The sequence below is a fragment of the Humulus lupulus genome, chromosome 1 (assembly GCF_963169125.1).
Source record: "Humulus lupulus chromosome 1, drHumLupu1.1, whole genome shotgun sequence".
Classification (NCBI taxonomy): domain Eukaryota; kingdom Viridiplantae; phylum Streptophyta; class Magnoliopsida; order Rosales; family Cannabaceae; genus Humulus; species Humulus lupulus.
Window position 1 is genome coordinate 8,873,227 of NC_084793.1, and position 71,508 is coordinate 8,944,734.

The 71,508-nt window shown below is 35.3% G+C and overlaps 8 protein-coding genes across 10 annotated transcripts; 4 read left to right on the forward strand and 4 right to left on the reverse strand.

Annotated features, from left to right (window-relative positions):
- Positions 1 to 1,735: 1,735 nt before the first annotated feature.
- LOC133832359 (ethylene-responsive transcription factor ERF098-like) lies at positions 1,736 to 2,340 on the forward strand. Its single transcript, XM_062262725.1, has one exon. The coding sequence runs from the start codon at positions 1,736 to 1,738 to the stop codon at positions 2,282 to 2,284; it is 549 nt and encodes a 182-aa protein (XP_062118709.1). The 3' UTR covers positions 2,285 to 2,340.
- A 2,075-nt stretch (positions 2,341 to 4,415) lies between these two features.
- Positions 4,416 to 7,862, reverse strand: LOC133832416 (uncharacterized). The gene is made up of 4 exons (XM_062262784.1): positions 5,421 to 7,862; positions 5,161 to 5,339; positions 5,058 to 5,074; positions 4,416 to 4,972 (listed from the first exon to the last, which is right to left on the reverse strand). Exons 1-4 carry the CDS (start codon positions 7,860 to 7,862, stop codon positions 4,416 to 4,418), a joined length of 3,195 nt encoding a protein of 1,064 aa, XP_062118768.1.
- Positions 7,863 to 32,402: 24,540 nt separating this feature from the next.
- Positions 32,403 to 33,286, forward strand: LOC133785239 (ethylene-responsive transcription factor ERF098-like). Its single transcript, XM_062224493.1, has one exon. The coding sequence runs from the start codon at positions 32,549 to 32,551 to the stop codon at positions 33,002 to 33,004; it is 456 nt and encodes a 151-aa protein (XP_062080477.1). The 5' UTR covers positions 32,403 to 32,548; the 3' UTR covers positions 33,005 to 33,286.
- A 422-nt stretch (positions 33,287 to 33,708) lies between these two features.
- Positions 33,709 to 34,334, reverse strand: LOC133785235 (ethylene-responsive transcription factor ERF098-like). The gene has a single exon (XM_062224488.1). It carries the CDS (start codon positions 34,304 to 34,306, stop codon positions 33,833 to 33,835), a length of 474 nt encoding a protein of 157 aa, XP_062080472.1. The 5' UTR covers positions 34,307 to 34,334; the 3' UTR covers positions 33,709 to 33,832.
- Positions 34,335 to 39,008: 4,674 nt separating this feature from the next.
- On the reverse strand, positions 39,009 to 43,983 carry LOC133785224 (beta-glucuronosyltransferase GlcAT14A). Of its 2 annotated transcripts, XM_062224480.1 has the most exons (6): positions 43,379 to 43,983; positions 43,137 to 43,210; positions 41,841 to 42,363; positions 40,255 to 40,330; positions 40,016 to 40,131; positions 39,009 to 39,878 (listed from the first exon to the last, which is right to left on the reverse strand). In XM_062224480.1, the coding sequence occupies exons 3-6, from the start codon at positions 42,322 to 42,324 to the stop codon at positions 39,364 to 39,366; spliced, it is 1,191 nt and encodes a 396-aa protein (XP_062080464.1). In that variant the 5' UTR covers positions 42,325 to 42,363; positions 43,137 to 43,210; positions 43,379 to 43,983; the 3' UTR covers positions 39,009 to 39,363. The 2 variants fall into 2 exon arrangements, with proteins under 2 accessions (XP_062080464.1, XP_062080461.1); XM_062224477.1 differs by lacking the exon at positions 43,137 to 43,210 and having other exon boundaries at positions 43,379 to 43,982.
- Positions 43,984 to 48,589: 4,606 nt separating this feature from the next.
- LOC133785245 (uncharacterized) lies at positions 48,590 to 53,289 on the reverse strand. 2 transcript variants are annotated; one of them, XR_009871410.1, is made up of 6 exons: positions 53,098 to 53,289; positions 51,299 to 51,890; positions 50,832 to 51,184; positions 49,988 to 50,030; positions 48,958 to 49,459; positions 48,590 to 48,825 (listed from the first exon to the last, which is right to left on the reverse strand). XR_009871410.1 is itself a non-coding variant. In XM_062224498.1 (5 exons), exons 2-5 carry the CDS (start codon positions 51,411 to 51,413, stop codon positions 49,017 to 49,019), a joined length of 954 nt encoding a protein of 317 aa, XP_062080482.1. In that variant the 5' UTR covers positions 51,414 to 51,890; positions 53,098 to 53,289; the 3' UTR covers positions 48,859 to 49,016. The 2 variants fall into 2 exon arrangements, 1 of the variants encoding a protein (XP_062080482.1); XM_062224498.1 differs by lacking the exon at positions 48,590 to 48,825 and having other exon boundaries at positions 48,859 to 49,459.
- Positions 53,290 to 54,767: 1,478 nt separating this feature from the next.
- Positions 54,768 to 55,202, forward strand: LOC133832479 (auxin-responsive protein SAUR68-like). Its single transcript, XM_062262835.1, has one exon. It carries the CDS (start codon positions 54,768 to 54,770, stop codon positions 55,200 to 55,202), a length of 435 nt encoding a protein of 144 aa, XP_062118819.1.
- Positions 55,203 to 63,287: 8,085 nt separating this feature from the next.
- Positions 63,288 to 63,722, forward strand: LOC133832547 (auxin-responsive protein SAUR68-like). Its single transcript, XM_062262889.1, has one exon. The coding sequence runs from the start codon at positions 63,288 to 63,290 to the stop codon at positions 63,720 to 63,722; it is 435 nt and encodes a 144-aa protein (XP_062118873.1).
- The last annotated feature ends 7,786 nt before the right edge of the window (positions 63,723 to 71,508 follow it).

Sequence of the window (71,508 nt, forward strand, 5' to 3'; positions counted from 1 at the left end):
TATTTACACACTTTTTATATAGAAGAGATATAAGATAACCAATAATTATTTTTAGTATATATATCATTATACTAGACAAGTGACAATGTTTACAAAGATTTTCCTTTATTCTCAACCAAAAAACCTTGGCATTCTTCAATATTATTAGTATTAATTAATATCAAAATCGATCTCTCTCACTTGCTTGGTTCATAACAAGATGAGAATATTAATTGAGTAAATTAAATTCCATTAAATTAGTAAACAAACCATTTTTTTCAGCACCCAATTTAACGTAATAGCTAGCTTATTGGGTTGTTTGTCTCGAGATAAACCTTCCTTATATGTATTTATTAACTTATACGTAGTTATCTTGATTATTGACATATTATATATATATATATCAAATTTATATATGATATATGAGATCGAGTTTATAACTTTAAAGCGTTGATGTTTGGAATAATCATAGTATATAAATTTATAATTAGAAGAAACTTCGGTTCACGAAAAGTTATAAGTTAGGCAAAATAAACGATGGAACAAACTTTTTGCTTGACGTAAACCATTTTTATTTTTGTAATATAATATCAAAAAAAAAAAGCTTAAATATAACATAGTGGCGCCCAAGAAAGATAAATTCAAAAAAAAAAAAAAAAAATCTGCTAGTGGGGACATATATATAGATATATATATATATTAATATATAAAGACTTCATTCTTCATCGTTAAGAAATCAGATTTCACTTCACAACAGTCAAATTAATATAAATTAGTGCTTTGGTTGATTATTATCAATAATCATTTTAGAAGATTAAGTATATTAAACAAAAGTTAGAATATATTAAATCTAAATCTAAATACATAGAACAAATAGTTTCCATTTTTCCAACGAATAATATTCTATTTTTTCTTAGAAAAACTAAAAACAAAATCTACTAGTACTACCTATATGCATGCATTTCCTCACATACAAAGAAGAAGAAAGTACATGTAACTATTATTATAAGATAATATCATCAATGGCAAGAAATGATTTGCACAATCAAATTATTTTATTTGGGTTCATGTTATATTTAATTGTATGATTGAGATTATTTATACGTTATGCTGTGTAATTTAAGTGTACAAATTAAAAGTGTATTTATCATTATTCAAAATAATAATGACGTGTCGAGTTAGCTATTAGGTAGTCTAGTCTAGTCTCCATGGCCAACTAGTGTATATATATATAATAATATTATTACTACTTAATTTCTCACGTTTCTCACATTTCATCATGCACGCATGCATGCACTTCTTCATCCATATCTCGACTCAATTTTGATTATACGTGCATTGCATCTATACTTATTATAATTGGTCAATTCAGCACACCAAATAATACATATATCGATTTTACTTAATTTGTAAATATAATAGTACCACTATATCTATATAAATATATAAATACATGTACGTACGTAACAAAAAAGTATGACATGTAGAGAATAATGAAGATCTATCGTAATATTTACATCAACAAGATTGTTTTTTAAGAAGCTTCCTAGCTACAATTATATAATAAATTCCAACCATCAGATATGACCACTTAATATTACGTAGAATTATTAATTAATAATAGAATTAATCATGCTATGCTATAGACATATTTATATATAGTGATCGATATCGATCTATGAATTGTGATCGATCAATATTGAGTTATAAGAAACTTCAAATATATTGGCATTATTAGAATAAAGTTGCTATATATATGGAGGGAAAAAGAAAGATAGTAATAAAGGAGACAACAAAGGGAAGAGACTTAGGGCAATACAGGGGGATTAGACGGCGGCCAGGGGGAAAGTTCGCGGCGGAGATTCGAGATCCTACGAGAAATGGGGCTCGCCAGTGGCTTGGAACATTCGAGACAGCGGAGGCAGCGGCTAGGGCTTACGACCGAGCTGCTTTTGGTTTTAGGGGCCACTTAGCCATTCTCAACTTCCCTAATGAGTATCATGACTATTCCAATAACCAAAACCAACAACATCATCCCCTTTATGATGATGCTTATTCCATTAAATCTCTGGGCAGCGAAGCTTCTTCCCTTTCTAGTACTACTACACATTGCGCCGCCGCTGAAGCCACCGGGATTGAGCGGCGGAGCAATTATAATGTGGGTGAAGTCATAGAGATTGAGTGCTTTGACAACACTTTGTTGGAGGACCTTCTTATAAACTCCCAAGATTATTATTATAACTACGTTGACAGACTTGATGATGATGATCATGCATATCGTCACAAAAAACCTAGAATAGGATGAATTTTAATGATGATGGTCATCACTAATAATTATTCATGGGTAATTTTTCGATGCAACCCCTGTACCTTGCACCAGTATATTTTTTTGTTTTGGCATATGGATAAATTATAATTTTAATTTTAATATATATAATGGTATTTATTATAATTATTTAGGACATCTTGTAAATTTTTAAGAAATTCTAAATTATTTAGAAGGTCGAAATCAAAGTTCAAATAGTTTTTTTGTACGTGTTTATTCTTTTATACATGTGCACAATAATTGTTTAAATTCTGATTTCAGTACCTTAAATAATTCAGAATATCTTGAAAACTTGTAGGTCATCAATAACTACAATGAACACGATTATATAAAAATATTGAATTATAACTTTCCAACCTAACAAAATGGAAAGATGCATCTCTTTTAAGGGTTACACGAGAGATTTTTCCATTATTGATATTGCATTGGAATAAAATAAAATTATGATATGGTTTGACTCTTAGATTTTTTTGTTGAGAATTTTTTTTATTAAATATGAAGAAGAAAATAATGTACAAATTAAATAATGTTGATATTAAGATTTTGTATGTACGTGGGCCTGGACTAGGTTGTGGTCTAGAATGCAGAGTGCAATGAATGGGTTTAATTTGGTAAGAGGATTGGCTTTTATTCATTTTGGGCCGAGTTTTTGGACCCTTGAATGGGTCTCAAAAACTTCACCCGATAGATATAAAGTATGGAATCGTTAAAACTTATATAAACTATCTATATATATATATACATATATATATGCAAATATTAATATTATTATTGACTAGTAGCTAATAATATATTAGAAATTTTTTATACACGACCATCACTTTTGTACTTACTTAACTTAATTTTTGTATATGACAGTATATATTGTAGTTATAGCAGGTATCTCATAAATTTTTGAAAAATTATGAATAATTAAAACTACAAAGGATTTTGCAAAAATACAAGAGAATTTACTGCAAATATCTCATTTTAAAATTAAAACTACCTTTTTTTATTGAAATATATTTTAATTATTTTAAAAAATCAAAATATGATATGGATAAATGCACATTTCGAGTCTGTGCCAAACTTCCAGGCCACTAATTGGCAATTTCATTCAACATAAAACCAAAATACAGATTGTCTCCCATTTTATATGGTTTATGAAATAACAGAAAAAAGAAAATACAAACAGCTTAATGAACTTGGCTCAATAGCCGTGTTTCACACAAACAGAGATTAACGAATTTCAGCAAGGAGAAATTCCTTCAGTTAGCTTGGCTCCCCACGTTTTCTCATCCCACGCCCCATATTCTCTTGATCTGCTCTGTATTTAGTTCTAATGGCTCTGGGAATTTCTTGAGTTGTTTCTTCCCTTTCAATCGGCTTGGAGTGGTCTTTGTCAATGCTTTGGGCCTTCTCAATATCTGATTCATGGATTTGGTCTTGGGCTTCCTTATTTGCTTCCTGTATCCACTGTTGGCCTATTGATGGATTTGTTGTTGATCCAAATCAACTTGGGCATGGCTATCACTACCCTCCGCCTCAAAAACAACCTTGTCCTCAAGGTTGGTAAGGTTGTAAAGATCATAGAACGTCGTGAAATTTTCCCAAGTAGTGTCTTCAGGAGTGCAATGTGACCATTGAACCAGATCCTTCTTGAGGGGGGTACCATGTTGGTGAATTACACGACTAGCAAGAATGGTCGTGGGGAGAAGCAACGGTTGATTGGCGTGGCTCAATTCTGGCAGCGAGTAACTGTGAGGAGGCTTTGGTCCCACAAATGGTTTGAGCAGCGAGACATGAAAAATAGGGTGGATGTGACTCGTCGAGGGCAATTCCAATTTGTAGGCAACTGGACCAGCATGGCCGATCACGGGAAAAGGCCCAAAATATCGACGACAGAGCTTGCAGTTCAAACGAGATGCCACCGTGGATTGACGATACGACTGTAGCTTAACTAGGACCAAGTCGCCAATGGAAAAGCAGATATCTTGACGTTTCTTATTCGCTTGCTAAGACATTCGATTATGAGCTTGCTGTAAATGTGCTTTTAGGCGGCGTAGGAGTTCGTTTCGAGTGAGTAAATCATTGTCCACGGCTTGGATAGAAGAAGAGCTTCGAATATAGGTCAAAATAAGAGGTGGTGAGCCTGAAAAGGAGACATAGCGATAGAAGAATGGTAGCTCGTATTATAGTGGTATTCAGCCCAAGAAAGAAAACAGCTCCATTGTTTTGAATTATCCGTTGTGAATGCCCGAAGATACTGTTCTAAGTAACGGTTGGTCGTTTGACCGTCCGTTTGCGGGTGGTAAGAAGAGCTAGTCTTAAGGGTGGTGCCCATGAGCACAAAGAGTTTCCGCCAAAAAGCACTAGTAAAAATGGGATCACGATCCGAGACAATTGATTTAGAAAGTCCCTGTAATTTAATCACCATTTGAGAAAACAAATCAGCCACCTTTGTTGCTGTGTAATGGCGTGGTAAAGGACCAAAATGAGCGTATTTGGTAAGACGATCGACAACCACGAGGATGCTCAAATACCCTTGCGAAAGAGGGAGCCCCACAATGAAATCCATAGCCAAGTCCTCCCACACACGTTCAGGAATCGGTAATGGCTGTAGCAAGCCATAGGGAGCACGGATGGAATATTTCACAGATTGACAAATTGTACAAGCAGAAACAAAGTCTTTGACATCTCAGCACATACCAGACCAGAAAAAATTTGCACTCAACCGTAAATAAGTGTGGTCAACCCCCGCATGACCCCCCACCGGCATGGCGTGAAATTCTGCCAAAAGTTTAGCTTATAGTGTAGAGCATTGACTCAGAAATAGACGGCCCTTATAGAACAATAGGCCATCACGAAAAGAATACAGGGGCAAAGCAGTCAGGTCCTGCAATAGCTGGTGGCGGATGCGGAGAACATCATCATGAGTATTATATTCAACCTGTAATTCAGCCAGAAAATCAAAAGAACAGGAAGAAAAAGCCAATGAAAGTCGAGTAGAATCAGAGTCAGAGCAACGAGATAAGGTATCAGCTGCAGCATTAGTCTTTCATGCTTTGTATTCAATTGTGAAGTTAAAACCAAGCAGTTTACGAAGACAAAACTGTTGTTCCGGAGTCTGAATAACCTGAGAAAGCAAGTCACGGAGGTTGCAGTGATCCGTGCGAATGATAAAGAAACAACCCAAAAGGTATTGACACCATTTAGTGACAACTTCCACCACGGCACGGAGTTCACGCACATAGGCTGATGCATTGCAGAGTCGTGGTCCTAATTTCTTACTGAAAAAAAAAGCCAAGGGATGCCCATCCTGCATTAAGACACCACCAATACCCTCTTGAGAAGCATCAGTTTCAACAATTAAAGTTTTGGAAAAATTAGGAACTTTCAACACAGGAGTAAAAATCATAGCATCCTTAAGGGAGGCAAAAGTTGTCGCAACTTGTGATGTCCATTTGAAGTTGTCACGTTTCAAAAGTTCAATGAGAGGGGCTGCAATAGTCGTATAGTGAGAGACAAAGCTGCGGTAGTAACCGGTAAGCCCCAAGAAACCACAGAGTTGCTTAAGAGTGTGGGGTTGAGGCCACTTGACCATGGCAGCGATTTTAGAGGGATCATCCCTCACCCCTTCCCGAGAGACTAGATGGCCCAAGAAATCAATGGAACTACGGAAGAGGGAACACTTGCTTGCCTTGGAAAAAAAATGGTGCGTAGCTAGACATTGTAAAATACAGAGATGCTCGACATGGGCGGAAATAGTCTTGTTGTACACTAAGATATCATCAAAGAAAACGATGACGAAACGACGAAGATAAGGTCGGAAGACTTGATTCATGTTCGCTTGAAAGGTGGATGGAGCATTAGAGAGGCCGAATGGCATCACTACAAATTCGTAATGACCCTCGTGGGTGCGAAAGGTCGTCTTATGGATATCACGCTTGGCCATGCGAATTTGATGGTATCCGGAGCGAAGATCCAATTTAGAAAAGACGGTGGCACCACCCAATTCATCGAGCAAGTCGTCAATGGTAGTAATAGGAAAACGATCAGGAATGGTGATGGCATTCAAAGTGCTGTAATCGACACAAAAACACCAAGTCCCATCCTTCTTCTTCACCAAAAGAACCGGGGACGAATTGGGATTGTTACTGTGACGAATAAACCCATAATCAAGCATTTCACGGACTAGTTTCTCCATGACATCCTTTTGGAAATAAGGATAGCGATAGGGGCGCACATTAACTGAAGTAGAGCCCTCGCGTAAGTGTATACGATGATCAATGGTACGCCAAGGGGGAAGCTCTAATGGTGTGGCAAAGACAGGAGAAAAATCCTTGAGAATGGTCTTGTCACACGGCGGTAATTGAGCTTCAAGAGAAGACAAATCAGCCGAGTGGTCGGGTGACGGATCTGCCAAAACAAAGAGACAGAATAGCAAAGAGCCATGTTCAGCACCTAAAAACGAATGAAGTTGAGAACAAGAGGCGAGTTGAGCCGAGACTGGGGTATTGCCCTCGAGGCGAACTATTTGGCCATTCCACTGAAATTCAATTGTAAGGTCCTTATGGTTATGCAGACAAGGACCCAAGGTACGAAGCCATTGCATACCCAAAACGACATCTAAACCCCAAATAGGAAGCACAAACAAATCCACAACAAACTGATGACCCTGTAAAATTAATTCCACTTGCTGGCATTGAGAAGAACAGGTGAGGAATTGGCCATTGCCCATGTAAACCTTGAACTTCTTGACAGGAACCATCGGCAAATTCAGTTTCGAAGCAAGATCTTCTTGAATAAAATTACTGTTGCTCCCGGTATCGATGAGAACCTCCAACTTGGTAGCACGGTGAGTGGCAAGCATGCGAAAAATATGCGGATGAGAGGAATTGGAAAGCGAATGGAGACTGACTTCTTCCTGGGTAACATCCTCCACGGCAGGTTCGATCGCAATGTCATCTTCGACGTCATCCTCAGTGCCACACATAATGAGAACCCGATTCCTGCATTGGTGGTTGAAGCTGAAATTTTCATCACAAGTGAAGCACAACCCCTTATCACGACACTCCTTGAGCTCAGCCAAAGATAATCTCTTGATCGAAAGGGACGGGGTTGTCGAAGTTGAACGATGTGTTGATGGAGAGCCCGATGAATGAGAAGTAATCACGGAAGGCTTCGGAGAAACCTTGGCCGAGCTATCATTTCTCCAATTACCAAATGAATGGTGTGACCCCTCCGCCCGGTGACGACCTTTCAAGTCCTCGTGTCGATCCCCAAATAACTGGGCCTTGGCCATGGCATCTGCTAAATTAGTCGGGGTGGACAACAGCAGTTCCCGACGAATATCCAAGTTCAGCCCCCAAACAAAGAAGTTAATGAACATGGTCTCCTCAACCCCAATAATACGAATCATTAATCGCTCAAACTCAGCACGATAAGTAGTCACAGAACCAATTTGAGTCAGTTTGGCGATCTTACCCAAAGGATCGTCATAAACTGATGTGCCGAAACGTTTGTGTAGCTCCTGAAGAAAGACATCCCAGCTCGTAAGAGCTCCCGATTTCTCCATCCATTGAAACCACACAGCAGCAGCACCATCTAAATGAAAAGCCACCACAGCTAGGCGAAAAGCTGGATCCACTTCATGAAGAGCAAAAAATTGTTGATCTTGTATGACCAAGTGTCAACATCCACACCATCGAATCGCGGAACTTTCACACGAAGGTTTTTCAGAATCACATTCACATCACGAGTAATTCGAAGCTCACCGGAATTGCGAGGGGGTGGTGTTCAATGGCGGCCGGTGGTGGAGGAACCACCGAAGCAGTGGCGGAAGAAGGAGAGAAAGCACTAGCCAATTTCTCCTCCATTGAAACCCGATGCTGATCCTGAAGGGAAGTGAATTTCTCTAATTGCAAATCAACATGCTGTCTTAGATTGAGCTCCAATGTCTATAAGAGCTCTGCGATTTCTTCATTACGCATGGTAAAGGAGAGGCAATGAAAGCACCAATTGATATGGGTAAATGCACACTTCGAGTCTGTGCCAAACTCCCAGGCCACTAATTGGAAATTTCATTCAACATAAAACCAAAATGCAGATTGTCTCCCATTTTTTATGGTTTATGAAATAACAGAAAAAAGAAAATACAAACAGCTTAATGAACTTGGCTCATGAGCCGTGTTTCACACAAACAGAGATTAACGACTTTCAGCAAGGATAAACTCCTTCAACCAGCTTGGCTTCCCACGTTTTCTAATCCCACGCCTCATGTTCTCTTAGTCTGCTTTGTATTCAGTTCTAACGGCTCTGGGAATTTCTTGAGTTGTTTCATCCCTTTCAATCGACTTGGGGTGGTCTTTGTCAATGCTTTGGGTCTTTTCAATATCTGATTCATGGATTTGATCTTGGGCTTCCTTAGTTGCTTCTTGTATCCATTGTTGGGCCTGTTGATGGATTTGTTGTTGATCCAAATCAACTTGGGCGTGGCTATCAAAATATCTATATTTTAATTATGTTAAAAATACCAAAATATCTATTGTAATTTTAAAATGAAAAACAATAATTAAAATATATTTTAAAAATATAAAAAAATAATTAAAATCATTTTAGTTGATTTAAAAATAAAAAATATATAATTTATTTTATTTAAAATAAGTAGAAAAAAGAAAAATAATAAAGAAAAATGACAAAGCAACAAATCTTATGGGATGAAGAAGTAGGGACAAAGGGGAAAACTTAGTATTAGTTTTAAATCAACTAAGTAAGACAAAATTTATATACTTTTACTGCTAAAAAAAGTTAGACTTAACGGTTATTACCTACGAAATGCAAGGAAAAGTCACGTTTTGGTACTTTCACTGAAAAAAAAATGATAATTAAGTATAAAAAAGTAAAAATTATGGTATTTTAACCGCAAATTTCTCCTTTAATTATGTCTCCATATTTTTATCATACTATTATTTTGCTTTCTCCACTACTATTTGCCTTATAATTAAATCATATTTTTAATCCTACTATTGACTTCATTTCCCTATATTCTAAACGATTTTGGTTTCCCACTCAATCATTCTAAAACTTCTTAATTTTGGTTTTTTTGTTATTCGTTACTTATTATACCACACAAACTTGCCTCCCTTCATTTCACGTGTCTTCTAGTGTTACTCTTATCTTGTTACTAATCAAAGACAAATCCCTTAATTAATGCTAATTAAAAGGGATATATTTTACAACTAGAATTTTTACTCATTATTTACTAATAAGAGTATTGATTTTATATTTATGATTTTCGATTTTATTTGTGGATTGCCATTCACTAAAATATAATCTTTTATTAGGATCAAAAAGTTGTAATTGTAGTTTTTTTCATTCTAAGATAATTATTAGGGAGGAATACAAAAATAATACTCTTTGCATTATCTAATTTTATGAGACATTTCTTTGCATTGTCTTTGACTAAACAATAAAGTTAAATTTTAATTTATTTTTCATTCTTCTATTCACCACAAAAAAAAAAAAAAAAAAAATTGATTTTAGTGTTTTTTAGTAATTTGACAAATAAAAATGAATCAAATCTGTTGACGTCGTTTTTCGTCAACAGGTAAAAGAATAGAGCACGTAAACAATTTAAGACAATGGTCAAAAATAAACAAACGAATCAAACACGGTTTTTTACGTGGTTCAGCAGTTAAATCTGCCTAGTCCACGAGTCACTGTTATTAACCTCAAGATTATCTCTGAGCAATTCTTTAGCAAGAATCCTCCAGAGTTTTCTCTCAAGGATCAGAATTTCGGTCCTTTACAATGGTGCATGCCTTCTCTATTTATAGAGAAGGGTGCAAAATACTATCCCACATATTTTGGGTAGTTACTCTTTTGTGAATAAAAATAAATTGCTTTAAATGCCAATAATCAGATATTAAAGGAAACGTCCCCCAAAGATCAGGGGGCGTATAATTGTATTAAATAATATCCCACAATTCTTGGGGATTTACATCAATTAATGAAGGCTACATCTCATAGTTATTATACTTGTAGATACTCAAGGTGGTTATAGCGTATCTTCAAGGCTCCAGCACTTCTGGTTTCATGTCATTGTGCGAGCCACTGACATCTCCCGAGCTAACGTTGCTTTCGAGATGGGATATCGAGCTCAAGAACCATGCTCCGAAGTTCCTGAAGATGAAGGTGTTCTCGGAGCTACCTTTCGAGATCGAGGTCATTTCGAGATCACCGCATTCGAGATCATATGTGACGCCCCACGTCACTATGGCTGCTTTCTGGAATGACGGCTGGCCCTACAAACCAAGACAAGTCTTTCCAGCGTGTTTTGTCCTCACTCGCACACTTCCTGGGAAAACTTCCCAGGAGGTCACCCATCCCTAGATTACTCTAGGCCAAGCACGCTTAACCATGGAGTTCTTAAGTGATGGGCTACCGAAAAGAAGATGCACCTTCCTGATATAGGTAGTACCCATCAATCCATTTAAGCCATCTTCAACTGTGTAGTCCCATACCTACACAGTCTTAGAATCATTACACTTAACCTTCCCCAGGCGGTGTGGGATTGCACAGCTTACCCGGTCTTTCCCCTTACGGATCACGGGATTCTGACTGTCACATCATACATCATACTTTGCAGGCTCGACTTACAATCCTAGATCACTCTAATCCTCACGAGACCATTTGTTGCGAACTCAGCTTTCGAGGTCATATTTACTATGGCTCGAAATCTGGGTATAACATTTTGCCCCCTCAAAAGTATTTGTTCGAATCCTAAGAGAAGGAAACTTTTGAACTACTGTTTTCGGGAACCATACCGTCACACTCTTGAAAATGGACACGTGCCAGATGGGTATTGCTCACTTTAGGTACTTGAGTACCTTGGGAACACGCCCACGATCGTTCGTCTGACAACTTTTCGGCGCCATCATGTCACCGATTCCCATCCATTCGATCTGTTGAGGAATTTAATCAACGCTCCTGATTAATTTAGTTTTCCCACCTATATATACAAGACTCCCTCTTCGTCCTCTTCACATTTGTTCATCACAAGCCAGAAAAAGAAAAACACTCCCTAAACTTCTTTCCACAGTTTACACTCAGTGCATGTTTTCTAGGCCGAAGAAACAAAGGAATCCGGGTTTGTACGAGTCAGTGAGTTCTTTCTTGCAACCTCTTCTTCACTCGACGATTTCGCTGCAATCACCATCACTGTGTAAGTACGCCATTTTTGTTGTTCTTCTTATACTGTGTTTGCTATGTATGTTAGTTTACGTTCTTAGCATGATGCGATAGGAGGTTTTGAACCGATAGGTTTTTAGGCTTTCTGGATATTCACTCTGGATGTTCGTCTCTGGTTTATACCCAGTTTCGACGTTTGAATGTGGTTCCTATTTTCTGGGTTTTGAAATTCTTAGGCAGCGTTTCTTGTACATTAAGCTTTCGGATAAAAATATGGGCTTTGACAAATACACGAAACCCAAAAACGCTTTTCCTGGCTAACCGCCACTCTCCTTTCCCTTGAATTTCGGGACTTTAAAAAAAAAATCATCCACGCTCCTTTTCCTTTCCTGTGGAACACACGCTCTGACTCTTTAGTAAGGGTCTTAATTCTTAGTTTCTTGTCCTTAAATCTCCGAGCTCATCCATCGAGCTCGTGATTCTTGCATGCATGGCCCTCACCATTTTTTCTTTCTCGTCAGATGTCACAGAATCCGGAAAGACGGTGGGGGTCATTACGAGCAATTCCTTACGAGCCCAAATCTCCGAGCCCGGAATCGATCTTTGCCCGGAACCAGCGTCGGATTAAAGAATACGAGATCGCACGCGAGCAAGAAGACATTCGAGCCCACTATCGTCGCCAGATAGACGAGGTCATTGAAAAGAAGAGAAGGGTTCTTCGGGAAGCCATCTATCCGGAGCCTAACCCAGGACCTAGGCCAGTTCCTCTCGACCCTGCGTTAAAAGTCACGGTAGCATACCACCCGGGGGAACTCCAGTTATCCTTAATGGCGGAGCCTTCGTCTTCGCAGCCTAGGAGGGAGATGTTTGAAGCCGAATTCTATCAGAGCTCGGTTACCACCTCCGACCAAATAACTGATATCTTGGCCATCCATGGCCTTAGCTCGTTGGACACACTGAAGTGTCGAGCTCCGACAAGGCATGAACGGAGCTGTTTCGCTCCTGGGGGCCGCGATTCCAGTGTGAAATACGCGGCCTGGAGCCAGGAACATATAAGGGCAGGAGCTTTGCTTCCCCTGAAGTCCTTTTTCAGAGACTTCATCAATTTCGTTGGGTTGGCTCCATTCCAACTCAACACCAACTCATACAAGGTGATGTCTGCCCTGAGGTCCTTATTCCACGAGCTGGGGTGGATAGGACCTTCACCCCAAGAGATTTTATATCTCTTTTGTTTGAAGAGTAATCCCTCCCGAGCTCGGGGAGGAGATGGTTTCTACTATCTTTCGAGCTACCCCAAAGAGACAAAGATCTTTGAAGATCTTCCGAACCACCCTCCTGACTTCAAGAAGGCTTTCTTCTGGACAGACGGCCTGTTCCCGTCTCGTCATCGTTCGTTTAGGCGGATTCGTAAGTATTCTCGTTACTTTCTACTTTTGAGCTCGAATTTTTAGCCCTTGAATCCATGTTTAGTTGAAGTGTATCTCGCCTTTCAGCTAACTTTCAGCGTCCCACCCCTGACGAGACAATGAAGGAGCACAGAGAGAGCCTGCTCCGACTCCCTTACGGCAGGAGATCTCTCTCATTTCTGCTACATGAGGACAAGCTGCGAGCTTGTGGGTTGTTGGGACAAGGCCAGTCAACCTCTGACTGTTCCAGTAAAAAATATGAACGCTGGGAGGAAGTGCCACTGCCCACAGGCATCCTTCCTCCGAGGAGAGAAAGGAAAACATCTCTCCCAATTCGCTCGAGAAGTCCGCGGTCGGGAAATGAGGCCAATGACGAAGCTTCGAGCTCGGACTCCGGAGGAGGTAAAACCCTTCCTACTACTCGCAATTGTGGTCCCCCACTCTGTTAAAACACAGGCTCAATAGACTAGTCTCGTGCCCACAGGATAGATACCACTTCTACATATGGAGTTGGGTAGATGACTGTGTCCATAGGTTTGATAGTGGGCTCGGGAAATATGATACCATGTACACCACGGACGAGGTGTGGAATGGGATAGCGGTGCAGTATGGGACCAATGTCTATAGGGACCTCTCAAGGTTGTCACCAACTTATAGGGAAGGAACTCCCCCCGCCTCTTCTGAAGACGGGGGAATTTCATGGTCCCCAAGCTCGAGCTCGGGGAAGAGTCCCAGTTAGGTTTTTTCTTCAACTGGTTTACATCTTTTCCCAAAGTTATTATCATTGTTTAACTCATTGTCATTATGCAGGTGCCATGAATCCCGACCTCGACGCCGTGCTCTTTAGTGATGGGGGAGCTGGCGCCCAGAAGAGCAAACGCCCGAGGATACAAAAGAGGCCCGACCGGCAGTCCAAGGTACCTAAACGTCACGAGACGACTCCCACGGCCCAGATCACTGCGAACACCTCCAAGGAGCCGACTGCCCAGGTTGATGGGTCAGGCTCTACTGCATCCATCTCGCAGCTTCCCACCGAGACCCGGTTAATAGTTGCTCGGCCTCCGAAGAGACCTTCTACCTCAACGGTTCAGCTGCCAACGGCCCGAACTCATACTGAGGAATATGTACTTGATGGCGCCGCTGGGACAGAAGGGGCGCTTCTCAGCTCGGACGTCCTTTCTCGGGTGGGTCAGAGCTTTTCTGGCTTTGGTGCCGACCACTGGGACCTCGTGCGCAAGGCCTAGGACTGCAACACTCTTTATGAGAAGAGTATCGAACTCTCTGCCGCGGTAGTTTTCTCAATTCTATTTAGAGTATTTATGTCTTAGAGTATTTATGTCTCTGATTATAATTCTGATTCATTCTTTGTGTTTCAGGCCCTTGTTGTTTCAGCGCAACTCAACTACAAGCTGACCAACGAGGTGCAAACGAGCTTATCTCTGGCTCAAAAGTCGAAGGATCTCGAGCTGAAGATGGTTGACGAGCTCAAAGACTCGAAGTCTGAAATTGAGAAATTGAAGACCCGTCTCGAGGAGCTTGAAAAGTCAAACGCTGAGCTCGAGAAGGCCAAAGCCAAGCTCGAAGAGGAGAAGTCTGCCACCCTCGATTTCATGGAGAGCGAGAAGACCCGCCTCCTGAATGAGTCTAAGGAGCAGAGGGAGAAAGCGGTCGACCAGGCCATGTACAAACTTTGGGCCGACAATGCCGATCTTGACACCAGCTTCCTGGGTCCTCTCGAAGCCACATATGTTGAGCGGTGGAATGCCCGTCTTTTGGCAAGTACAGCTGCTCGAGAGGCGGCCCAGCAGGATAGTCATGCTATTCGTCCTGGAGGGTCTGGTGATATTGATGCTGAGAAGGCCAAGGATACTCCTCTTCCTTAAATCCGATCCCGGAGAGATCAGTTATCGGGGCTGCGTCCCCTCATTCTTGTAACTATTTAAATTTGTGCCCACGGGGCTGACACAATTTCTTTAACTTTTATATGCCTTACATTTCTTGGCTCGAAATATTTTGCATTTTTCCTTTATATGCTTTACATTTCTTGGCTCGAAATATTTTGCATTTTTCTTGCATTGATGAGTTATGTTTATTTAATTCATACAAACATAGTTTAGATTTAGGCTCGAAATTCGATCCATTCATGCATAGTTTATTCGAATTATCCGCTTCCAACCTCGTTATTTATCAAGGTCGGACATTACTTTAACCATGAACTGAAAAGTACTTATATGGCATGTAATATGAATGATTTGGTTATATCTCTGTCACTTTTCCTCATCCTCAGTATCTTGGCTCCGAGGTTATGAGTTCGAAACTATTTTTCTAAGATATTCCAGCCTCGATTTCGACATATTTCGCAATAGGTCTAAGCTCCCATTTATCATTGATCGATAATTTGGCTGGTTTGTTCCAAATCTGTTGTTTGCACATCTGGTTAACTCCAAATATTTAGGTTTTTTTATGGTTCGGTTATGTCCGAACTATCTAAGCTCGCGTATTTGGTCATGTCCAAATACTTTATGTTTTTGATGGTTCGGTTATGTCCGAACTATCTAGGATCGCGTACTTGGTTATGTCCAAATACTTTATATTTTTGATAATTCGGTTATGTCCGAACTATCTAAGATCGCGTACTTGGTTATGTCCAAATACTTTGTACGTTTTTGATAACTCGGTTAAGTCCGAACTATCTACGCTCGCGTATTTGGTTATATCCAAACACTTAGTATGTTTTTGATAACTCGGTTATGTCCGAACTATCTAGGATCGCGTACTTGGTTATGTCCAAATACTTTATATTTTTTATAATTCGGTTATGTCCGAACTATCTAAGATCGCGTACTTGGTTATGTCCAAATACTTTGTACATTTTTTATAACTCGGTTAAGTCCGAACTATCTACGCTCGCGTATTTGGTTATATCCAAACACTTAGTATGTTTTTGATAACTCGGTTAAGTCCGAACTATCTAAGCTCGCGTATCGCATATTTGGTTATATCCAAACACTTAGTATGTTTTTGATAACTCGGTTAAGTCCGAACTATCTCCGCTCGCGTATTTGGTTATATCCAAACACTTTGTATGTTTTTTTTTATTACTTTTTATTTTTTAAGCTGGTGGTATGTATACCAATGATGCCCCATTAATATCCTATGAGTGTGACCATAGGTTATTAACTTAAGAGAGATTGTAAAAATAAAAAATAAATTACATGCGGAACAAAGTAGACATGTTACTCAAAAACAATGAAACATAGATAGAAAATCATGGTTACAGGCAACACTTTTCCTATACTATTGATAATAAGGTCTAAGGTGTTCGCCATTCCATGCTCGTGGTAGGAGGCTCCCATCTAATCTCGCAAGTTTGTATACGCCAGGGCGGATGATTGATTCTATCTGGTATGGTCCTTCCCAGTTTGGCCCGAGTACTCCTGCTGCTGGATCTCGAGTTGCTAAGAATACGCGTCTCAATACCAGATCTCCTATTCCGAACTTTCGATCTCGAACCCTTTTATTGAAATATCTTGTGGTTCGTTGCTGGTAAGCAGCATTTCTCAGCTGAGCCTCCTCCCTTTTTTCTTCGATCAAGTTTAGGGTTTCTTCGAGCTGAGTATGATTGGAGCTCTAGTCGTAAATCTGAGTTCGAATCGTTGGAATTTCGACCTCAATGGGCAGCATTGCCTCGCAGCCGTACGCTAGAGAGAACGGGGTATGTCCCGTCGATGTCCGAGCTGTAGTTCTATATCCCCAAAGGACTTGGGGTAACTCCTCGGGCCAACGTCCCTTTGCTTCTTCCAACTTTTTCTTCAAAGAACTTTTGAGAGTTTTATTAACGGCTTCGACCTGACCATTCGCCTGAGGGTGAGCTACTGAAGAAAAACTCTTTATTATACCGTTCTTGTTACAAAAGTTCGTAAATAAGTCGCAATCAAACTGGGTTCCGTTGTCAGACACAATCTTTCTTGGCACTCCATATCGGCATACGATGTTCTTTATCACGAAATCTAGGATCTTCTTCGAAGTTATGGTCGCAAATGGTTCAGCCTCTGTCCATTTTGTGAAGTAATCAACCGCGACCACAGCATACTTTACTCCTCCTTTGCCAGTTGGGAGCGAGCCTATGAGGTCGATCCCCCACACCGCAAAAGGCCATGGGGATGTCAACATGGTCAGTTCGGAAGGTGGAGCTCGGGGTATCGTGGCGAATCTCTGGCATTTGTCGCACTTTTTCACGTACTCGAAAGAGTCCGTTTTAATGGTTGGCCAGAAATATCCTTGGCGTATAATCTTCTTGGATAGGCTATTGTGACGCCCCACGTCACTATGGCTGCTTTCTGGAATGACGACTGGCCCAACAAACCAAGACAAGTCTTTCCAGCGTGCTTTGTCCTCACTCGCACACTTCCTGGGAAAAATTCCCAGGAGGTCACCCATCCCTAGATTACTCCAGGCCAAGCACGCTTAACCATGGAGTTCTCAAGTGATGGGCTACCGAAAAGAAGATGCACCTTCCTGATATAGGTAGTACCCATCAATCCATTTAAGCCCTCTTCAACTGTGTAGTCCCATACCTACACAGTCTTAGAATCATTACACTTGACCTTCCCCAGGCGGTGTGGGATTGCACAGCTTACCCGGTCTTTCCCCTTACGGATCACGAGATTCTGACTGTCACAATCACCCCCCCTTACGGGCCCGACGTCCCCGTCGGCCACACTTCCGACTGGGTCAAGGCTCTGATACCATTATGTGACGCCCCACGTCACTATGGCTGCTTTCTGGAATGACGACTGGCCCTACAAACCAAGACAAGTCTTTCCAGCGTGCTTTGTCCTCACTCGCACACTTCCTGGGAAAAATTCCCAGGAGGTCACCCATCCCTAGATTACTCCAGGCCAAGCACGCTTAACCATGGAGTTCTCAAGTGATGGGCTACCGAAAAGAAGATGCACCTTCCTGATATAGGTAGTACCCATCAATCCATTTAAGCCCTCTTCAACTGTGTAGTCCCATACCTACACAGTCTTAGAATCATTACACTTGACCTTCCCCAGGCGGTGTGGGATTGCACAGCTTACCCGGTCTTTCCCCTTACGGATCACGAGATTCTGACTGTCACAATCACCCCCCCTTACGGGCCCGACGTCCCCGTCGGCCACACTTCCGACTGGGTCAAGGCTCTGATACCATTATGTGACGCCCCACGTCACTATGGCTGCTTTCTGGAATGACGACTGGCCCTACAAACCAAGACAAGTCTTTCCAGCCTGCTTTGTCCTCACTCGCACACTTCCTGGGAAAAATTCCCAGGAGGTCACCCATCCCTAGATTACTCCAGGCCAAGCACGCTTAACCATGGAGTTCTCAAGTGATGGGCTACCGAAAAGAAGATGCACCTTCCTGATATAGGTAGTACCCATCAATCCATTTAAGCCCTCTTCAACTGTGTAGTCCCATACCTACACAGTCTTAGAATCATTACACTTGACCTTCCCCAGGCGGTGTGGGATTGCACAGCTTACCCGGTCTTTCCCCTTACGGATCACGAGATTCTGACTGTCACAGCTATGCCCCCCGGTATGGTCTCCGCAGAACCCTTCATGAATTTCTTCAATAATCTTCTTTGCCTCGGGGGGAGTCACGCATCTGAGCAATGGCATGGAATACCCTCTTATGTATAGCCTTCCGTCCAGGATGGTGTAACGAGGAAGTTGATACATTAGTTTCCGAGCCTGATTTCGATCTTTTGGAAGAATTCCATTTTCGAGGTACTCAACGATCGGGCTCATCCAGGTCGGCTCTGTCTCGATCATACACACATCTTCCTCGTCTGGCTCAGTAATGCTGGGTGCTGACAGGTGTTCTACGGGTACAACATTCAGCTCCTCATTTTCGGCGGAAGTGGCGAGCCGAGCTAAGGCATCTGCATTTGAGTTTTGTTCTCGGGGAACCTGTTCGATCGCATAAAACTCGAAAAACTCCAATGCGGATTTTGCCTTCTCCAGATAAGCTGCCATTTTTGTGCCACGAGCCTGGTAGTCTCCCAAGATTTGATTTACCACGAGCTGGGAGTCGCTGTAACAATGTATAGCTTTGGCCTTGAGCTCTTTTGCTATTCGAAGTCCCGCGAGTAAAGCCTCATACTCAGCTTCGTTATTAGATGCTTTAAAGCCGAACCTTAAAGCAGAGTGAAATTTTCTCCCTGCAGAAGAGTGATCAGAATAACTCCTGCCCCCGCTCCATTTTCATTTGACGACCCGTCGACGTAAAGTTTCCACAGCTCGTGGGCCGTGGTTGTTACCTCGTCGTCGGCTGTACCGGTGCACTCCACCATAAAATCTGCCAACGCTTGTGCCTTAATGGTCGTTCTCGGATGGTAGGTGATCTCGAACTGTCCGAGCTCAACAGCCCATTTAAGGAGTCGACCAGACGCCTCTGGTTTGGACAAGACTTGCCTTAGTGGTTGATCTGCTAGTACATGGATAGGATGCGCTTGAAAGTAAGGGCGGAGCTTGCGAGATGAGTGGATTAGGCTGAGGGCGAGCTTCTCCATCAGTGGATATCTTGACTCTGCCCCCAGTAATCTTTTACTGATGTAGTAGACGGGTTTCTGTATTCTCTCTTCTTCTCGAACTAGCACTGCGCTTATCGCGTGTTCAGTTGTTGAGAGGTATAGGAACAGTACTTCTCCCGTCTCAGGCTTCGATAGGATGGGTGGTTCGGCTAAGTGCCTTTTGAGCTCCTGAAAGGCTAGTTCGCACTCATCTGTCCATTCGAACTTCTTACTTCCTTTCAATAAGTTGAAGAATGGGAGACCGCGGTCCGTTGACTTCGAAATGAACCTGCTCAGAGCTGCCATCCTGCCAGTCAAGCTTTGAACATCTTTATGCTTCCGAGGTGAAGGCATATCGATCAGGGCCTTTATTTTATCGGGATTAGCCTCGATTCCACTAGAGTTGACAATGAAACCCAGAAATTTCCCTGAAGACACCCCAAAAGTGCACTTCTGAGGATTCAACTTCATGTTGTACTTTCTGAGCACGCCAAAGCACTCTTCGAGGTCATCAACATGGTTCTTGTTAAGTTGAGACTTTACAAGCATGTCGTCAACATAAACTTCCATGTTGTTCCCTATTTGCTCTGAGAACATCATGTTTACGAGCCGCTGGTACGTGGCTCCGGCATTCTTGAGTCCGAATGGCATGACATTGTAGCAGTAGAGCCCTTTATCGGTGATGAAGCTCGTATGCTCTTGGTCGGGGGCATGCATGGGAATCTGGTTATATCCAGAATAGGCATCCATGAACGACATCAGACCATGCCCCGTCGTGGCGTCTACGAGCTGGTCAATTCTCGGCAGGGGAAAACAGTCTTTCGGGCAGGCCTTGTTGAGGTCTGAGTAGTCAATGCACGTTCTCCACGTCCCATTGGGTTTCGGGACCAACACTGGATTGGCCACTCAGTCCGGGTAAAAAGCGTCCCTTATGAAATTATTTGCTTTCAGCCTGTCCACCTCCTCCTTTAGTGCTTTCTTTCTGTCTTCATCCAGCTGCCTTCGCTTTTGCTGCTTCGGGGGAAAGCTTTTGTCTATATTCAATGCGTGGCTCGCTACATTAGGGCTTATTCCCACCATGTCAGAGTGTGACCACGCGAAGACATCCTGGTTTTTCTTCAGAAAGCAAATTAATTGCAATTTTGATTCGTCTTGGAGGTGTTTTCCGACCTTCACTTTCTTTGAGGGATCAGCTTCCTCGAGCTGAACCTCTTCGAGCTCTTCCAAAGGTTGGAGGTCAACCTTCTCCTCAATCCTCGGATCGATCTCCTCATCAATTTCTAAAACTGTCCCATCTTTATTCCGTATGACAACGAGTGCTTGCGCGCTCATTTGTTTCTTTCCCCTTAAGGAAATGCTGTAGCACTCCCTTCCTGCCAATTGATCTCCTTTCAATGTTCCGACTCCGCTTGGAGTTGGGAACTTAAGGGCTAGATGCTTTACAGATGAAACTGCCCCCAGCCCGACCAGGGCGGGTCTCCCGAGCAATACATTGTAGGCAGATGGTAACTCTACTATCACGAACTCCATCATCTTGGTCACCGAGACTAGATAGTCTCCCAAGGTCACAGGGAGTTCGATGGACCCCATACAGGCGGTTCCTTCTCCAGAAAAGTCGTACAACGTGGTTGCACAAGCCTTCAGGTCGCGAAGGGAGAGTCCCATTTTTTCTAGTGTTGTTTTATAAAGAATGTTAACTGAGCTCCCATTGTCTATGAGAACTCGGCGCACTCTTTTGTTGGCAAGCTGTAGGGTGATGACAAGTGGATCATGATGAGGGAACTGGACATGGGAGGCATCCTCCTCGGTGAAGGTTATAGGCTGAGTTTCAACCCTTTGGCTTTTTGGTGCCCTTGGTTCGGGTTCATAAGGAGACCCGTCCTCTGTCTTCAGCTCATTCACATATCGCTTTTGAGCATTTCTACCCCCTCCTGCGAGATGAGGACCTCCCGAGATGGTTATTACGTCCTCTCCATCTATCGGCGGAGGCCTGTCTTCATCCCGAGATCGGGAGTTATTATTCTGTGCTGCCGGAAGCGCGGCTACTCTCTGGCTGGCAGTAGCCTGTCCAGTATTCTGGTTTTTGACATACTGCCGGAAATAACCTCTCGAGATCAACCCTTCGATCTCGTCCTTCAGCTGTCGGCACTCATCAGTTGTGTGTCCGGTGTCCCTATGAAACCGACAATACTTGCTGGAATCCCTCTTGGACTTTTGATTCCTCATAGGGTCCGGACGCCTGAAGGGGACCTGGTTTTCATTAGCCAGGTATATGTTTTCCCGAGACTCGTTGAGCTCGGTGTGCACTTTATATACGGAGAAATACCTTTCTCCTTTTTTCTTCTTTCCTCCATCACCCTCGGGGTTATTTCCCTCGCTCTTTTTCCTCTTGGAGGGATTCTCCGAGGTAGGCTGTGGAGCTGCTGGGTCAGCCGACGTTGAGGCGGAGTTAATGTTTATCGTTGTAGCTTCGGTCTGCGAGGTCGCCTTGAGCGTTGACCTCGCTTCCTCTACATTGACAAATCTCTGCGCCCGTCTGTTAAACTCGGTTATCGACCTCACCGGTTTCCCTTGCATGTCATCCCAAAGGGCACTCCCGGGTAAAACACCAGCTCGGATAGCCATTAGGTGCCCACTGTCATCCACATCTCGAGCTCGGGCGACCTCAAGATTAAATCTTGCTAGATAGCTTTTCAGTGTTTCGCCCGGCTGTTGTCGGACGTTGGTCAAAGTGGATGCCTCTGGTCTGACTCCCATCATAGCCCGGAACTGCTTCTTGAAGTCCCTAGACAACTGATCCCATGAGGTTATCGAGTGTCTCTTGTACTTCTCGAACCAACTCTTGGCAGGTCCGGCTAACGACGTTGGAAACAACATGCATCTGAGCTCGTAGCCCACGTTACTAGCTCTCATGATAGTGTTGAATGTACTCAGGTGGCTACATGGGTCGGTTTTTCCTTCAAACGCTGGGACGTGAGGAATCCGGAACCCTTGAGGAAACTGAGTGTTAGAAATATTGGGAGCAAACGGCTCGAGCTCCTCATCAGAGTCCTCATATCGACCGTTCCCTTGTTCATTCTTCAAAAGCCTAAAGGCTTTTTCGAGCTGATCAATCCTTTCTTGGACTGGGTCCTTAGGCGGTGTCTGGAATTGCCGGTCATTGATTATGATCCCAGGCTCGCGTCTCCGTGAGGGATCTCTACGTCCATTTAGGTGATTCCTTAGGTCCGGATTCGTCTGATCTCCCTTCCCCCTGCTCTGATTCAGATGATTCCGCAGGTCGAGATGGGTCTTGTGGCTTCCAGTATTTTTACGACCTCGGTCGCGTTTACTAACGGACCTGGTTTCTCCGGACTCGTCACTGGTGAAACTTATTGATCGGTCATTTCGTGGTGAATCCTTTCTATGTCGCCTTGTTTCCGCAGTGCGAGACCGGGACGTCTGACTTCTCTCAGATTGTGCGCCTCTCCGCTCCTGGAAAGTCTCTCTGTTTCCTTGTCTTCCCCCTGTACGCCCTTGATCCTGATCTCGACCAGGTTGAGCGTTTCTGCGGGGAGGTGAAGGATATCTTATGGGAGACGGAGGGAACCGTATAGGTGACGGTGGTTGTCGTCCCTGCTTCGGCCTAGAGGGCCCAGAATTTGCCCGAGATGGGCCAGTTGCGTTCGGTGCACTACCAGGAACCTGAGTCCGAGCCTCGGTAGGAGCTCGGTTATTCTCAGTTCCTGCAGGTGCTTCCGCAGGTGTATTAGGCGGGACCCGAGCCCGGGTACTCCTCTGAGGCCTAGAAGGGGCGGATGGCTCTGCTGGTGTTGGAGGTTGTGCCGGCCTCCTTGTGGCAGCATTTTTTCATGGACGTCCACGGGGCCTCCGGGGAGGAACGTGCACGTCCCTTGGAGGAGGGACTTGGTCTTCGCGCGGAGGCGGGGGCTGAGCCACCTGCGCCTCTGCGGCTATCCTAGTCAACTCCTCGTTACGTTTGTTGGCTTCTGCCAACAAATGTTTCAGCTGCCGATTCTCCAATTCTACAATAGGGACATAACGTTCAGGGTTATAGTACATGTCCTCATCCCTTGGTTGTGGAGGTGGCCCCCGGGAATCGGAGGACCCACTGCTTTCATCAGCGTCCGGGTTCTCCATTGGCTGTTTTCCAGGACGCCTTGGGTAATTTTCTTCAGGAGTGTTCTGATTGTTTGCAGCCATGAATCTCTCAGGGATGAATGCTTAAGGCTCTCAATGAAAGCACCAAACTGTTGACGCCGTTTTTCGTCAACAGGTAAAAGAATAGAGCACGTAAACAATTTAAGACAATGGCAAAAAATAAACAAACGAATCAAACACGGTTTTTTACGTGGTTCAGCAGTTAAATCTGCCTAGTCCACGAGTCACTGTTATTAACCTCAAGATTATCTCTGAGCAATTCTTTAGCAAGAATCCTCCAGAGTTTTCTCTCAAGGATCAGAATTTCGGTCCTTTACAATAGTGCACGCCTTCTCTATTTATAGAGAAGGGTGCAGAATACTATCCCACATATTTTGGGTAGTTACTCTTTTGTGAATAAAAATAAATGGCTTTAAATGACAATAATCAGATATTAAAGGAAACGTCCCCCAAAGATCAGGGGGCGTATAACTGTATTAAATAATATCCCACAATTCTTGGGGATTTACATCAATTAATGAAGGCTACATCTCATAGTTATTATACTTGTAGATACTCAAGGTGGTTATAGCGTATCTTCAAGGCTCCAGCACTTCTGGTTTCATGTCATTGTGCGAGCCACTGACATCTCCCGAGCTAACGTTGCTTTCGAGATGGGATATCGAGCTCAAGAACCATGCTCCGAAGTTCCTGAAGATGAAGGTGTTCTCGGAACTACCTTTCGAGATCGATGTCATTTCGAGATCACCGCATTCGAGATCATACATCATACTTTGCAGGCTCGACTTACAATCCTAGATCACTCTAATCCTCACGAGACCATTTATTGCAAACTCAGCTTTCGAGGTCATATTTACTATGACTCGAAATCTGAGTATAACAAAATCAAATCACGTAATTAAGACAATTCAATTGGAATTGTTTGATGCATTGTGGAATTAGAACACTAATTCAGATATAGCCATCCATGTTGTTAAGATTGAATTGATTGAAGTTTCTTCATAATTATTTCTTTGTCACTTCGGACAGGTTTTGGTTTTGGATTTGGATTTGGATTTGGATTTGGGAAAAATCAATTGGACAAATTTTTCTTCTAGATAATGATGATGATTTGCTCATTTACCAAAAAATTAGTGAAGTCAATTTCCAATTCCATTCAGTGATCAAATAATTACATTTTAAAAAAAAAAAAAAATTATGATGCATGAATTAGCGTATATATATCCTAAGTTTTGACTTCAGTGTTCAAACGAGTGGTCATATCATATATAATAGTCTTTTGGTAGGGACGAGAAAATCCCTACCACTAATTATATTTATTCTTTTGTAAATAAATAAAAGATTTTCAAAAATTTAAGAGTTTCAAAAATTATAATATTAATAATTCATATTTTAAATTTTAAATTTTTGAAGAATTTATAATATAATAATTAAAATTATAATAACTATTCATTTCAACATATTATGCTAAAAATACTTTTTTTAAAATAAAATAAAATATAACTATTGTTTATATATTATAATTAATCTCATATATTTCTAAATTAAAAAAATCCATAAAATATATTTTTTTTAATAACTTTGAAGTGATCTTTGTTTGTAAGAAAAAAAGAAAAAATAATATCAAAATTTAATGTTGGGAATGATGAATGCATTAGAATTTTCCGCCACAAATGGATGGAAAAATAAAAAGGACTGACCATTTAAAAGGTGGAAATTTTATATCTCAAAATCTTAAAATTGGGGACTTAAATACCAAAAAAAAAAGAGTTGAATGAAAATATTATCTAAAAAAAACTAGGTTTAATACATTGTATTCTATAACAGTCATATATATAAATAAATAAATATATAACTTATATAATTCTACACCTTAAATGAACTAGGTTAATGATTAATTAATCAATCTAATAAAGCAATATTTGTTGACTTCATTCAAGCTAGCCAGCTTTAAATATAGGTCGTTTTCTTTTTCTTTTTTTTTTCTTTTCAATATTAGAATATATATATATATTATTAACATAATTAATTCATGCTAACCGTTCCTTCTTTTTGACTTGAAATTATAAGTTTCAAAGGAAAACAAATAAGGACAAAAACAAAAACAAAAACAGAAATGTCAATACTGGTTTGCCACTCCTCCAATGATCCAACCCAATTTTTTTTAATTATTATTACTATTATATAATTAATGCATCCTTTTGAAATTAGAACTTCTAGCTACCTTTTATTAATTATTTGACTTCTCTCTTTCTTTTTTTCTGCCAAAATATTTTTGCCAATTTCACCCTAACAATAATCCAATGTTAATTTATAAACACTAACACACTTTAAGTAGGATAATTATGAAGTAATCTTCCGAAAATAGGGTTATTGGTGCATCCCTCGTATTTTCGCACTTTATAATTTTAATTATATATATATCGGTGTACATTATAATTATAGCAGATATCCTACTAATTTTCAAAAAAATTTAAATAATTTATAATGTTGATACTAGAATTTAGATAATACTGAAAAAGTCACAAATCAAACAATAGTAAAAAAAAACCACACAACTCACAATGGAGATGACTCAAATAAAAACTAAGTTGTATACACTAATCATGCAAATCAACTCAAAAAACTGAAACTCAAACACCGACATGAAAAATGGATAAAATAAATCAAGTCCCCTATACAGATGTTCCAATCGGTTTCAATGGCTAAAGGCGAAATTTACATATGAAAATGAATTTTGATTTGTTGATATAATATAATGGTGATAATAAAAATACATTTTTTTTTTAAAATATTGAATATTTTTTTTAATACAAAATATTTGTTCCTGTAGTAGAAAAACAAAATATGAAATCGGCTTCTTATAAATATATATTTAATAATTTGCATGAAATATTTAGAAAATTATTGTAAAAAAGTAGTGTTGATAATTATTAATTGTATATACAAATAATCCCAATCAATCTAACAACCCACTACAAACCTTGCATGTTATGTAGTATTTACAGAAATGTAGCACCACTAATTAAATGTCAAATGTTGATAATATTAATAATAATAGTTGTACTAACCAAATTATAATACTTAAAAGTTAACTTTATGAAACTATAGACAATAAAGCAATTTTGTACAATCTGATAAATATTGATTATTGATTATATTATACTCAGATAACTGTGGTCATCATCTTCATTTGAGTAATTATTAGATTGCATGTACCTTTTTCAATTTGCCATGTAATTATTGGTTTTAAAAGAATACAATCAAACAAAAGCTGTTACGAAATAAAATGAACTTGGTCACTTAAATAATTAGACCAGTAGTAATATGATCCAATTTGAGTACTTCTATGGAATAGTACTCAGCACTAAACTGAACAGTGTCATGATTTTGAGTTGGTTCATATAAAATTATTTTAAATTTTTAATGATTATACAAAAGTAGATATATTAATTAATAAAAAAGTTTATATTTTTTTTTGACTCTGTCTTTTGACAAATTACTTTTTAGATATTATGTTTTATAAAATGGTTTAAATAAAACCCTAAATTCGATTTTGGTTAATATTTTTTCAACTAAAATCACAAATAATTTAATAAGCTAATAATTCATAACAAAAATAAAATTATTTTGCTTAAAAGTTGTGTTGTTATATTCAATTTTTTCTTCATCAAAATTGAGTTTATGATTCTATTTTAATTATTTTACAAAACAAAGGATCCAAAATGTAATTTATCAAAACACAAAATCCAAATGTCCAAAAATATATAAACCCTTAATAAAAACTCGAAATAGCTTTAACTTCCACTGGATAAGTCATACACTCAATAATGAAACTTTGATGTCCAAATTGTAATAAATGCTGTTAAATATATGTGTAATATTTTAGATCTAAATTTAAAAATGGCAAAATAAAATGTATAATAAATAAAAGATTTTATATCATTTTGGAGTATTGATTTTTTTTTATTACTTGTTTGGATCTTGTATTTTTAAATTTTATTTTTTGACTTTATAATTTGTAAAATTATTCACATAGACCCCGAAATTCAATTTTGATGAAGAAAAATTGAATATAACAATACAATTTTTAAGCAGAATTATTTTATTTTTGTTCTGAATTATTAGTTTGGTGAATTATTTGTGATTTCAGTTGAGAAAATTTTGAGCAAAATCAGATTTAGAAATTTGTTTGAACCATTTTATAGAATATAGAATCTAAAAAAGAATTTATTAAAACATAAAGTCAAAACAAAAATAAAAAATAAAAAATAAAAAGGACAAAACACAAGTAAAATAATATATGTAAACCCTAAATAAAAACCACATATCACGTGAAAGATACCATCCATTGAATGGAGAATTTAGGAAGACTCTTCTACGTTTGGTAGGAAGGAAAGTAAATAGGAAGGAGAGAAAAAATAGAGAAAATAGAAAAAGTGAATGAAAGAAAAGAAATGCATTTTCTCTTCTTCTTATTTGGTGTAAGGAAAGAAAAGAAACTTGTTTTATTTTCTTTGTTTGGTATTTGAGTTAGAATTGAGAGGAAAGAAATATTATTTTGACATTTATACCCTTATATTAGTATTTATGTATTACCCATTATTGAAAAAATATATTTTTGTATATTTAAAAATATATATTTTTGTCACATATAACATAAATAAAAATATTTTTTTCAAATTTATTATGAAGATAAAGTAAATAGTTGGCAATACATATAATTATAATTATAAAATAATTTATAAGGATGGTATGTGTATGTTTTATTACATATGGAATATTATTTATCATTGTTGATAATGTGTGATTTTATAAAATTATTTTTTATAGCTAAAATTATAATAATTTAATAAGCCTAAGAACAAATTTAAATAAACCTAAGTAGTAATTATGTGTTGAAATATTTATATTTAAGGTAAAAAAATATAATTTAAAAATATTTATTTTAGTAATAATATATTAAAAAAATACTCCTAAATTTTTTTTAGTCAATTTATAAGGGGTATTATGGTCATACAAAGCCTACAACATTTTTTTCTTCTATATTTTCTCTCCAATTTGGAGAGAAAATTTTTAGTGTGGACTCCACCATTTTTTTTCTCTTCATTTTTCTTTCCTTCCTTATTTTCTCTCCTACCAAACTACCATTCTTTTTATCTTCTCTCCAATTTTCTCTTCAAATGCTTCCTTCCTTCTACTTTTCATCTTTAACAAACAAAGGCCAAGTGTAAAGACTTTATTGAAAGAAAAAAAAAAGTAAATGCTTATTGAAAATTCTAAATTTAAACATAAATAAAAGAAAGAGAATTGTTATTGGTCAACACCATTTAATACAATATAGTATGATATCATGTATTTTAATTTAAAATAAAATATATGAGTACTGATATCAAATTATACTTATCTATATCAAATAATATTAGGTATTACGGTGCTTCATAACAATAAAGAAAAATCTACGAAGGTTACGCTCTCTCTTCAATGAGTTTAACAATGAAAAGGAGAAGTCTTTTTCCATAGAAAAAATATAGTTTTGGATAAAACTATTAACTCTAATCACATAGTATTATGGAAAAGTTAATATTGTTTGAACCATTTGGCTAAAACTATCAACAATAATTGCCCCTCCTTTATTTTTATAAAAAAAGAAATTTGCATTAACCAATCAAATTAAGTGTTATGGGAAAATATAAAAAAGGGGGACATGAATCTATCTAAATACAATCACCTACAGAAGAAAGTAACAAGTGAATCATTTTTTTTATTTTGTTTTTATGACAAATTATTAATTAATTAATTGAGAGCTGCCTATTGATAATTCTAACAACACATTAGGAAAAAGTAGAGTACCACTAAAATTTACATCAAAAAGCAGTCACACATAGATGATGTGATTGATATTAATTGTGTACTAATTTATTTCAAAGTAAGATTATATTTTATTTTTTTTAAAAAAATTGTGTGATAAATTTGGAGTAGTGTTTCTAGAATTATAGCTTTACCCATAAATATTAGAGCTCATTTCCACAGTCATAATACCTAAATAATAATTAATCAATGATGATGATGATGATGATAAGGAGAATACTTGTACCATTTTTGGCAATTTAGACCAAGTGATCATTGTTGAGAATTCTATCAGTTGGTAAATTTTTCTTATAATGTGTTGAATTACAACACATAAACAAATTTAATATAATTTTTTTTTAAAATGATATTTCTTATTTGAAGTTTTGAAAAAAAAATGATCATTTTTTAAAATTATAACTTCACCCATTTATTATTTTATTTTTATACTGATATTTTCCTATATTTTAGAATTTGTTTTACTTCTATTTCTCTTATTTTTAAGAGAGACTATCATGGTCAACACTAGGCTTAATAATTAATGACAATTAATAATAAGCAATATAATTCTCAATTTTTATAGAAATCAAACCAGTTGATTTTTTTTTTCTTACAAAATTGTTAATATTTTACTCTTAATTTGTTTTTTATTCTTCTCTATTTTGTGCTGTTAAATTTTCTTTTGAAGTGGTTTTATTTTTTTGGGATCTTAATATACCACATTTTCTCTGAAAATTCATATTTGGTTAGTTACATATCTGGGTTATTTATAGTTTTTAGTCTATTAAATTTGATTCTTAGTTTTTTTAAGTACATCATGTTAATGGTTAATTTCTGAACAAAATATTCAATTTTTGAATAAATATTGGGAAAACACACACTATGAATCATTTCAATTTGGGCTTGGGCATGGGCTTGAGATTTGGGAAGTGAGTGGGTGGTGGGCCTTTGGGTTAAGGTGTTAGAGAAGGGCCCATTAGATTATGATGGAGGTGAGTCTGAGTCGTCACGGTTGGGTCCTACACCGTCATCCATACGATAGGCAACACTTTCCTTAAGCTTCAACTCAATTAATGACATACTCAACTACGTTTCATTCCTTGTACACTCTCTTTATTTTAATTTAATTTGATCTAACTAATTTAATCTTGGCTACCATTAATAATAAATAATATGTTAGTGAAATGGTCAAAAGTATAGGCCTTGGTTATGGTCACTACCATGTCACTTTTACGACATTTTTTTTAATTGTGTTTGGTTTTTACTATAGAAAAATTTTAAATGTGAAGCATTATTGGTACCTACTACCATAATTAATCTAAATTGAATTTTGATATAACAAATAATAATGATAATCCAAGAATTTCATTTAATTACATTAACTAATTTTATTATAACAATGAAATCATTACTCTAAAAGATGAGCAAACGGCAACATAGACAAATAAAACCAGGATAAAATGACATACAAGGATCAAATGATAATTATAATCAAATCTTACGAAGAAAAATATCCAAGTCAGAAATAGAAAATGCAAACCAAACCCAAACATAGCAATAAACACCCTAAATCAACAAAATTAAAATAAAAACCATAAAAAAAGGCAATCCATGTGGTTGGTAACCAAGGCTCCCATTCGAACGCCAATACAAACCCCAACCAAACTAGCAAGGAAGGACACTTCGCCATTGCAAGTTGTCGAACCCCGAAGATTGCTTGATCACAACCCAGATCCAATGAAATCAAATTTGCCAAAGATTGTTCTTGAAAAAATAAACGTTTAGTTACCTTCACCCACCAGCCAGCTCAGCCCAGCTCGGTCGAACGGCGGCGGCGTGCGCGGGTGGTGGTCAAGTGTGTGAGTCCTCACCCATTCGCACAAAACTGGGTACCCCTTAGGGCACACTCCAAGACATAGCATTTGCAACTTATATACACTCCTAGAAGAGTATTTCAATTCCATGTGAGACTTTTCACATATCACACACAACTATATCTTTTCAATTTTTAACAATTCACAAAAGAAAGTACCAACACCTCTACTATCGAATCACGAAATCACCATCACCCATTAGACTACAAAATGAAACAGGGACTACCGAACTGAGAATGTTGACCACAATAGAAAGAGAGAAACCCAACATTATTTGATATCATTTTTTATGAAAACAAAAGATTAGTTTGAAAACATAAAATTTGCCAATACAATACGTAAATTAGAATTTTATTTTAACTTAAAGCATATCTCAATTTCTATTTTATGTTGTCATGAATTAAATTTTTACAAAATTGTATCATAACTCAAGAGATTTTACAAGTTATTATTATATATGGTTGTCACGGCGCATTTTTGTACGAAATGTGGCCGAATAAGCTTTTTTTTTTTTTTTTTTTTTTGACAAAAACTATTCCTAATATTTGACATTATGAAAAAGGGGCAAAAATCAAAACTACTAATTAATAATTTAAAAAAGCTATTTACCTTTTATATTATATCTTCAAAATTGACCCTAAATTGTCCCTATATATACATAAATGGTAAATACCCTCTGATCAATAAACTCACTTATCATGTTCCATATGTATGTGGCAGCGCATCGTTTTCCACCAGACACAAAAAAGGCGGCGATAAAGTAATTCTGCGACGACCAATCTAAGACTCCATCGCCAACCACAAACTCTCTTTTTCCTTTACTAAACTTTTGGTCAATCTTCATACCACTAGGACTACACACTACGCACGTCCGCACGTACGTAATTATAATTACAAACAATGTCATTTTAATGGTATAGTTTATACTAATACTATAGATAAACCTAAAACTTTTCATATATATGGAAGTTTCCAAGCAAGGACACCACACAATCAAATCAATCCCAAGAATTCCAACCATCGTATATGACTTACTTACTCCAATTATATAGAAAGAATAATCACCGAATATGACCAAAATACATATGCCAAAGCAGCACACCACTCTTATTCCATTATTAGATTCACCTATATATATGTGTGTGTGCGTGCGCTATTGCCATGTGACTTTATTTTGCCACCAAATTTGAACACAAAATCCAAAAAACCAACATTAACGTTAATGGAGGGACAAAGAGCAGAGAACGAGAACAAGGGGAGAGACACTCGGTACAGGGGGATACGACGCCGTCCGTGGGGGAAGTTCGCGGCGGAGATTCGTGACCCGTCGAAGAATGGTGCGCGTCTGTGGCTGGGCACCTTTGAGACTGCGGAGGAGGCTGCTCGGGCTTACGACCGCGCTGCTTTTGCTTTCAGGGGTCACTTGGCCATTCTCAACTTTCCCAATGAGTTTCAACACCAGAATAGTCACCACAACTTCTCTTCTTCTTCGTCTTCTTCTTCTTCGGTTTCAGCTGCTCATGGCCGTGATGGCCATGGCCAGAGCTATGATTTTGGGTCTTTTCAATCCGGGCAAGGGAGTAGTGGTTGTGCTAGTGGTGTTATTGAGTTTGAGTATTTGGATGATAAATTGTTGGAGGATCTTCTCGACTGTGAAAGTAGGCAAGGAAAGAAGTAACAAGAAGAAAAAACTCAGTTCATCAACAACATTCCTTAAGATTAAATTGGGTTTTTTCTTCTTTTTATTTTAAATAAGTTGTTAGTAGTAAGAGCACCCAACAAAATCTAACTTTTGTTTTTGATTGTATTGATTTCGTTGAATCAAGTTATGTTTTTTTTTTTTTCTATTGAAGAAGGATTAGCCCTTAATTAAAGAACCAATGTACAGTTATATAATACAAGTTTAGATGAATACTTTTTTCTTTAATATTTAAATAAAATGAGATTGTTGACCAAGAAATCTCAGTTAGAAGAATCGTTAAAATAAAATCACATTCACTGGATAATGTCGACACAAAAAAGGTAGTCAATCAAACAGCGCAAAAGTCCATTGAAAACAGAGTCTTTGACAGTTAATTATATAGTACTATTATTATTACAAGATTCTCACGTTTTTTTTTATTGTTTTATGATGAAAATACTCCTATAATAATGACGTTTTATTAAATAATTAATCCAACACCAATACCAAAATTACCGTTAAAAATAAAATAAAATGTTGAAGCTAAAGTCAAGAGTTTACAGTTCAACTATTTCTTTTTAGAACCTTGCACATAAATTATAAAGTGATTTTAATACCAAAACTTCATAAAAATAAAAGCATTACATAAACATGTCCAAGTATTATGTCTAAAAGGGTTTTTTTATTTATTTATTATTTGAACACATGCATTATATTATGGTATTAAAAAGGTTAACTTGACATTACTCTGTTATGCTCTGTTTTTTAGTAACAAAACTATAAATATTTATAATAATTATTTTTTTTAAAAATAAAAAATAAAAATCAGTCTTGATTTCCTTTGTTCTCAAAATCAAGAAGCTCATCCAATAACTTATCATCCAAGTATTCGAACTCGAAAACCTCTCTCCCACGCTGCGTTTCGGCATTTCGATACGAAGACGAGGACGAAGACGAAGAACACGAAGAAGAAGAAGAAGAACCAGGAAACGACGCCGTTGAAGAAGAAGAAGAAGGAACAGAGAGACCTTCGAGCGCAGGGTACTCGCTAGGGAAGTTGAGAATGGCAAAGGGTCCTCTGATGGAGAAAGCGGCTCTGTCGTAAGCCCTGGCAGCTTCTTCCGCAGTGGTGAAAGTCCCAAGCCATAGCCGAGCTCCATTCCTGTTAGAGTCGCGTATCTCTGCTGCGAATTTCCCCCATGGACGCCTTCTCACTCCTCTGTATCTGACATCTTTAGTGCCTTCTTGTCCTCCTCCTTCCTTGTCCTTTCTGCGAGACCCTCGATTGTCTTCTTCCATGGATGAAACAGACAAAGAAAGCTTTGAGTTTGAGTGTTCAAGGTGTTTTGTTTGTGGTTGGTGGGTTTATTTATACTGACAAGAAAATCAACCCAATTGGGCTTAAAGATTTGGAGGTTGACAGTTGAAAATCTTCCAAATGCATCGAATTTGGAAGAAGATTCACTCGCTCATCATGCTGATGGCTTTTACGAAGATTATTAATTATGCTTTCTTTCGAGATTAGGACTTAATTACTCTTTAATTTTGGATTCGCTGAGGTTTTCTAGTGACGATTTTTTGACAGGTTTCTTCTGGTTTCGTTACATTATAATAATGATGTCATACAATTACGCAACTCTAATTGATCATCAATGTTGCGTAATCACATTACATATGATGATCTATTTTAATAATATTCCATTTGATTATCAGAACATTAATAAACTATATATATAATATATATATATATATATAAAGAGGGTTAGTGAGAAAGAGAGGTGGGCATTATTGATTATGCTCCACAGGGATGCCTATAATGGCCTAAGGCTTATAATAATAGTAATAATAATAATAATATTAAGGATTCGTTTGATAACTTTGATTAAGATTTAATTCTAATTAAGGTGAGATCATCAAGCTTACGTAGCTTAGAATGACGATGTGAAGTGTCACCTATCTTTGGTATTAGAGGGTGAGCTCATCTGGCTTTGGGCTTACATATATATATATATACATATAATTATACATTGTATATGTTTTGGTCAGAGAGAATCTTGTCTTTTGTCAGCGAATATAATATGTAAGCTGTTTTATTATGTGTGTGTATGTGTATATATATATATATATATATATATAATTGGAGAGGCCCTGTAAACTAGGTCAGAAGATGAGCTAATATGGCTTACGTTTATGTATATTGATCAGCAAGATGATGATGATGATGATGATGATGATGAAATGGGTTATGTGAGTTGATTTATAATAAAAGGACTGATAGTGGTTTAGAGACTTAGAATATAATGGTTAATTATTTTTTCTTTAATAATGGATTATATAACTTTCAATAATACTGTGTGAGTAGCATAAGGTGGTAGGTGATGATGAAAGAGAAGAGAAAATAAAAGTGTAAAGATGATTATTTGGTAACCCCAAAAGTACTTAGTTTTTTTGTTTGTTTGTTTGTTTGTACATTAGTGTCAATTTTGGGAAGATGTATTAATATACAATACCTCTTTCGAGGCTTTACAACCCTCGAAAAAAGCACATTGTTATGAAAAATTTTGGTGTGTCCTTGCATTGGAAATGGAAAGAGACTTAGAAATACAAAAACATGGTTGATTTTGAATCAACATGTGTTCCTACGTTGGAAGAATTGAATGATGACAATGAGAATTACAACACATTTTTCTCAAAATTAGTAATTAGTTCGTTAAAAATAAGTATTTGTGAGCTATGTAGACGAATACGACATCAATAATAAACACTCATCTTGTTTTGTTATCATTTTATAAGCTTGTTATTATTGTTTGATTAAGTTTTTAAATGGTTTAGGAGATAAGTTTGTTTCGACAAAGCAATATAGACAGATTGTATTGACCATGGTAGAATTTGAATTATGAAAATGTTAATAAATGATTAAAAAGTCCAAATTGTCAATTTTCATTTTTTACTTTTTACTTTTGTAAAACTAATATAGAGTGGAACCATCCCTAGAACAAACTTACATGTGTGTCCAATATTGAATGAGAACAATAAGAATTTATATTTTTCTTTGGCTAGTAGAATTAGAAGCAAAAGAAAAATTAATTTGGAATATTTCCAAGTCAACAATTTTACAAGTGTAGTTTTATTTTATTTTTTTCGTTAGAGGAAAAAATAATAAAAAGAAAGGTATTTTATAATACCTCTTATTCTTCTTCTTCCTCTACAACCCTCGAACCTGTGATGTTGAGGCAAAGGCATATAGCTACTCTACCATCAAGACCACAAGGGGGTTGTGATAAAATTTTACTTTGTTAAATTATATAAATTGTTATATACGCTTGGAATAAAGTATTTGCCGCAAAAATACTAAATTTTAGTTAATCATTGTACTTAAATATTAATTTTTTTTATTTTGACAGCAATAATACAAAATCTTTCTTAATAGTTGCACTTAAGTATCTATTCTTTTTTAATTTGCAGAAAAAATATCTAATATTTATTAATAATTGCAGTTAAGTACCAAATTTTTAATTTTTTTTACAACAATAATACAAAATCTTTAGTGTTATAACGACAAGTATTCTGTAAATTGTGTTTTAAAAATGTATAAGATCAATTTTACTTTGTAATGAAAAAATTATTTTAAAAGTGTTAGTACTTAACTATAACTATCAACTATTTTTGTTGCAAATAAAAAAAAATTTATACTTAAGTGTAACTATTGGCAAAAATTTGGTATTGTTGCGCCAAAATAAAAAAAAAATAGTATTTAAGTGCAATTATCAATAAAGATTTAGTAATTTTACCACAAATATTTTTATTTTTTATTTCACTTTCTTTATGGTCAAATTAAAGATTTGACTTAGTGTGGTTATGATTAAATAGACTTTTTCTAACATTAATATAATTTCAACTATGTAATTGGACATTTATGTTTTTTCTGGTCTTTCTACTCCTAGCTTGGTCTTTCATGTTTATAGTAATAATTTATTGGTGTATATATTAGAATTGACTCTTTCTTTTATGGTTAAATCAAACTTTAAGCAAATGTCAAATGTAATTATAATGATTGGATAATTATAACACTTAACTATTTGTTAAGATGTGTTGATTAGTAAAAGGGTACGTGTATGGATCTCATGCGTTAATTAATTTTATAGGGAATGAGATATTATAAAAATAATTATTGGTGGCTAAAGTTTATTTTTTTTTCCAGGGTAGTATTTAAGTTCTTTATTTTATTTTCATCGATAAAAGTCTCTTATAACGTTGCATAATTGTTACATCATTTCCTCAAATCATAATTATATAACATTAAGGACTTTTATCGGCAAAAACAAAAGAACTTAAATACCAATAATCCTTATACAAATTCAGCAAGTTTAACTTTTAAGCCACATAAAATAAAAAATAAATAAAAGGGAGGTATTTTAAAATACCTCATTTTCTCTCTCTCTTTCTCTCTCTTCACAGCCCTCGAACCTCTGACCTCAAGGCAAGTATAGTTTCAACCTACCATCAAAGCCACAAGCGAAGGCTGTGCCACAGCTTTACTTCCTTTTATATTTATTGCTATAAAGGTACTATATATAACGCCTTCATTTTGGTTGATTTGGTGGGCTAACATGAATAGTGGATATTTAATCTAAAGAAGATAATTTTGGTTGGTGTATTAGTATTTAAAATAACATTATTGCTCAATCACATTTATTGTGACTTTATATCAAAATAGAACTCTAAATAGTCAAATAAATGTCCATCCTAAATCATTGTTGGAAATTATACAATTTTTTTTTCTATCTTTTGGTTAATATGGGAATCTCATTTTCATTTTCTTTTACTTTTTCTTTTTCATTTTCTTGTAAAAGAAAAAAGAAAAAAAAATCAGCATCATAGTACTTTGATTATAATTGTGTGTTGGTGCGTTAGATTAAACCGTACAATTACAAATAAAAAAGAAGTGAATGAGAGGTGAATCAATGGTTTTTTTTTTCTTGCTTGAAGAAAGGGAAATGGGAGCTACCAGGAGTGTTGTTATTTGAGACATTAAGATGCACAACACCACACGAAGTGACTCCCTACAATTAGTTAGCGATACTCCATATTTGATATAAATTCAAATTGTCACGAAGTGACTCCCTACAATTAGTTAGCGATACTCCATATTTGATATAAATTCAAATTGTGTGAGTCTTGATATTGAATTGCATCAATAACGGTATGCTACTTTCATATGGTGTTGGGTCCCAATAATGCCCTTTAATATTTCTCAAGCTACTTTTCTATTCGAAACTACAAAATCTCCAACTCCGCTAAAAAATGTTCACCAAGACCCTACGAAACTTGACATTTAATACTCTCTAAAGGAGTCACCCAAATTCGAATCCACAACATCTATGGCCCAAGATAACAACTTTACCCCTAGGCCACTTGTTCGTTGGTCACCAGCAGTATGTGCTTGAATGTTTGGTGTTGTTCTTTTTCAAAAAAGAACTAATGTGTAACGATGATTTGATTGTCTATGCACTAACTATCGTCCATTGCTTATCAAGCTTTACGTGGCTCTTTCAATGAAATAGAACACTATTCAATGCACATTGATGAGGATGTATGTGTGAAGTGAAGAAGGGCCTTGTCTTGTCTCCATTTGTGGGTGGCCATTTTGCTACTAACACTTATTGCCTTGTTGGATTGTCTCTCTTGCTCTTGGTCAGCTCGGACATGAACAACATTTATGTACCTGTATATCTTCTCATGTACCATATTTCTGCCCTGGCCTTCCCAGACCCTAAATTTCTGACATAGTTTTATCAGGGTCCACTTGGGAGTCCTAAAATATTGCATAGGTAAATACTTGTTTCTACAAAAAGGAATACGAAAACCTGAGGGCTTATAATAGAAAACAGCAGACTTGACTTGTACAAAATGAATTTAATGCCTTGTGTAGAAATTTCTAAATATAAGAAGTGAAATTAGGAGAGTTGTTGGAGAGTTCTTCTAACTTCACACCTCAGAATTCAAAGAATGAACTATCTGAATAAATACTCAAGCATTCGACAACTGATTAACATAATCCCAAGATAGGTAGAACATACAAAACCACAGAGGCTGTGGGATGGCTACAATAAATACTTGCCTCCCATCTACATACAGCTCAAAATCAGAAAACTCGATTTACTCGATTTCCCTCCTTCGTTACTTCCCCTGTGATACACATTCACTAAGCTCTGGCAACAGGACTCCCAAAAAAATTGTGCTTACAGAGGCCAAAGAATGAATACGAACTGATTACAGTCTTCTGAACAAAGAAGAAACATGTTCAGAAGGACTGCGCCTAGTCCTAGAAGATCTTTACTTCACTACAATCGTCTTCATTTGCACTGATTTGACTGTGATGTCCAGTCATCAAGAAGGTTAGTAATGGACTCTTCCAGCTTTTTTGCTTGAGGCCCAGGTTTCATGATATTGACATCACCCCATTGAGAGCAGGGATCCATCCACCAGCTTCTCCGGCCAGAGCACCATGCACCTGGGGAAGGTCGCTTGCGACCACGATTTAGAATCTTTTCATCAATCAAGTTCAGTACAGGATCATCTTTCTGAAATTGTCTTGCAAAAGCAGCTCCGCTTTGAACCATTTGATCAAAGTCTGAAACATTGAGAAAGTGAGGTTCCATCCCCGGCGGACTGTCCCAGATCACATATCTCAAATCACTGTTCACTGTAGTGTTCTTGAATTCAGGAGAGTTGCATATAACGGAATGGAAATAACCTTCTTGGGACAAAATTACATTGGTAAAATACATAAGCATGGTTCGTGGCAAGTTATCCCAACCAAGTATACAAAATTCGAGAAATGGTCGACTAAGTGTGACCCATGGCGAACCTGCAGATTATGAATGTCACTGACTAGCATTCCCAGTTGAAAGATACCAAAAACATAAACTTGACTTGTGTGTTATAGTTATACACACACACTGTTACATATATGTGTGTAAGAGGGAGAGTATTGAAGAGACTTGCCTGTAAATGCTTTAAAAGCATCGGGTGTTTTCCGTTTTTCTGTAGCATGAAAAATTTGGCTCCTCCTGGCTAGGTAGATCGCTGGATCAACTACAATTGGTTGAAACCTTTGAGATCTGCATAGAAAAGTAAAATGCCAATCATCTGGATTTAATCTATGTGCCATAAAAATAGCCATATATAAAATGTTTTTTGCTAAAAAAAACCCTCAGCAAAACCAAGTGGAAGGGTTTGCATACTCTTTCCATCCAAGGTCACTGGTGTGATCAATGAAATTGAGATCTCTTCCGACAGAGGAGAAGACATGAGAAAGATCTGGGGATATGAAAAAGAAAAAAAACTAGTGAGGAAAAAGCCTCCAAACACACAGCAAGATATAAATTACGGTGAAAATTTAGGAGTCTCCCACATCCTTCTGATTTCATATCAATCCATGTTGCTTGTGCATACATATGGGAGTGTGAATGTGCAATCGGCGTTACAAAGAGAAAAACAGCAGAGGAAGAGCAAAGATAATAATGCCAACTGTCAACTAATGACAGTAAACCAACATTAAAGTAAACAAAAGTAATTAAATCCACTAGGAAAAGATTCCTTTAAGAAGTCAAGAAGTAACAATATAAAGCAAGCCTACTCTGGTATGCATATTCCAATAATTCCTACACTACCTAAATGGAACTTCATTTAATTAACAAGCATCCAACTTTTAAAAGATACTAGCCGAGAATAATAAATATTCACTAGTTAAAGTTGCAGCTCATCAAGTGTACCAATAAGAAATCAAACAATTGAAATCTCAAGTTCAACCAAAACATTGAATCTTAAACACTTCAGGTTTCAAACGTATTCCAACCCGAAAGATCATATTAAATACATCAAACCAACCCTCATTGCCTAAAACTGAAAGCTCTTCAGCGATAGTTTTTACCCCACTAACCAATTTTCATCCAAAAATGGTTTCTGTATAATTAGAGAGTGGCCAACAGATAAGAGTTTTAAAATGTTAATGTCAAAATGCCAAACATGAGACAGCGTAATAACAATCACCAAACAACCCTCATCCGGTTTAATCCATGCTCTTAGGGGAAGATCCTTGTGTAATCAAAACTAGTAATACTGAGTTTAGAGTTAAAGCGAAATTTAAGAAATTTAACTATACCGAATTCACTCACACTGCTATGAAAAATCAATCTTTTAAACATTGAAAGGGACATCAAGTCAAGTCAGCTTTTCTAAACAATTATAGGAAAGTATTATTATCTACACATGTAAAAAGATTGGTATTGCTAAGCAGCTAAGGCAAAAACAAGGGCAATCCCAGTTACCTCTAAATCAAAACCAATAATCCCAGCCCTATTATCCTAACTAATATAAAGCATCAAGAGCATTTTGTATTACTCATTCCAAATACAAAAATCAACCTAGTTGTAACTTATGCTTATTTTTACAGAACCTTCAAGATTTTGCAATTATAAGAAACCGATTGTATTTTTTTTTTAGAAAAAAGATTCATTGATCACAATTATGGCTTTCTTTGTGTAAATAAAATGGTCAGTCTCATAGTTTTTCCTTATGGAATTCAATTCCTCATGCAAACCTACCTAGTAATTTCTAATTTGGTCACATCTTTCTATTAGTTTCCTTTGAAGAAAAAATATATCATTTTTTCTAATTACAATAAAGCCTTTATTCACATCTAACATTTCCCATCTCACAAATCACTACCTTTTTCCACAAAATCAAAAGACCTCAATAATTCTCCATTTTAAAAGTATTGTCACTAATAAAAGGCACAAAACAAGAGAAGTTTACCAAATTGGCATACCATCCTGTGTGAGAAGCGGGTAATCACTCGCAGTCAATGTAATAAACCAATTCCAACCACTATCAAGCCTCAACAATATAGCCGCCGCACGCAAAGTGGTGGCGATATTTGTAGACCCCATGTAAGTAAGTCGATCAGGTTTCCCCAATACATCCACATTCCCAAAAGCCCGAATTGGCGCCACCGACTTAACCAGCCCAGACAGCTTCCGCCTCTCTTCCTCCGACGCCTCCACTGTCAGATGCAAAAGGTACCGATTACGTGGGTGATAAACTGCCAGCAAGAGCCTGAACATCCGGTCACAGTCACCTCGTCCACCCCATATATAGTAAGCAAACGCCGGCGGATAATGAGATCCTACTTGAATGATCGATGGGAAGGGTTTTGAGAAGCTAAAGGCTGATATTGAAGAGAACAACAGTATAATGAGCGAGAGAAATGCAGCGGAGAAAAGGGTCAAAAGCCATTTCCTCTCAGCTCCCATAATTGGCGACCTTTCAAGTTGAGTCCCAAAAATAGATTCCTGGGAAAGTAAAGAAAAAAAAAGGCTAATCAGTTGACGAGAACATGTAATAAAAAAACACAGAAACCAAAAGGATAATCCTTTAAGTTAATGATAAAATAGTCTTGAAAAGATATTATTTGATTAATAAGTTGACAACCATGCTTGTTTACAAAACTTACTCAAGACAGAAACTTACGAAGGCAAAAACAAAACAAAAAATTACTGAAACACAATCTCAATATTCATTAACCTAGTTAGATAAGAAAAATAATAATTTGAGCCATACTCTGAAGCCAATCGTAATAATAAAACTTACTCATAGTAAAGAAACCAAACCCAACTATAAAACAAAGAAGCTAAGCAAGTATCTCCAAAACAAACCCCAACTAACACTCAATCAGTAAATTCTCACTTTGTCCAGAAAATCACAAAATTAAATCACAATAAAAACCCCTTACATACCTAGTAGCACATAGAATTTCACAATGCTTTGGTAACAAGCACTCAAATTCAGTTCCAATTACTTTTTCAAATAACCAAAATAAAAAAATATACAATAGTAATTTGATTACCATGACAAAAGCAATGTAACACGCTCATTCATCCCCATTTGCTACCATGACAATCTCACTCAAATAAACTGTATAGTTTCAACTAATCAGCAAGCACAAAACGCACAGAACATCTAGCACACATATTAATTATTCATTCAGCCAGCACAAAGATTCAGAACAGAGCATAAATTGTACAGTTTTAACATATTAACTAAAAATTTAAGGAAAAAAACTAACCAGAGATATTACAATCAAAACCGAGAGTCCAAACTCCAAACCGAGACACAAAAATGAAGATTTACCTAAAAAAACTATATATATATATACACACATATATATAATATTGACAAGTAATATATCAGGGCAAGAACAATACCATATCAAAATAGAATTCGTAGAAAAATCAAATAGCATAACAAAACTGATAAGTTTATATAAGGAAAGGTTCTGATTCAAATGTCTCGAAAAACCTCACTCACCTGGGCGAGCAACGTAACCAGCTCCGTGAGAGTGAGGAGCAGAGAATGAACTTGAAGCTTCAAATAGAGGGAATAAGATTAGGGATTCCTTAATGTTTTATATATATATATTCTTGTTTCAATAACAGGCGAGCGGTTTGTGAAGGATCAACGGGAAGGGTTCCGAGAAGCTAAAGGCGGCGGATGTTAAAGAGAACAACAGAAAGAAATGCAGCGGAGAAAAGGGTCAAAAGCCATTTCCATTCAGCTGACTCTTCCGAATCAAATCAACAACGAATTCCCTCTCCGGGTCGGATCTTCCCGAATTCTGATGGCGTTTTGGGAAATGGGAATTCGAAGATCTTGATGAAATCTTCCGTGGTAATGGCTGGCGTACACGAAATGAAGTGTTGCTCAGAGATTTCAAAAATCACAGCTTTCCAACAAAAAACACTCTCTTCTTTCTTCTTCTTCTTCGTCTTCTTCTTCTTGTTCTTATTTTCTAGGGTTGGGATTTTGAGTCTAGATTTGCAGCAATGAATAAAGCCAGAGTTAATCAATACCTTTCTCCCCTTTTTTAGATTTTGAATATTCTCTCTCTCTCTCTCTCTCTCTCTGAATGAATAGCTTGAGAGTTTACGCCCTTACGAAATCAATTCCATTTTTGTGTGTTTTATTTTGGAAAACAAAATCTCACGCTCATCGCTCGCGCGTGAAAACACGCTCCGAACATGAGACAGAAATTCGGCTGGTGCGTGGTCATCACGAGTCCCCTAGCGAAGGTGGGGAATCTTACGATTGCAGTGCTTTCCTTTATAAAATGGATTAATCGAACTTTGTTTTTTAAAACCGACAGAAGTTGCTATATCCAGATCGAGTGAGTGAGGTGAGGTGGAAATAGTGAGTTTGAACTTTGAATCGCACCGTTTTATTTGATTTTTTTAGATTGTTTTGACAAAGACGTATTTTTTGTTTGGTGAGACATTGGGATTATAAAGTTATAAAAATTGTAAAGATGGGAATGGGAATGGGAATGGGAATGGGAATGCTACGAGTGTTGGGTGTTGAGTAGGACTATGAGGTTAGGTTAGGTTAACGATGACCGAACAGATATATGTCTCTTTTTTTGTTTTCACTCTTGACCAATTCATTAATTGCAACATTAAATAAGGCAAGAGTAACGATAAGTGTCTAGTCAATTACACCCGAACATCACTCATATTTATCAACGTTTATGTGTCATTTTTCATTTATTTTGTTGTGGGGGTCATCTTAAATAAGTATAATAAATAAAAAAAAATTATCATATAAATGTGTGTAATATTTAGATATAATTTGTGTGTATATATTATTACTTGTATATAATAATAATTAAACAATCTTCATACTATCTTCATCTAAATTAGACATAAAGTTGTTGATTTAGCATCGTGGTTGTTTACCATACATATGAGAATTTCTAAGAAATTTTCGAAAAATCATAATCAGTATAATTTAATATTGAGTCTCACATATTTATTGGTACAATTTAGTATTGATCCCACGTAATCAATTGCACAAATCTAATGATAGAGCTAGGGGACTAGGTGGCCATGGCCCCCGAACTTTTCTTTCTACATTTTTGTATAATATACTTTTGAAAAAAAAACTAATATAAATATATATATATATTAGCCCCTCTAAAATTAAACAAAAGTTATACATTTATATATTTTTTATATATATTAATATAATCTTCATTAACAAAAAAAACTCTCCGTGTATGTTTTAGTCTAGCTTCGTCAGTGCACCAATTAATGTAAAGTGATATTGGGCACCATAGGTGCTTTATAATAATGCTCCATAGATGTAGGGGCTCTTAACGGGGGACGGGGACTAGGGGTGCACACGGGTCGGGCTTTCGAATTTCGAGTGCGTTGGGTTCGGGTTTTGCGGGTTCGGGTGAGGAAATGTGGTACCGAACCCGCCCAAAACTTTCAAATTTTTGGGTAATTTTGGGTTTTGGATGTGGTCGGGTTAGGTGGGATCGGGTTTCAGGTAAGATTGGGGCGAAAAATGGTTTTGGGCTGAAAATGGGCCTTGGTAAAAAAAAAATTAAAATACCAATTTTTTGACACTTTTTATATTTTTGACATGTTTTCTTGTAAAAAAGGATAGAGAAAATTACAAATTAAAATCATATTATCCTAACTTTGTTGTTAGTTTGGTTTAATTGTTTTTGTACAAGCTTTTTTAGGGTTTCAGATTTTTTTTTAAAATACACCAGAACTCGTATATGTTAAGTTTTAGAACCCAAACTCGACCCGACACATGTCGAATTTCGATCGGATTAGGCCCGAAATGGACGGGTTTTATGAAAAAATGGGTTTTCTTGGCTCGGGTCAGGCAGATTGTGCTGGTTTTTGAGTTTTGCAGATCAAATGTTCAGCCCTACCCCATCCCGAACCTGCCCCATTTATATTCAATTTTTTATTTATTTTTAATGTAAAGATTATTAAAAATATATTTAATATAATTCCATAATTTATATATATATACAAATATATATCTTTAAGGGGTAATTTTATTTTTTATTATTTTATATCAAAAAGTATTAATTTTTTTAAATTATTTTACAAATTTTAGAAAAATATAATCAAACTTTTTATTAAATAGATATATGTCGTACCCCTATTTAAACGAGAGTTGGGATGGGGAGTCATTCCCGCTCTATTTACATCCCTAATTAGAATTTTAATGTGACTTTTCAAATTACGTTTATTTATTTTCTAAAGGTTGCTCATATTTTGCTTAAATATTAATTTACACTTTTGTGAATTTTAAAATATCAAATTATATATTTCTGTAAATACTTATTTGTACTCCTGAGTTTTTAATGTTACCCATTTGAACAATCCAAGGGGGTCGATCTAGGTAAGGGTGAATGTTGGAAAGTGTGGGTAGGCACAATATTCCAAGGTTTGAACCTTCCTAGACTCAAAAACTTGGGTCGATCGTCTGGTCGAACAGCCAGGGCCCTGTAGGATTTTTTTTTTGTCAAAATAGATTGTTTTACTAATCAAGATTGAACAACAAAATATATTAGAGGGAAGACCTCATCCAACCAGAAAAACTTATTGTCTAGCCAAAGGGCATGCTTAGCCAATCCATGGGTCATAGTATTGAAATTGTGACCAACATTAGAAAGAGATGTCTTCGAAAGATTAGACAATAGAGCTTTAATGTTAATAAAGATTACACCCAACTCATTATGATAAACTTTGTTGCTACTTAGGGCCAAAACCAAAGAAATAGAATATGGAAACACTTCATTAATAAGGAGTCCTAAAGGTTGAGCCCAATCCAGTGCCACTAGAAGAGCAAGAGTTTCTGCCTAAAAATCTGATAGGTTACCAAAATACAAAGCAAGATAGATAACTATCAGTATTCTAAAAACCTAAGTTCGGGAGAAAAGACAGAACAATTCCAACCAAAGGGACCTATTTGGTTAGACATTTATTCCTATTGTTATTACTAATGAAGAAATCTAGAATACATAGTGTTTACATACATTACAACATTAGAAATGTAAGGCAGAAGAATTTATAGGTACTACAAAAAGAACAACTAGGATTTTTAAATATGCCCCGAAATACATTAAATTAGTTATAAAATAAATAAATATATATATGTAAATAAAACAAAAATAAATAAATAAATAATACCCATTTCAACAAAACAAAAATTATAAATTAATTTTAACAAGACAATAATAACTTACTTTTACTTACTTAAAATTATTTAAAAAAATATAAGTTTACTATTTGAAATAAAATTTTATTAAAAGTGTGATAAATAAAATAAAGTATTCGTTATAATTTTTATTCTTTGCTTAAAATAATTAATTTCTTTAAACGATTTAAAATTAAAAATTTATTCCTAAAAAGCAAAATAATATTTGTAAACTATTTATATTTAATTAGTGAATATAAAATAATCATAAAAATATATATAGGGTATTAATATTTTATAAAAAAATAATTTTAAATCGTAAAATACATGAAATCATAGTGAAATATAGAGGGAGGGAAACAATTTAAAATTTTTTGTTGAATGAAAATGTTTACATTAATAAAAAATTTAAAATATCATTTGTCAAAATATGAATGTAAGCCTAAATTTGAGATGCAATTTTAAAATTACAAAAATAAACAATTTAAAAGTTTTTGTTGAATGAAAATGTTTTCAGTAATTATCCATAATATTGTGTGTGATTTTCATTAATCAGTTTTAATTTGTTATTACTATCGCTTCCTTCTCTTTTTAAAATCGTATAGTAATTAATAATTAAGCTTTTTACGTAATACAAACTCATAAAAAAGAAGAAAATTCACAAGAAAAACAAACGTGTTGACAAATTTTTATATTTTAACACTCAAAAGAGTTGTTAAGCCAGAACATCATCAATTATTTATTTATGTATTTTTGTTTCTTTTACTCTAACCTAACTCATTTGTTCTCCTCCTACCTACATTTCTAAATTTGTCCTTACACGTAAAAAAAATTACGTCATTCATTTATTTTTAATACTTCTTTTTAAGCATTGACCATATAATTTTGTACTAAATTAATTAAGATTTCTTCCTTGAATAATGTACAATCATGTGGTTTGAACATGCAAATCATCTTAACATGTATATTTAACATTATTAATCTATTCTTTGTACTTAAAAAAAATCAAATAAAACAGTGCAATTCAAAGTGTACTGGACATCCGAGAATTTGAGCAAAAAAAGAGAGTAAAAAATTTCACATTAAAAGACCAAAAAATCATTATAAAATCAAATAAAATTGATAAATTAATTATACATTATTAGAATGAAGAAATATTTTAAGCAACTAATTATTCTAACCCACATGATTTGATCCTTGACACTTTTTTAATAATTTCTGGAAAAATCTCATTCTCGGATTGGTGCCATTTTTTTTATATAGAAGGTATCCATCTTTTTCTTTATCATGATAAAGTCACTTAAAAAAGGGAAAGAAATAAAGAGTTACAAATTTAATTAGCCGAAAAATAAATAGCATATATATTTTTCTAATGATGAGATGTGAGATACTCAGGCCATGTTTTTTTCCTATTAAGAGGGAAATAGTGAGAGTAAGAGGAATCCTAGGTCTTGGTAGCACTTCCATACTATCCTACTATTAGTTCATAAAATAACTTTGAGCCCGTCCAGCCGGTCCACGAGTCTTAAAATTTGGGGACGATAATATTCATCGACACTACTTGATACGACAAACAACAATTATATCATATGTTACAGTATTGCATCAAAATTATGCATCAAAATATTACACACAACTGACGTGACAGTTTCTTTTAGTCAATCTTCAGACGGGACATATTATTTTAAAAAACAATACTATCAGTTATTTTAGGGTATAATTTTAGTGAACTTATAATTGTAGCTATATTCTTGTGCCTGCAAATGGTGTATAGAAGAAAAAAAATTAAATTAAAAAATGATGAACCATTACCATTATTGAAACACTGTCATGTCAACACATAAATGACATCTTAAATAACTCCCATTCATACTAATATTATTTGTTACCTTTCCTCTTCTTCTTTTCTTCCTGTTTTTCCCCTTGTAAATGTTATTAACATCAACACTCAGATGGAATTGACGGAATCTTCATCGCTGCCTTCGCTGTCGCTGCTGCTACTGCTTGCACTACCGCTACTACTTCCACTTCCACTGCTACTACTAGAAGAGGAAGTCTGTTCACCCCTCTCCTCGGCATTCACTTGAGCTCTTAGTGCTTCTGCAGCATTTGGACCCTTGTCAACTTCATCACCGCTATCATCAACATCAGCAATCTCATCATCAGTGTCATTTTGACGTGGTACGATCATGTCAAACCCTGTGTTGGATTTATCTTCTGCAGCAGCATTTCCATCTTCAGCTGCAGGTGACGCGGTGCCAAAAATGTCCTCCATGTCTATGTCTTGATGTTCCTCGACTTCATCGTTCTTAGGTTCTGGTGATGCAGCAGATATGTTTGGTGGTTCAGATGTATGATCAGCGATCACCTTACTGGCAGATTTTGTACTCACTGCATAATAAATAACATTATGATCTGGTCGCATGGCTTACAAAACAAAAACATTACAACTAACTACTGTTAATTAACCCCATCAAGAGGAACGACATATCAGCATATGATGTAAAGCCTTATTCAGGTTAACCTGACAAAAACTAGTCAAAAATCCGGCATTTTTCAAATATCATGTGTACTTTTCCAATGATTACACTCATTTGTCTGTAATAAGATCACACGTCTTGTTTATGAAAGTAAATAAGTGGCACCCATCTTGATAATTGGCATCAAAAAACAAAAAAAACCAACATCTATGAGTTTGTTGGCATGAGGTTCTCCGGGACTTCAAATTTGAAACATCAAAATATAAGTTCAACAGAGCAAATCCCCATATGAATGAGAAATGCCCAAAAAGTATCAGAGAAAAGTTGGCCTTTAGTCGTAGATGACAAAAGGCAAACCAATACAAACAGTGGTGGAGACCCGTTTCCATAAAGAAATGAATTCTTGAAAGGCACAAACCAGATAAGAAATTACATGTACCTGCATTCTCTGGTCCACCAATATCAATTCGTTCCACCTCAACCTGCACAGATAGATACAACATAAAAGGTTCAAACACATAAATTGCAATTTTGAGTACATGAAAGAATACACAGTTTGAAGCGTTTAAATAACTTGGGAACATTGCTTATTCACAAAGACTTTCCACCAGCAAGTCTGTAAGGAAAGATATATTGACAGAAAAAGAGGCACGTCTACCTCAATGTATTTGGAGTTTACTATCAGGTAGCATTCCAGGTCTAAGTGTTTGGTCTAAAATTGGAATATTTATGAGAAAGTATCATCTATTTGATTTATGAATCACAGAAGTTAAAGCAATCCTAACATAATCCCCTCGTGAGACTCTTAGATATCAGCAGTTAACAAGTTGGATTGCAAATTTTAAATCCAAAGTAAAAGTTCTTCAGAAGTTAATTGACCATACACAAGTTCATGACTGCCAAAGGCTAAACACGAACATCTAAAATCACGGCCATCTATTACAAGTTGAACCTACGGACTATTCTGGCAACAGGTCATACGAATGTACCAACATAAGAAGGTTGATTACTAATTATGATATAATCTCTACGAGTCTATGTCTCTTATCATTATCAAAGTTTAGTTCAAGAAAATAACTGGGACAAGGTTCAAAAGTTCGACAGCATCTGCATCTCAGGATGAAAAAAGAATAAAAAAAATCCAATTTTTTAAGGATCATTCATTCTCTCAAATTGTCATTGTTATGTACCAACAAAATTCTACATGTGGTCATCATCTGACAAAGAAGTGAAAGCGTCCCACATCAAAAATGCTATGAAATTAACATGAAATAGGAACTAACCGGCACTGCAGGGTATGAGCTTCTACCAACATGAACTGTCTTCTGAGCCTTTGCAACAGGAGATAATCGAGGCTCTATCGCTGCTGCAGCAGCGGCAGCAGCAGCAGCCGATTCACCGGGCTGTCGAACGTGTCGGAGTTGTTTGACACCCCGATGTAGCCGCTCCAAGCGAAAAGTCTCCCCATCAAAGAACAATACAGCATCGTGATCCTTGTAATCCTCACTTTTTCCCTCGAATGCCACCTTAGGTTTTCCCAATTGATTGTTCTGAAATTCTACACTAACCCTATTCTCCTTTGTTTTGCGTAACGACCCAGCCTTGCTCTTATCAATCGAAGCCGGTTTAAACTCATCTGAATTCATATTAATTAAAAAATTAAAACCAACCAACCAACCATGACAACAAATTTACAAAACTACTTTCTTTTCTCACATTTACTTGAGAATCAAACAACAAAGGTACTTACATCGTAAAGTGCAGTACTTGGAGGAATCATCCTTAAATGAAGAACCTAGAGCTAGATTGTACCATCTATCGGGTTGAGGAGCAGTCTTTGGCTCTTCCTTGGCGATGTTTGCCATTACTACTGTGACATAAATATGGGATTGGTGGTGAGTGGTGAAGGTGGTGGCAGTACGGCAGAGGCTCTGTACCCGGCTGAGGTCACTCAACTCAGTTCGTGTGTGTTAGAGTTTTGACTATGATAGAGGACTGGAAGGGAGATCGGAGAGATCGGCCACCAGTAACGATGGGAAATTGGGGACTCTGTACTATAATTTTCAGTTGTAAAGACAATAAATTCTTATGATCTAAACAAATAGTTTTGGGCCACGTCTCCAATGTTTTACTAGGTACCCACGTGGAATGAAACCAATGGCTCAGATAGTAATGGTTTATAATTTATAAACTCAATACAGTTTTACTCCTATAATAATACTTTTTAAACTTAAAATGACAACCGAAGACACCTGAAATCCATAATAAATCCCTATGCAATTAACAGTCGAAAAACCCCAGACTTGGAGTAAAGCTTCAAGGTGAGCCCCAAAAATAGATTCCTGGGAAAGTAAAAAAAGGCGTAATTAGTTGACCAGACATGCAATAAAAAAAACATGGAAACCAAAAGGATAATCATTAAAGTTGATAAAATAGTCTTGAAAAGATGCTACGAGTCATATAGTCAATCTTCTATTTTAACTTAAGAGAGTCCATTTTTTTGTATTTTTCTTCATGGCAGTATTCCTTAAAGATGCTGCAACTACAACCAACACCCCTATGAAAAAAAAAAAATTGGACATGTGTTTTGGAGTAGAGATTGATTAAGGGTTGAAATAGGAGGTTGTGTGCTAGTGACTGCCATTTCAATGGCAGAAGAAGACAACCATGATTGCTTACAAAACTTACTCAAGACAGAAACTTACTAAGGCCAAAAAATAAGAAACATAATAATTTGAGCCAAACTCTAATACCAATCGTAATAATAAAACTTATTCGTAGTAAAGAAACCAAACCCAACTAGAAAACAAAGAAGCTAAGCAAGTATCTCCAAAACAAACCCCAACTAACACTCAATCAGTAAATTCTCACTTTGTCCAGAAAATCACAAAATTAAACCACAATAAAAACCCTTTACATATCTAGTAGCACATAGAATTTCACAATGCTTTGGTAACACGCACTTAAGTTCAGTTCCAATTACCTTTTTTAAATAACCAAAATAATATATATATATATATATAATAGTAATTTGATTACCATGACAAAAGCAATGTATACTCATCCCCATTTGCTACCATGACCATCTCACTCAAATGAACTGTATGGTTTCACTTTCAACTTTCAACCAAACAGCAAGCACAAAACGCATAGAACATCAACAAGCACACATATATGATATTACAAGCAGAGCCGAGAATCCAAACTCCAAACCGAGACACCAAAATGAAGATATAATTAAAATATATATATTTATATGTATGCTCCTGGTTTAAAGAACATATCAGAATCACGACCATGAAGAAAAATTCCAAATTCAAACCCAAAAATTCAATCCATAACAAATTGAAAAAGTAACATCATATTCAAAACCAATCTTTAAAATCAGATTAAATTGGAAAAAAATCATTACAAGAAATTATATTATATCATTCAAAACAAAGCATCATGAAAATCCTAGATTTATAGCCATTTAGTTCTCAGATCAGATGAAAACAAAAAAAAAAACATTATCTCTTTTAAATCAGATCTGAGCAGTTCGTAACGAACCTCGGCCTTTGTTTGTAGCTCACAGAGAAGCCACCGTTGTCTCTCTTCGCCCTTCCCAGGTGGCGATCGTCCCTCCGCTACTCCGCCGCGAGAAGTTTTGCTCTAAGCCGCGCTGTAGCTTTCTTTATCGATCTCTTGTACTATTCTTCGCTTTGTACTCTTGACAAGTGGCATTCTTAGTTTACCCCTTTTTGTTTAGTTTTTAGAGTGGAACTCCAACGCACTATTTTTACGTGTGCATTTTGAGTTTACCAACCTAATTACATCTGCTCAATAAAATAAATATACAATATTTTACTAGAAAAGATTGTAAATACTCATTTTGTACCCCAACATAGGTGAACATTTGACTTTCAAAACCCGCCCGACTCGAACCCTAAGAACTCGAATTTTCGAAAAACCCATTCATTTCAGGCTTAATCCGACCCGAACCCGAAATATGTCGGGTCGAGTTCGGGTTTTAAAATGCACTAATTTCGAGTTCGGGCGAACCCGACCAAAATTAAATTTTTTTTTTAAAAATGGTATTTTTGCAAAATTGGATTTTTCGGCCCAAAACCCAGCAGGCCCAGCTCAACCCGAACCCAACCCAAAAAAACCCGAAAAATCCGAACCCGAAACCCAAAAATTCGACCCGTGTGCACCCCTACCCTATGTTTTTATCAAAATACACACTCGATACCTTATATTTATAATAATAATAATGGTTATTCGGTATCATTTGTTTGTAATTCATACTAGTATAGTATCTTCTGCTGGAATCTGGTCAACACAAATTCAAATATGATCATATTGTCCCTTATTTTGAATGACTTATTTGACCTTCATTTGTTTTTATTTTTTTTAAATTATTTTCTGAATTAATAAAACAAAACAAAAAATGTTTATAGCCTATGTTTTATCAAAGTACACATTTGATATCCTATATTTATAATAATAAATTATTCAGTACCCTCTATTTGCAATTTATACTAGTTTAGTATCTTCTGCTGGAATTTGGTCAACACAAATTCAAATATGATTATATTGTCCCTCATTTTTAATGACTTATTTGACCTTTATTTGTTTTTGTTCTTTTAAAATTATTTTCTGAATTAATAAGATAAAAAATATTTTATAAATTAATCAACGAAAAAGTAATCGAAAATAAATTTTAAAATAAAAATATTTGATAAAACCATTTTAATTGGTTAAATAAACATAAATATTTTTAATTCTAAATATAAGTTTTAAAAAAAAAACTAAAGTAATATTTTTAAATTAATTAAAGTAAACTAAAAGCCAAATAATTTGTTAAATTTTCAATTAAACTATTTTGTTTGAATTGGCTTTTAAGTTTAGGGTGTAAATTTTAATTTTTTGGTGTAAGTTTAGGAGTAAGATTTTATTTTGTTTTTATTTTTGTTTATTTTTAAATGATTAATTTATAAAAACAATCTTTTTGTTTTTATTTTATTAATTCAGAAAAGATTTTAAAATCATTTTAAAATAACAAGAAAATCAAATAAATCGGACAATATAGTTGTATTTAACTGCTACGTTATTTTTATTTTTCTTTTTTCAAATAAAGATATATATATATATATAAAAATAGAGTAATTATTTCACTCCCGACTCATTTAAAAAAAAAAGATCTTTGAAAGTAGAGTATTCTAAACACAGTAATCGCCATGATATCCCCAAAGAGACTTGCTGCGATGACGAGGAATTTCGTTGCAAAGAAGAAGAAGAAGAAGAAGAGCGTAAGTTGGTTGTTTGGAACATCAACGACAACAACAAGAGCAGGAAAGAGAGACCACGTTGTCGTTTACAGCAGCGACGACAAGCGTTTTGAGTTGGCGTTGAAATATATGGGAAGTCTGCTAATATTGGAACTGGTGAGAATGTCGACGGAGATGGAGGCAGTGGACGGAGACGGAGATGGAGATGGAGATGGAGATGGTCATACTACTATCAGGTTGGCTTGTGAGAGTTCCATCTTGGAGTATGTCATTTCTTTCATTGACAAGCATGATGGGTATGTCGATGAAGATACACAGAAGGCTCTTCTCAGCATCTTCGTCTCAAATATTGGTCACACTCACCACCAGAGCCACACTTCGTGACCATATCTTGATTCAGTTGTTTACGGATTCTTTTTTGTTCTTTTGGCATGTATTGTTTTGTTAGGAATTAATCCATTCAAACACAATTCTTTCTGTTTATTTAAAAATAATATATATATATATATTTATATGATCGTGATGATTTAAGTTTTGGTGTTTACTGATGTTTTTTTTTTTAAATTGAGCGAGATGAGATATATTTGAGATAAATAATCACATATTTCTTCTTTTCTAATTTTAAAATTCTAATGAACGGTCGGAATGCGTCGCACTTGTTGATGCATGCAGTACACCGAGCGCTACCCCCGGGTTGTGCATGCGATACTTTGTCATCGAGCCATAGATCCACTCGATCCCGCGCTCGTACCATTCCTTTCTGCTTCTATAACTACAATGAACAACCTCATATAAAAAAAATTAGAATTATAATTTCCGCCGGTTAAAGAGTCCTTTATTCAAAATGTGCAGAAACTTAATACCATTTATAAAAGCACAATATCAAATAATCATTATTATAAATATAAGATATGTATTTCAAGAGAACATAATACAATTTTATTTGTAGATCATTTTTCCAACCACTAACTCAATGAACCTTTAAAAGATAAGCTATTACAAACAAATCAAAAAGTTCTAGACAACATGGATAAGAATTTGTGATTACTCAAGATTGTCTGTCGCTCAGGTATATTCTGACCAGCTCCAATGATGGTCGAGCTGGCTCCAATGGTAGGCTGACTAGCACTTGGAACCTGCTGCTGTCTGGGTCCAGTGGCTGGCTGACTGGCTCCTGGAATCTGTTGCTGTCCAGCTGCACTAGCTAGCTGGCTGACTCCTGGAATCTGCTGTGATCCGGGCGCAGATGAATGTCCATGTTCAGTCATGGTTACCTATTCGCCTGTATTGCAACATAATTTTGAATGTTAGACATTGTGGGTGGAGTTTGATAATTCCTTACCGAGGGTGATGGACCTGTCTGATTCGGTCCATCACTTTTAGAGATAGGAGTGAGGTCTCCCAGAGGTTGCATAGGGCTGACTGGGCCTCGGAAGCGGGATGGTTGAGCCTTGGTGGCTTGAGAGGACATGGCCTCCATTTGTACGAGCAGGTCAGCATTCTCAGCTTCGAGCCTCCTCATTTTCTCGCGTTCTTCATTCATCTGGGCAGTAAGGGTAGCGAGTTGAGCAGACAGATCGGGTGTCTCAGTCACGTCTGACATGGCTCTCAAGTGAACTTCTTGATCTATTTGTCGATCGTCTGATTACTAGGGCCCCACGGTGGGCGCCAAATTGTAGAGGTGATTTCCTACAATTGATTAGATGGGCACCAGCCACCTGTCAAGAACAAAGAGAAGAGAGACGAGAGTTCAATTGGGAGCACCGGTGGGGTGTCAGCCAAAGGGACTCCGACGCTCAAGTCAGTCGGGTTATAATGAGAGCTAATAGGAAGCAATAAAATTACGATATAAATAATCGAAATAATGATGGATGGAGAGTCGTAAAATGGTCAGAGTGACGGTGGCGATGACGGAGGGGCCGAGCGACTAGGTCAGGTCCAATTAGACTGACTAACTAGTCTTGCTTGACTGGATCGCTCAGAAATAGAGTAGCATTTTTTCAATTAGAGAGTAAAGAAAGTCCAGTGATTATCTGATGCCCTTTCTCAACCCCTGATGGTCTTATTTATTGTCCTCCTTTTCGTTTCGTTCTCCTCCGTCTTTCTGATTCGTTTGACTCGTTTCAAGTGGTTTCCTTTCGAAATATTCTTTGCGAATGTGGTGGGAGCCTTGACTGTTTCAAGGTCCCTGGCTGACTGAACGTATCTGGGTTCATGTTCGGGTATGGTTTTGGGCGTTTGGATGGTACATTGTATATGCGAGCCCATTTACATGGGTTTGGGCCTTGTTGGCTAATTAGGCTAGCTTATTGGGCTGAGTGATTGCTTGTTTGATTCTTTTTTATCAAGCAGACTGATTTTGCCCACTACACATCCAAGCATAGAAAAACTTAACAAATATTAATACGAAAATGACCTTATCAAATTCCCCCACACTTGAATTTTGCTAGTCCCTTAGCAAAACACTAAAATAACAAAACTAAAAAATAAAAATAATACAAACTAATCTAGACTCACTAAACAAAAGTCTTATCAAAAGCTTGAATGTCTCTGAGAATCACACAAATAAGTAATGCCAAAACAATTCAGATTTTCATACTCTTTAGAATTTCAACTCCATATGTAATTTTCCATTTGATTTTCAAAAATAATTTATTAAGCACTTAATCACAACACCAACTCAAATGCATCAAATTTAATCCATACTACCCAAATCATTTTCTTTTAAATGAGTCCCTATATACCAAAATGTTTTTCAATACAAAGCATTCACTCCATAGACATTAACCAATCATTCTCCACTAATATAAACACACAATGATCAAAAATCAAAATGTCTTTATAAGCTTGTAATGCAAGGCTAAGGTTAAGGGTACTTGAGAAAGATACATTTAAGCTCAAATCACACCATAGCATACATCAATTTCATTATTTGAACTTGCCCCAAATTTTCCCATACAATTCAAGAAATACCTATTTTTTTCTTACTCTTCTTTCCATAATGATCTCACTATTTCCCCACACTTATACTTTTGCAAAATTTGCATATAAGAATTTGTTTTTATTGCAAATCATTTTTTTTTCTTTGTTTTTTTTCATAATAATATTTCAATGAGAGAAAGAGAGATCATACACAAATTACAACCAAACAAATAACCCATAAGTATTTATTTATTTTTTCTTTCAAATCATCCCACAAAATAAAAAATTATATATATAACCATGGTGCAATGGGTTACAAAAAGAAATATTTTTTTCAATGAGGTATAGGGTCAAAAACTTCTGTTCATAGAAGAAAAGTAACAGTCATCATGGCTCAAACATGGGAAACTAGGGATTATCATATAATAGGTTGGCTTTAACGGCTCAAACGATCCAAAGAACTGCCTTAAATATCTTCCTAATCATGTGTACTTATGATTTCGCCTCAAACAATTGATCAATGATTTCTAGAGTGGTTGGGACTTCAAATATTCTTTTTTTTCAACAATCATAAATCTTTTCCAATACATTTAAGTGGTGAATTCAATCGTGCATAGAATGAAAAACAACATAAATCAATATAGCAATTCACATAGGAGTCAAGCACACAAATCATACAAAATTCCTCATTGTCTAACATCACTTTAAGCATAATTCAAAATTTCATCATCGACCAATGCTTACAACAAGACCAACACAAGAAAACACACAAAAAACAAATAAAATAAAAAAAAACTAAATAAAAATACGAAAACAAAAAAACATAAAACCAATAGCAGACAAAATAAAATTGTTCCCTTCCCCCACACTTAAACAGTACTGTTTAACGCCCAAAACGTGCATCCACTAAGCGGTGGTTGTACTATAGATCGGGCGGTCGATTCCACAAGGAGGCAAAAAAATAAAGTTAATCAATAAATAAAGTTTAGAGATAAATAATGTGAGGAAAATAGAACAATTGATATTTTTGTTGTTTTTGAAATTTAAAGATTAGAAATAAAGATAGAATAAAGTGTGATGTAACAATAGGTAACAAGTATGAATGATTAAGAGTCACCAATATGCATACTTATTTATTTGGATCTTTGATTCACAAAAGTTACACAAATAAGAAATTCACATCCCAACTATTCATTTGGAAGATTTAACATTGAAGCACAAATATTTTTTACAAAAATGTATTCAAGTGATTATTATTCTTTACCATGGAAATATGAGATAAATCTTATGAGAAATCTAAAAATGACATTATACCATTGGCCATAATGCAATAAAAGATTGGACATAAAACCTAACACATATATTACTTTTACTATTTATAAAATCCATAGCAATAGCATGACTAATTCTATATAGATTTAGCAAAAGTAAATATATATATGAATGAGATGGAGAAAATGATAAAGATATTATCATATTATTTTCACTAATTTGATAATACATAGAAAGTACTTGACAAAATCTGTATACTATTAGTAAACATAAATATAGATAACAAGATGAAGAAGTAGAGATGAAAGAAAATAAATCACTCAAATATATAAACTTTAAGCACATGGTGAATCAAAAATACCAAACAAAGTCATAGTGCATATATGATCATCCTAACCTTCCTAAGAATGTTAGCCTATTATGCTAGACATTCTCGTGAAATTCTAGAGAGAAAATATGAGAAATGAAACTAAAATTTGGTAGAATTTTGCTACCTAAAAATTACATGAAAATTGTGAAAGAAGAGTCCCTATTTATAGAGGGAGAAAAAGACTACAAAGAAATTAAAATTAATAATAAATCTGAAATATTAATAATAAAATATGATTTTGAAAAACCAAATCTTATTATTAATATTAACTTAGCTATTTTGATGTATGGTCAAAATGCTATTTTTCTAAAATACCACAAAATATGAGCTTTAAAGCTCAAAGAGGCAAGGTGCAAGGCCCAAAGTGCACAAAAAGTTGGGCCAAGGGTGGCTGGTGGCAGCTGGTCCATTGACCAAGCCCAGCCAATGGGAAGGCGCCACGTAGGCGGCTGGCTGAAGGGAAAGGAGGAGGCCTTCGGACTGGGCTTGCTACGCTGGGCTTGGTTGCTTCGGATGGGCCTGCTGGGCTTGCTGGGGAGATGGACCTTCGGCTGAAGGAGGCAAAGCTGGACAGCTACTGGAATGAGATTGATGCTTTGTTGGGCTACTAAGAAGGCACGGGTCAAAGGCTGGGAGGGGAGCTGCTGGACAGGTGGCGCGAAGGGAGGCATCAGGCGGCTGGCTGGGACGCGTGGCGGGCTTGGATGACGACACCTAGTGGCTGGGCAAGAAAAAGGCAAATTTTTTTGCTGGGCTTGGGCCTTTGGATTGGGCTGGCTTTTTCTCAAGAAAAATGCCATTTTTCTCTTCTCTTTTTCAGATTTAATTGTTTTCTTTTATCTTCATTTCAAAGTGTCAAAATACAACTTTAATTCTTACAAAATAACAATAAATTAAATCATAATCAAATATTTTCATTTATAAAATAAACCATATTAATTTCATGAAAATATGTAACGACCCAACTATTCTAGACCTTGGACCATTAAAATCTACTAAACTAATCTTAAGAAAACATACATACGAATTAACTATAACTTTATTATAAACTGTAAGCAAAGGTTTAAAATACATAAAAATTCATAAGTAGGATATGGGATCCCATTGTTTTGAAAATAAAACAAAACATAACTTAAATAATTTGGTTACAAAATTAAGTGCGGAAAATACATGTAAAGCATAATTTTAAAAGACTTAAAGAACTTCATCCTCGAATCGTTCACGCAATCCACCGATTCCATTTCGCCTCAATACACATCCCCAAGCTGCCAAGAATTCTTCCCGCCGCCAAAACTATTTTCCTGCACATATAAAACATAAAGGAATGAGCCTAATGCCCAACAAGGAAAATCTACTACAAGCATGAAACATATACATACACATAATCTATAAACTATATAAATACAACATCTATTACAATGGCCATCATACTTCTTGGGACTTGCTAGCTAAGCAATCATATGCCCATAAATTTACGGGGCTAGTTATCTTAACAAGTTGGTTTATGCCATATTTTTACTCTTAATCAAATTTGGAAGGGCATGTTTGTAATTTGATTATTATTTTTTTATGTTGTTTTTATATTAAATTTTTCTTTGGTTGTTTTGCAAAAAATTTTTTTGGTAATATGAATTGTTTTTAAAATTATTATTTATTTATTATAAACATGTTTTTTTAAGATTGTACGTTTTTTTTTCAAATCTTGGGTTGGGTAACCAGTTACTTGATTGATCTTAAAAAAAAAATCCTAGAGCTAGGTTAAATAACATGCACCAGGAGGGGTAACCAGTTATCATGAGATGAGTAACTTTCTGTCATAAGAGGGGTAACCAGTTACCTAAGAGGGGTGACAAGTTACTCATATTAAATATGAAAAGAAACATCAAATTTGAAGGAAAAATTGGAAGAACACTTCATTAAAAAAAGGAAGAAGAAGTAACTATGATTTTAGTAACATAAGTAACTAGTTACCATAAAGAAACCATAAATATACACACACCAGAACGTGAAAGTAACCAGTTACCCTCATAAATATACACACAAAGAATGTGAAGGTGACCAGTTACCCATTCACGTTTTCATATTTTTATTAGTTTTCTTTCCAAATTTTGGTATTCCTATAAGTGTTACAGTAAAAAGAAAATGCTGAAAAAATTGATTTGAATTTTTTTTACATATAGTGGAAAAAACTATAAAAAAATTACAATAATAAAAGATAATAAATAAAAAAATAGTAGAATAATTATGTAATGTTATAATATATGTGTGAAAAAAAATAGAATGAAAAAAGAATAAGTACAAAAATAAAAATAAAATAAAAGAAATGATGAATGAAAAAAAATAGATGAATAAATAAGAATGAAAAGAAGAAGAAGAAAAATAATGGAGAAATGAAAAGAAAAAAAATATGAATGAAAACATTGGTAGAAAAAAAAATAGAAGAAGAAAAAAAAGCTCATATGTGTGAAAAAAAGAAAAAAAATGGAATGAGAAAATAATAAATACAAAAATGAAGAAAAAATATAATGAAAAAAAACTGAAAAAATCTGAAAAAACAAAACAAAACAATACAAATGAAAGAAAAAAAATAGATAAATGAATAAAAGAAGAAGAAGAATGAAAAAATGGAAAGAAAAAAAGATGAGGAAAAAGATTGGTAGAAAAAAAAAAGGAAAAAATGGAAGAAAAAATAAGTAAGGAAAAAAAAAGAAAAAATAATAAAAAAATGATGGAAAAAATAAAAATAAAATTACCTTCAAAATCAAAGAAAATATAACTATGATAAAAAAAAAAGTGACATTTCTATATTTTAGTTAGCTACTAATTGTGTTTCTCATACTTTATATTTTTCTCTAATAAATTTCCAATACAAATTAAGAAAAGTATAACTCTCATAAATTTTGCACATTGATGGTATAAAAGCCATATTTTTTAAAAATTCCCTCAATATTACCTACATCCTAAGTCTATCTACACTTTCCAAGGTAACTCAACTACTCAAAACAAATATCCCCAATTTGAGTTTACTCTTTAATATGCGCTCTTTAAATTATCATTATACCCAAGAGAATAAATATACAATATTTTGCGAAAAAGGATTGGAAATACTTATTTTGTACCTTGTGTTTGATCAAAATACACACTTGGTACCCTATGTTTATAATTATAATGATGATAATTCGGTAAGTTCTGTTTGCAATTCATACTAGTTTGGTACCTTTCGCTGAAATCTGGTCAACACAAATTTCAAATACGATCATATTGTCCCTCATTTTTAATGACTTATTTGGCCTTCATTTGTTTTTGTTCTTTTAAAATTATTTTCTGAATTAATAAAACAAAAAAATGTTTTATAAATTAATCAACGAAAAAGTAATCGAAAATAAATTTTAAAATAAAAATATTTGATAAAACCATTTTAATTGGTTAAATAAACATAAATGTTTTTAATTCTAAATATATGTTTAAAGAAAATACTAAAGTAATTTCTTAAAATTAATTAAAGTAAACTAAAAGCCAAATAATTTGTTAAATTTTCAATTAAACTATTTTGTTTGAATTGGCTTTTAAGTTTAGGGTGTAAATTTTAATTTTTTGGTGTAAGTTTAGGAGTAAGATTTTATTTTGTTTTTATTTTTGTTTATTTTTAAATGATTAATTTATAAAAACAATCTTTTTGTTTTTATTTTATTAATTCAGAAAAGATTTTAAAATCATTTTAAAATAACAAGAAAATCAAATAAATCGGACAATATAGTTGTATTTAACTGCTACGTTATTTTTATTTTTCTTTTTTCAAATAAAGATATATATATATATATAAAAATAGAGTAATTATTTCACTCCCGACTCATTTAAAAAAAAAAGATCTTTGAAAGTAGAGTATTCTAAACACAGTAATCGCCATGATATCCCCAAAGAGACTTGCTGCGATGACGAGGAATTTCGTTGCAAAGAAGAAGAAGAAGAAGAAGAGCGTAAGTTGGTTGTTTGGAACATCAACGACAACAACAAGAGCAGGAAAGAGAGACCACGTTGTCGTTTACAGCAGCGACGACAAGCGTTTTGAGTTGGCGTTGAAATATATGGGAAGTCTGCTAATATTGGAACTGGTGAGAATGTCGACGGAGATGGAGGCAGTGGACGGAGACGGAGATGGAGATGGAGATGGAGATGGTCATACTACTATCAGGTTGGCTTGTGAGAGTTCCATCTTGGAGTATGTCATTTCTTTCATTGACAAGCATGATGGGTATGTCGATGAAGATACACAGAAGGCTCTTCTCAGCATCTTCGTCTCAAATATTGGTCACACTCACCACCAGAGCCACACTTCGTGACCATATCTTGATTCAGTTGTTTACGGATTCTTTTTTGTTCTTTTGGCATGTATTGTTTTGTTAGGAATTAATCCATTCAAACACAATTCTTTCTGTTTATTTAAAAATAATATATATATATATTTATATGATCGTGATGATTTAAGTTTTGGTGTTTACTGATGTTTTTTTTTTTAAATTGAGCGAGATGAGATATATTTGAGATAAATAATCACATATTTCTTCTTTTCTAATTTTAAAATTCTAATGAACGGTCGGAATGCGTCGCACTTGTTGATGCATGCAGTACACCGAGCGCTACCCCCGGGTTGTGCATGCGATACTTTGTCATCGAGCCATAGATCCACTCGATCCCGCGCTCGTACCATTCCTTTCTGCTTCTATAACTACAATGAACAACCTCATATAAAAAAAATTAGAATTATAATTTCCGCCGGTTAAAGAGTCCTTTATTCAAAATGTGCAGAAACTTAATACCATTTATAAAAGCACAATATCAAATAATCATTATTATAAATATAAGATATGTATTTCAAGAGAACATAATACAATTTTATTTGTAGATCATTTTTCCAACCACTAACTCAATGAACCTTTAAAAGATAAGCTATTACAAACAAATCAAAAAGTTCTAGACAACATGGATAAGAATTTGTGATTACTCAAGATTGTCTGTCGCTCAGGTATATTCTGACCAGCTCCAATGATGGTCGAGCTGGCTCCAATGGTAGGCTGACTAGCACTTGGAACCTGCTGCTGTCTGGGTCCAGTGGCTGGCTGACTGGCTCCTGGAATCTGTTGCTGTCCAGCTGCACTAGCTAGCTGGCTGACTCCTGGAATCTGCTGTGATCCGGGCGCAGATGAATGTCCATGTTCAGTCATGGTTACCTATTCGCCTGTATTGCAACATAATTTTGAATGTTAGACATTGTGGGTGGAGTTTGATAATTCCTTACCGAGGGTGATGGACCTGTCTGATTCGGTCCATCACTTTTAGAGATAGGAGTGAGGTCTCCCAGAGGTTGCATAGGGCTGACTGGGCCTCGGAAGCGGGATGGTTGAGCCTTGGTGGCTTGAGAGGACATGGCCTCCATTTGTACGAGCAGGTCAGCATTCTCAGCTTCGAGCCTCCTCATTTTCTCGCGTTCTTCATTCATCTGGGCAGTAAGGGTAGCGAGTTGAGCAGACAGATCGGGTGTCTCAGTCACGTCTGACATGGCTCTCAAGTGAACTTCTTGATCTATTTGTCGATCGTCTGATTACTAGGGCCCCACGGTGGGCGCCAAATTGTAGAGGTGATTTCCTACAATTGATTAGATGGGCACCAGCCACCTGTCAAGAACAAAGAGAAGAGAGACGAGAGTTCAATTGGGAGCACCGGTGGGGTGTCAGCCAAAGGGACTCCGACGCTCAAGTCAGTCGGGTTATAATGAGAGCTAATAGGAAGCAATAAAATTACGATATAAATAATCGAAATAATGATGGATGGAGAGTCGTAAAATGGTCAGAGTGACGGTGGCGATGACGGAGGGGCCGAGCGACTAGGTCAGGTCCAATTAGACTGACTAACTAGTCTTGCTTGACTGGATCGCTCAGAAATAGAGTAGCATTTTTTCAATTAGAGAGTAAAGAAAGTCCAGTGATTATCTGATGCCCTTTCTCAACCCCTGATGGTCTTATTTATTGTCCTCCTTTTCGTTTCGTTCTCCTCCGTCTTTCTGATTCGTTTGACTCGTTTCAAGTGGTTTCCTTTCGAAATATTCTTTGCGAATGTGGTGGGAGCCTTGACTGTTTCAAGGTCCCTGGCTGACTGAACGTATCTGGGTTCATGTTCGGGTATGGTTTTGGGCGTTTGGATGGTACATTGTATATGCGAGCCCATTTACATGGGTTTGGGCCTTGTTGGCTAATTAGGCTAGCTTATTGGGCTGAGTGATTGCTTGTTTGATTCTTTTTTATCAAGCAGACTGATTTTGCCCACTACACATCCAAGCATAGAAAAACTTAACAAATATTAATACGAAAATGACCTTATCAAATTCCCCCACACTTGAATTTTGCTAGTCCCTTAGCAAAACACTAAAATAACAAAACTAAAAAATAAAAATAATACAAACTAATCTAGACTCACTAAACAAAAGTCTTATCAAAAGCTTGAATGTCTCTGAGAATCACACAAATAAGTAATGCCAAAACAATTCAGATTTTCATACTCTTTAGAATTTCAACTCCATATGTAATTTTCCATTTGATTTTCAAAAATAATTTATTAAGCACTTAATCACAACACCAACTCAAATGCATCAAATTTAATCCATACTACCCAAATCATTTTCTTTTAAATGAGTCCCTATATACCAAAATGTTTTTCAATACAAAGCATTCACTCCATAGACATTAACCAATCATTCTCCACTAATATAAACACACAATGATCAAAAATCAAAATGTCTTTATAAGCTTGTAATGCAAGGCTAAGGTTAAGGGTACTTGAGAAAGATACATTTAAGCTCAAATCACACCATAGCATACATCAATTTCATTATTTGAACTTGCCCCAAATTTTCCCATACAATTCAAGAAATACCTATTTTTTTCTTACTCTTCTTTCCATAATGATCTCACTATTTCCCCACACTTATACTTTTGCAAAATTTGCATATAAGAATTTGTTTTTATTGCAAATCATTTTTTTTTCTTTGTTTTTTTTCATAATAATATTTCAATGAGAGAAAGAGAGATCATACACAAATTACAACCAAACAAATAACCCATAAGTATTTATTTATTTTTTCTTTCAAATCATCCCACAAAATAAAAAATTATATATATAACCATGGTGCAATGGGTTACAAAAAGAAATATTTTTTTCAATGAGGTATAGGGTCAAAAACTTCTGTTCATAGAAGAAAAGTAACAGTCATCATGGCTCAAACATGGGAAACTAGGGATTATCATATAATAGGTTGGCTTTAACGGCTCAAACGATCCAAAGAACTGCCTTAAATATCTTCCTAATCATGTGTACTTATGATTTCGCCTCAAACAATTGATCAATGATTTCTAGAGTGGTTGGGACTTCAAATATTCTTTTTTTTCAACAATCATAAATCTTTTCCAATACATTTAAGTGGTGAATTCAATCGTGCATAGAATGAAAAACAACATAAATCAATATAGCAATTCACATAGGAGTCAAGCACACAAATCATACAAAATTCCTCATTGTCTAACATCACTTTAAGCATAATTCAAAATTTCATCATCGACCAATGCTTACAACAAGACCAACACAAGAAAACACACAAAAAACAAATAAAATAAAAAAAAACTAAATAAAAATACGAAAACAAAAAAACATAAAACCAATAGCAGACAAAATAAAATTGTTCCCTTCCCCCACACTTAAACAGTACTGTTTAACGCCCAAAACGTGCATCCACTAAGCGGTGGTTGTACTATAGATCGGGCGGTCGATTCCACAAGGAGGCAAAAAAATAAAGTTAATCAATAAATAAAGTTTAGAGATAAATAATGTGAGGAAAATAGAACAATTGATATTTTTGTTGTTTTTGAAATTTAAAGATTAGAAATAAAGATAGAATAAAGTGTGATGTAACAATAGGTAACAAGTATGAATGATTAAGAGTCACCAATATGCATACTTATTTATTTGGATCTTTGATTCACAAAAGTTACACAAATAAGAAATTCACATCCCAACTATTCATTTGGAAGATTTAACATTGAAGCACAAATATTTTTTACAAAAATGTATTCAAGTGATTATTATTCTTTACCATGGAAATATGAGATAAATCTTATGAGAAATCTAAAAATGACATTATACCATTGGCCATAATGCAATAAAAGATTGGACATAAAACCTAACACATATATTACTTTTACTATTTATAAAATCCATAGCAATAGCATGACTAATTCTATATAGATTTAGCAAAAGTAAATATATATATGAATGAGATGGAGAAAATGATAAAGATATTATCATATTATTTTCACTAATTTGATAATACATAGAAAGTACTTGACAAAATCTGTATACTATTAGTAAACATAAATATAGATAACAAGATGAAGAAGTAGAGATGAAAGAAAATAAATCACTCAAATATATAAACTTTAAGCACATGGTGAATCAAAAATACCAAACAAAGTCATAGTGCATATATGATCATCCTAACCTTCCTAAGAATGTTAGCCTATTATGCTAGACATTCTCGTGAAATTCTAGAGAGAAAATATGAGAAATGAAACTAAAATTTGGTAGAATTTTGCTACCTAAAAATTACATGAAAATTGTGAAAGAAGAGTCCCTATTTATAGAGGGAGAAAAAGACTACAAAGAAATTAAAATTAATAATAAATCTGAAATATTAATAATAAAATATGATTTTGAAAAACCAAATCTTATTATTAATATTAACTTAGCTATTTTGATGTATGGTCAAAATGCTATTTTTCTAAAATACCACAAAATATGAGCTTTAAAGCTCAAAGAGGCAAGGTGCAAGGCCCAAAGTGCACAAAAAGTTGGGCCAAGGGTGGCTGGTGGCAGCTGGTCCATTGACCAAGCCCAGCCAATGGGAAGGCGCCACGTAGGCGGCTGGCTGAAGGGAAAGGAGGAGGCCTTCGGACTGGGCTTGCTACGCTGGGCTTGGTTGCTTCGGATGGGCCTGCTGGGCTTGCTGGGGAGATGGACCTTCGGCTGAAGGAGGCAAAGCTGGACAGCTACTGGAATGAGATTGATGCTTTGTTGGGCTACTAAGAAGGCACGGGTCAAAGGCTGGGAGGGGAGCTGCTGGACAGGTGGCGCGAAGGGAGGCATCAGGCGGCTGGCTGGGACGCGTGGCGGGCTTGGATGACGACACCTAGTGGCTGGGCAAGAAAAAGGCAAATTTTTTTGCTGGGCTTGGGCCTTTGGATTGGGCTGGCTTTTTCTCAAGAAAAATGCCATTTTTCTCTTCTCTTTTTCAGATTTAATTGTTTTCTTTTATCTTCATTTCAAAGTGTCAAAATACAACTTTAATTCTTACAAAATAACAATAAATTAAATCATAATCAAATATTTTCATTTATAAAATAAACCATATTAATTTCATGAAAATATGTAACGACCCAACTATTCTAGACCTTGGACCATTAAAATCTACTAAACTAATCTTAAGAAAACATACATACGAATTAACTATAACTTTATTATAAACTGTAAGCAAAGGTTTAAAATACATAAAAATTCATAAGTAGGATATGGGATCCCATTGTTTTGAAAATAAAACAAAACATAACTTAAATAATTTGGTTACAAAATTAAGTGCGGAAAATACATGTAAAGCATAATTTTAAAAGACTTAAAGAACTTCATCCTCGAATCGTTCACGCAATCCACCGATTCCATTTCGCCTCAATACACATCCCCAAGCTGCCAAGAATTCTTCCCGCCGCCAAAACTATTTTCCTGCACATATAAAACATAAAGGAATGAGCCTAATGCCCAACAAGGAAAATCTACTACAAGCATGAAACATATACATACACATAATCTATAAACTATATAAATACAACATCTATTACAATGGCCATCATACTTCTTGGGACTTGCTAGCTAAGCAATCATATGCCCATAAATTTACGGGGCTAGTTATCTTAACAAGTTGGTTTATGCCATATTTTTACTCTTAATCAAATTTGGAAGGGCATGTTTGTAATTTGATTATTATTTTTTTATGTTGTTTTTATATTAAATTTTTCTTTGGTTGTTTTGCAAAAAATTTTTTTGGTAATATGAATTGTTTTTAAAATTATTATTTATTTATTATAAACATGTTTTTTTAAGATTGTACGTTTTTTTTTCAAATCTTGGGTTGGGTAACCAGTTACTTGATTGATCTTAAAAAAAAAATCCTAGAGCTAGGTTAAATAACATGCACCAGGAGGGGTAACCAGTTATCATGAGATGAGTAACTTTCTGTCATAAGAGGGGTAACCAGTTACCTAAGAGGGGTGACAAGTTACTCATATTAAATATGAAAAGAAACATCAAATTTGAAGGAAAAATTGGAAGAACACTTCATTAAAAAAAGGAAGAAGAAGTAACTATGATTTTAGTAACATAAGTAACTAGTTACCATAAAGAAACCATAAATATACACACACCAGAACGTGAAAGTAACCAGTTACCCTCATAAATATACACACAAAGAATGTGAAGGTGACCAGTTACCCATTCACGTTTTCATATTTTTATTAGTTTTCTTTCCAAATTTTGGTATTCCTATAAGTGTTACAGTAAAAAGAAAATGCTGAAAAAATTGATTTGAATTTTTTTTACATATAGTGGAAAAAACTATAAAAAAATTACAATAATAAAAGATAATAAATAAAAAAATAGTAGAATAATTATGTAATGTTATAATATATGTGTGAAAAAAAATAGAATGAAAAAAGAATAAGTACAAAAATAAAAATAAAATAAAAGAAATGATGAATGAAAAAAAATAGATGAATAAATAAGAATGAAAAGAAGAAGAAGAAAAATAATGGAGAAATGAAAAGAAAAAAAATATGAATGAAAACATTGGTAGAAAAAAAAATAGAAGAAGAAAAAAAAGCTCATATGTGTGAAAAAAAGAAAAAAAATGGAATGAGAAAATAATAAATACAAAAATGAAGAAAAAATATAATGAAAAAAAACTGAAAAAATCTGAAAAAACAAAACAAAACAATACAAATGAAAGAAAAAAAATAGATAAATGAATAAAAGAAGAAGAAGAATGAAAAAATGGAAAGAAAAAAAGATGAGGAAAAAGATTGGTAGAAAAAAAAAAGGAAAAAATGGAAGAAAAAATAAGTAAGGAAAAAAAAAGAAAAAATAATAAAAAAATGATGGAAAAAATAAAAATAAAATTACCTTCAAAATCAAAGAAAATATAACTATGATAAAAAAAAAAGTGACATTTCTATATTTTAGTTAGCTACTAATTGTGTTTCTCATACTTTATATTTTTCTCTAATAAATTTCCAATACAAATTAAGAAAAGTATAACTCTCATAAATTTTGCACATTGATGGTATAAAAGCCATATTTTTTAAAAATTCCCTCAATATTACCTACATCCTAAGTCTATCTACACTTTCCAAGGTAACTCAACTACTCAAAACAAATATCCCCAATTTGAGTTTACTCTTTAATATGCGCTCTTTAAATTATCATTATACCCAAGAGAATAAATATACAATATTTTGCGAAAAAGGATTGGAAATACTTATTTTGTACCTTGTGTTTGATCAAAATACACACTTGGTACCCTATGTTTATAATTATAATGATGATAATTCGGTAAGTTCTGTTTGCAATTCATACTAGTTTGGTACCTTTCGCTGAAATCTGGTCAACACAAATTTCAAATACGATCATATTGTCCCTCATTTTTAATGACTTATTTGGCCTTCATTTGTTTTTGTTCTTTTAAAATTATTTTCTGAATTAATAAAACAAAAAAATGTTTTATAAATTAATCAACGAAAAAGTAATCGAAAATAAATTTTAAAATAAAAATATTTGATAAAACCATTTTAATTGGTTAAATAAACATAAATGTTTTTAATTCTAAATATATGTTTAAAGAAAATACTAAAGTAATTTCTTAAAATTAATTAAAGTAAACTAAAAGCCAAATAATTTGTTAAATTTTCAATTAAACTATTTTGTTTGAATTGGCTTTTAAGTTTAGGGTGTAAATTTTAATTTTTTGGTGTAAGTTTA

What these genes read in the sequence shown, in the direction of transcription:
- LOC133832359 (XM_062262725.1), top strand. Translation starts at nt 1,736, where the DNA reads ATGGAGGGAAAAAGAAAGATAGTAATAAAGGAGACAACAAAGGGAAGA.
- LOC133832416 (XM_062262784.1), bottom strand. Translation starts at nt 7,862, where the DNA reads ATGGAGAAATCGGGAGCTCTTACGAGCTGGGATGTCTTTCTTCAGGAG. An exon ending in TCCGTGACTTGCTTTCTCAG is followed by an intron (nt 5,340 to 5,420) that starts GTTATTCAGACT and finishes AAAGCATGAAAG; the next exon opens with ACTAATGCTGCAGCTGATAC.
- LOC133785239 (XM_062224493.1), top strand. Translation starts at nt 32,549, where the DNA reads ATGGAGGGACAAAGAGCAGAGAACGAGAACAAGGGGAGAGACACTCGG.
- LOC133785235 (XM_062224488.1), bottom strand. Translation starts at nt 34,306, where the DNA reads ATGGAAGAAGACAATCGAGGGTCTCGCAGAAAGGACAAGGAAGGAGGA.
- LOC133785224 (XM_062224480.1), bottom strand. Translation starts at nt 42,324, where the DNA reads ATGGGAGCTGAGAGGAAATGGCTTTTGACCCTTTTCTCCGCTGCATTT. An exon ending in AGTGACCTTGGATGGAAAGA is followed by an intron (nt 40,132 to 40,254) that starts GTATGCAAACCC and finishes TTTTCTATGCAG; the next exon opens with ATCTCAAAGGTTTCAACCAA. An exon ending in TGCTTTTAAAGCATTTACAG is followed by an intron (nt 39,879 to 40,015) that starts GCAAGTCTCTTC and finishes CATAATCTGCAG; the next exon opens with GTTCGCCATGGGTCACACTT.
- LOC133785245 (XM_062224498.1), bottom strand. Translation starts at nt 51,413, where the DNA reads ATGGCAAACATCGCCAAGGAAGAGCCAAAGACTGCTCCTCAACCCGAT. An exon ending in CAAGTACTGCACTTTACGAT is followed by an intron (nt 51,185 to 51,298) that starts GTAAGTACCTTT and finishes ATATGAATTCAG; the next exon opens with ATGAGTTTAAACCGGCTTCG. An exon ending in GCTCATACCCTGCAGTGCCG is followed by an intron (nt 50,031 to 50,831) that starts GTTAGTTCCTAT and finishes CTATCTGTGCAG; the next exon opens with GTTGAGGTGGAACGAATTGA.
- LOC133832479 (XM_062262835.1), top strand. Translation starts at nt 54,768, where the DNA reads ATGATATCCCCAAAGAGACTTGCTGCGATGACGAGGAATTTCGTTGCA.
- LOC133832547 (XM_062262889.1), top strand. Translation starts at nt 63,288, where the DNA reads ATGATATCCCCAAAGAGACTTGCTGCGATGACGAGGAATTTCGTTGCA.